This window comes from Trichosurus vulpecula, chromosome 1, assembly GCF_011100635.1.
Source record: "Trichosurus vulpecula isolate mTriVul1 chromosome 1, mTriVul1.pri, whole genome shotgun sequence".
In the NCBI taxonomy this organism is placed as follows: Eukaryota; Metazoa; Chordata; class Mammalia; order Diprotodontia; family Phalangeridae; genus Trichosurus; species Trichosurus vulpecula.
The window spans coordinates 83,934,596-83,995,543 of record NC_050573.1 but is presented as its reverse complement, the minus strand read 5'-3'; the positions used below and the strand labels follow the sequence as shown (position 1 = coordinate 83,995,543).

At 42.2% G+C, this 60,948-nt stretch overlaps 2 protein-coding genes across 2 annotated transcripts; one reads left to right on the top strand and one right to left on the bottom strand.

Annotated features, from left to right (window-relative positions):
* The first annotated feature begins 11,099 nt into the window (after window positions 1–11,099).
* Window positions 11,100–33,203, top strand: LOC118833948 (tRNA (uracil(54)-C(5))-methyltransferase homolog). Its single transcript, XM_036741385.1, has 13 exons — window positions 11,100–11,189; window positions 14,808–15,077; window positions 16,486–16,540; window positions 21,430–21,564; window positions 21,819–21,915; window positions 23,960–24,030; window positions 26,398–26,544; window positions 28,072–28,166; window positions 28,484–28,692; window positions 28,847–28,948; window positions 30,396–30,515; window positions 31,156–31,255; window positions 32,772–33,203. Exons 2-13 carry the CDS (start codon window positions 14,863–14,865, stop codon window positions 32,896–32,898), a joined length of 1,473 nt encoding a protein of 490 aa, XP_036597280.1. The 5' UTR covers window positions 11,100–11,189; window positions 14,808–14,862; the 3' UTR covers window positions 32,899–33,203.
* Window positions 33,204–45,578: 12,375 nt separating this feature from the next.
* LOC118833766 (zinc finger protein 883-like) lies at window positions 45,579–46,571 on the bottom strand. The gene has a single exon (XM_036741167.1). The coding sequence runs from the start codon at window positions 46,239–46,241 to the stop codon at window positions 45,579–45,581; it is 663 nt and encodes a 220-aa protein (XP_036597062.1). The 5' UTR covers window positions 46,242–46,571.
* Between the last annotated feature and the right edge of the window lie 14,377 nt (window positions 46,572–60,948).

Here is a 60,948-nt window from a genome sequence, read left to right as displayed (position 1 = left end):
GCCCCATTCCCCAGTCAGCCCTCCCTTCTGTCACCCCACTCCCCCCCATTCCCTTTTTCCTTACTTTCTTGTAGGGCAGGATAGATTTCTATGCCCCATTCCCTATATATCTTATTTCTCAGTTGCATGCAAAATCAACTTTTTCTTTTGAGCATCTGATTTTAAAACTTTGAGTTCCAAATTCTCTCCCCTCTTCTCTCCCCACCCACCCTCCCTAAGAAGGCAAGCAATTCAACATAGGCCACACATGTATCACTATGTAAAACACTTCCACAGTACTCATGTTGTGAAAGACTAACTATATTTCCCTCCATCCTGTCCTATCCCCCTTTATTCAATTTTCTCCCTTGACCCAGTCCCTTTTCAAAAGTGTTTGCTTTTGATTACATCCTCCCCCTGTCCTCCCTCCTTTCTATCATCCCCCCTTTTTATTCTCTTGTCCTTACTTTCCTGTGGGGTAAGATACCCAACTGAGTGTGTTTGTTATTCCCTCCTCAAGTCAAATCCGATGAGGGCAAGATTCACTCATCCCCCCTCACCTGCTCGCTCCTCCCTTCCAATGAACTGCTTTTTCTTGCCACTTTTATGTGACATAATTTACCCATTCTATCTCTCCCTTTCTCCCTCTCTTAATATATTCCTCTCTCATCCCTTAATTTGATTTTATTTTTTTAGATACCATCCCTTCATATTCAACTCACTCTGTGCCCTCTGTCTATCTATCTATCTATCTATCTATCTATCTATCTATCTATCTATCTATCTATTCCCTTCAAAAACTATCCTAATACTGAGAAAGGTCTCATGAATTACACACATCATATTTCCATGTAGGAATGTAAACAAAACAGTTCAACTTTAGTAAGCCCCTTATGAATTCTCTTTCTTGTTTACCTTTTCATGCTTCTCTTGACTCTTGTGTTTGAAAGTCAAATTTTCTATTCAGCTCTGGTCTTTTCACTGAGAAAGCTTGAAAGTCCTCTATTTTATTGCAAATCCATATTTTGCCTTGGAGAATGATACTCAGTTTTGCTGAGTAGGTGATTCTTGTTTTTAATCCTATCTCCTTTGACCTCTGGAATATCATATTCTAAGCCCTTCAGTCCCTTAATGTAGAAGCTGCTAAATCTTGTGTTATCCTGATTGTGTTTCCACAATAGTAAAATTGTTTCGTTCTGGCTGCTTGCAGTATTTTCTCCTTGACCTGGGAACTCTGGAATTCGGCGACAATATTCCTAGGAGTTTTCTTTTTGAGATCTTTTTCAGGAGGCGATTGGTGGATTCTTTCAATTTCTATTTTACCCTCTGGCTCTAGAATATCAGGGAAATTTTCCTTGATAATTTCTTAAAGATGATGTCTAGGCTCTTTTTTTCATCATGGCTTTCAGGTAGTCCAATAATTTTTAAATTATCTGTCCTGGATCTATTCTCCGGGTCAGTGTTTTTTCCAGTGAGATATTTCACATTGTCTTCCATTTTTTCATTCCTTTGGTTCTGTTTTATAATATCTTGGTTTCTCATAAAGTCACTAGCTTCCACTTGCTCCAATCTAATTTTTAAGGTGGTATTTTCTTCAGTGGTCTTTTGGACCTTCTTTTCCATTTGGCTAATTCTGCATTTCAAGGCATTCTTCTCCTCATTGGCTTTTTGGAGCTCTTTTGCCTTTTAGGTTAGTCTATTTTTTAAGGTGTTATTTTCTCTAATATTTTTTTGGGTCTCCTTTAGCAAGTTGTTGACTTGTTTTTCATGGTTTTCTCACATCACTCTCATTTCTCTTCCCAATTTTCCCTTTACTTTTCTTACTTGCTTTTCCAAATACTTTTTGAGATCTTCCATGGCCTGAGCCCAATTCATGTCTTTCTTGGAGGCTTTTGATATAGGCTCTTTGACTTTGTTGACTTCTTCTGGCTGTATGTTTTGGTCTTTTTTTTTTCACCAAAAAAGGAATCTAGAGTTTGAGTTTGAGTCTGAGTTCGTTTTCGCTGCCTGTTCATGTTCCCAGCCAACTACTTGACCCTTGAGCTTTTTGTCAGGATGCGACTGCTTGTAGAGTAGAGAGTACTTTATCCCAAGCTTTAGGGTCCAAGCATTGCTGTTTTCAGAGCTACTTCTTCTCCACTGTCACCGCAAGCTCTGCCACAACAGCACTCCTCCAACCCCAAGAACCGCCAACCAGGATTGCGACCCAGATCTAAGCAGGGCGAAGCAAGTCCTACACTCCTGCTCTGGTCTGCTGCTTAATTCCTCCCACCGTGTGAGCCAGGGACTCTGGAAGCAGCCACAGGATCTTCCTGCTGCTGCTGTCACCACTGCACACCACCTCCACCACCTCCAGGGCTGGGGCCAGACTGCTTTCTAATCCCATCTAGCAGTTTTCCCACTAACCATGCTACGTGGTCTTTGGCGTTTGTGGGTTGAGAAGTGTGGTAACTGCCACAGTTCAATGATTCATGGCCCTAAGGCCTGCTCCGGGCCAGACTCCCAGTCTGGTCTGTCCTGGCATGGCCCATGCTGGGCTACGCTCCACTCCCAACACTGTGCAATAGACCCTTCCCAGCAACCATCCGGGCTGTCCTGGGCTAGAGACCTGCTTCCCTTTACTATTTCATGGGTTCCGCAGCTCTAGAATTTGTTCAGAATTATTTTTTACAGGTGTTTGGAGAGATTTGGGGGAGAGCAAGTCCATGCTTAAGCCACCATCTTGGCTCTGCTGACCCATCTTTTTAATACCAAGATTCTTTTATTTTTATATGTAATTGGGAAATATTTAGCTAAATAAATAAGACATATATTTTTAAAAATACCAACATTCTGCTGATGTTGCAATGTTGCACTGTAGCAGAATAGTGTGGAATGGAATAACCTCTGAGGAATTAAGAAGGATTATCACAAAGAGAACAATGTTGAAGCAAGAGCAAGGTGTGAATAGACTGCAACATATAAGCAATGAGGGAGCCCAAAGAAAAACAGCAGGAATGGATGTCACCAAGTAATGAGGTGAGGATAAGCTCTGCTGGTACCACTTTTCCCTGGCTGTCAGGAGAAATCGAGAGAGGCCTCCATCTGGTTGGATGGACCCCCTGTGATAATTTACGAATAGTTAGACTTGCACTTTGGTAGCTTTGTGGAAGATACATTGAAGCAGGGAGAACAATTAGGAGGCTATTGTGATAGTCCAGGCAAGAGGTGATGAAGGCATGGACTAGGGTCGTGGACTTGTGAGCAGGGAGAAACAGAGACAGATGTGAGAGACTGTAGAGGTAGAATCAACAAAACTGGAAATTGGATATGTAGCATAAAGGAGAGCAAAGGTGCCTCCAAGATTGTGAATGAGGAGGAACCAAGTACTACTTAGGTTGAATGACTGCCCAAAGTCACAAAGTCCTAGGCTATTCAGTCACATTTCACACTTGTGTAGTGGAGTTTGCATCTATGTGGGACTGTTTCTACCTTTCTTTATATTCACAGTGTTTAGCAGGATACCTGGCACAGAGTGAGCATTTAATTAACATTCAACTGCCTGACTGAGAGTTTAAGGGGTGAGTCAAGTGAGGAGCAGAGGCAGATTTGGAGGCAACTCCAAATTAGCAGCAGTTAGGACAGCTAGGTGCCTTAGTGGATAGAGTGACAAAGTTGGAACAGGAAGACCTGAGCTTGATTCCTAACTCAGACACTTACTAGTTGTGTGACCCTGAGCAAATCACTTAACCTCTCTCAGCCTCAGTTTTGTCATCTGTGAAATGGGAGCACCTAGCTCTCACAAGGTTGTTGTGAGGATCAAGTGAGATGATATACTTTGTAAATCTTCAAATGCTACAAAAATGTTAGCTGTTATTAAGTAGCCTTTGAGAGTTCGGACAATTGGTGAGATGAGGGAGGAAAACCTCTCCTGCTCTATTGCTTTCCTCCTAGTTGGTAAAGGCTTCTAACCTTCAAAATGAGGTCATATTTAGCCATTCTCAACTATGAAAAGATTCAAGACAGTTCAGTGCTGAAGGACTTAATGCTGAAAAATGTTATCTACCTCTAGAGAAAGAACTGATGGAGTCTGAATGCAGATCAAGGGATACTATTTTTCACTTTATTTTTTAAAATTTTCTTTTTGGTCTGTATTTTCTTTCGTAGCAGGACTAATATTGAAATATATTTTGCATAACTGTACATGTATAACCTATATGAAATTTCTTGCCATCTTAGGGAGGGAGTGGGTGAGAGAGAGAAAATCTGGAACTCAAAATAAAAAAAAAAGAATGTTAAATATTTTTACATATAATTGGAGAAAAATAAAATTAAAATAAAATGAAATTTAAATATTTTTACACATAATTGGAGAAAAAATAAAATGAAATTTTAAAAGATGAGGTTCCAGACACACCAATTCTTCCTCAGTCCTTCCTTCCCTCAATTCCCTGGTGGTCCTGAGGAGCTGCAGGAAAAAGCTTCTTCAAAGTCTTATTATGGACTACAATAATAATATATAAAAGTGATAGTTTATAAAAACACTCCAGCCCACTTTAAAGAATTGGAGTAGACTACTCCTTGATACCTTTGTTAGGAGACATTACCTCCCTTGAGTGATCAGAGGCGTGAACAAGGTCTGAAGAAAGTTTAGAAGTCTCTATTTTTTAAAATTTTTTTTTTGTTTAATGTATTTAGTTTTCAGCATTGATTTTCACAAGAGTTTGAATTACAAATTTTCTCCCCTTTTCTACCCTCCCCCCCATTCCAAGATGGCATATATTCTGGTTGCCCTGTTCCCCAGTCAGCCCTCCCTTCTGTCACCCCACTCCCCTCCAATCCCCTTTTCCCTTCTTGTAGGGCAAGATAAATTTCTATGCCCCATTGCCTGTGTATCTCACTTTCTAGTTGCATGTAAAAACTTTATTTATGTTTTTGAACATCTGTTTTTAAAACTTTGAGCTCCAAATTCTCTCCCCTCTTCCCTTCCCACCCACCCTCCCTAAGAAGTCAAGCAATTCAACATGGGCCACATGTGTATCATTATGTATAACCCTTCCACAATACTCATGTTGTGAAAGACTAACTATATTTTGCTTCTTCCTAACCTATTCCTGTTTACTCAGTTTTCTCCCTTGACCCTGTCCCTTTTCGAAAGTGTTTGTTTTTTATTACCTCCACCCCCATCTGCCCTCCCTTCTATCAGCCCCCCTTTTTTATCTTCTTCCTCCTCCTTTCCTGTGGGATAAGATACCCAATTGAGTATGTATAGTATTCCCTCCTCAGGTCAAATCTGATGAGAGCAAGATTCACTCATTCCTCTTCTCCTGCCTTCTCTTCTCTTCCTACAGAACTGCTTTTTCTTGCCGCTTTTATGCGAGATAATTTACCCCATTCTATCTCTCCCTATCTCCCTCTCTCAATATATTCGTCTCTCATCCCTTAATTTGATTTTATTTCTTTTAGATATCTTTCCTTTGTCTTTAACTCACCCTGTGCCCTCTCTCTCTCTCTCTCTCTCTCTCTCTCTCTCTCTCTCTCTCTCTCTCTCTTCCTCTATATATATATATATATATATATATATATATATATGCTCATACATATATACATACACCCTCACATATACATATATATACATAAACATATATACACACATATATATGCATATTCCCTTCAGCTACCCTAATACTGAGGTCTCATGAATCATACATATCATCTTTCCATGTAGGAATGTAAACAGTTCAGCTTTAGTAAGTCTCTTGCAATTTCTTTTTCTTGTTTTTTTTTCTTGATTAGCTTTTCATGCTTCTCTTGATTCTTGTGTTTGAAAGTCAAATTTTCTATTCAGCTCTGGTCTTTTCACTGAGAAAGCTTGAAAGTCCTCTATTTTATTGCAAATCCACATTTTGCCTTGGAGCATGATACTCAGTTTTGCTGGGTAGGTGATTCTTGGTTTTAATCCTAGCTCCATTGACCTCCTGAATATCGTATTCCAAGCCCTTCAATCTCTTAATGTAGAAGCTGCTAGATCTTTGGTTATTCTGATTGTGTTTCCACAATGCTCAAATTGTTTCTTTCTGGCTGCTTGCAGTATTTTCTCCTTGACCTGGGAGCTCTGGAATTTGGCAACAATATTCCTAGGAGATTTCTTTTTGGGATCTATTTGAGGAGGCGATCTGTGGATTCTTTCAATTTCTATTTTGCCCGTGGCTCTAGAATATCAGGGCAGTTCTCCTTGATAATTTCTTGAAAGATGATATCTAGGCTCTTTTTTTGATCATGGCTTTCAGGTAGTCCAATAATTTTTAAATTATCTCTCCTGGATCTATTTTCCAGGTCAGTGGTTTTTCCAATGAGATATTTCACATTGTCTTCCATTTTTTCATTCCTTTGGTTCTGTTTTATAATATCTTGATTTCTCATCAAGTCACTAGCTTCCACTTGCTCCAATCTAATTTTTAAGGTAGTATTTTCTTCAGTGGTCTTTTGGACCTCCTTTTCCATTTGGCTAATTCTGCCTTTCAAGGCATTCTTCTCCTCATTGGCTTTTTGGAGCTCTGTTGCCATTTGAGTTAGTCTACTTTTTAAGATGTTGATTTCTTCAGTATATTTTTTAGTATTTTTTTGGGTCTCCTTTAGCAAGTTGTTGACTTGTTTTTCATGGTTTTCTCACATCACTCTCATTTCTCTTCCCAATTTTTCCTCTACTTCTCTAACTTGCTTTTCCAAATCCTTTTTAAACTCTACCATGGCCTGAGACCAGTTCATGTTTTTCTTGGAGGCTTTTGGTGTAGGCTCTTTGACTTTGTTGATTTCTTCTGGCTGTATGTTTTGGTCTTCTTTGTCACCAAAGAAAGATTCCAAAGTCTGAGACTGAATCTGGGTGCATTTTTGCTGCCTGGCCATGTTCCCAGCCAACTTACTTGACCCTTGAGTTTTTCAGCGGGGTATGACTTCTTGTAGACTATAGAGTTCTATGTTCCAAGCCTGGGGGGATGCGCCAGCTCTGCCACACCAGCACTCCTCCTTCCCCAAGAACCCCCAACCCAGACTGGACTTAGATCTTCAGCAGGCTCCTCACCCCTGCTCTGATCAGCCACTTAATTCCTCCCACCATGTGGGCCTGGGGCGGGAAGCAACTGCAGCTGTAGTTCTGTAGCTGCCCCACCTCTGCTGCCCCCAGGGCAGTGGCCAAACAGCAAACTCCCTGTCCCCAGCAGCTTTTACCACTAACCTTCTCTGTTGTCTTTGGTGTTTGTGGGTTGAGAAGTCTGGTAACTGCCACAGCTCACTGAATCAGGGTGCTAGGGCACACTCTGCGGTTGGTCCGCGCCGCCCACGTTGGGCTCTGCTCCACTCCCAACTCTGTGTGGGATAGACCTTACCCAGAGACCATCTAGGCTGTCCTGGGCTAGTGTCCTGTTTTTCGCTCTGCTATTTTGTGGGTTCTGCAGTTCTAGAATTGGTTCAGAGCCATTTTTTATAGGTTTTTGGAGGGACTTGGTGGGGAGCTCACGCTAGTCCCTGCTTTCCAGCTGCCATCTAGGCTCTGCCCCCCCAGAAGTCTCTATTGAATCAATCAAAGGCTTGGGCCTGTGAAAAGTCCTTGATGAATTTAGAAGGCCTGGAAAACGATTGGATGAAATTTGCCCTGAGAAGGTATAGCTTGGTGGAGTGGAGGGAGGGAAATGAGAATCTGTCTTGAGGGATTGGAGGGGGGATAGTCTTGGGAGAGTGGAGGGAGGATAAACCACAGTCTTGGTCTCTTTACTCTCTTCCCCTCTTGATTAGAGGAGCATCTTGTGAACTTTGGTGTTCTAGAAGCAGGCAGCCGTGTCTGCCCTGGGAGCCTAGGACAAACTAGACACACTGAAGAAAGGAAGCTTCAAGGACTCTACAAAGAACTCAGCAGAAAAGCTAGACCCTATCTGAGGCGAATACCTTGAGGACTGCAGCAAAAGGACTTCCAAAAGCTTTGAGTTACCTGTTTTGCCACACATGCTCTAAGCTTGACTCACTTTCCCATGGACTTTGTGTGTACTGGTGGAAGGATGTGTCACAGACTTTGGGGGAAGTTTTGTGCCTCTGGAATCCTGAGGGAACCTGGGGACTAGAGCTGACAGCTGAGAGTAGGGGGTTGTGAGAGTGAGTCCAGAGCCTATTTGTACTACATATATTTACTGAGTTTTAATAAATTATGTCCCTAACGAGTCTTCTGAATAAAGTTGGTCCATCAAGAGCAGCATGTTTCCCCAATGACAGTAGGGGCAGAGGTGCTGAGAGAACCATACACAGAGAGATTGCCAACATTTTACTGTTTCAGAGCGATTTCCCATTTTCTTCACTATTCCTAGATCAGTACTGAATTGCAGTTAGTACACCTGCATCAAGGCCTGGGGGCCAGCTCTAAAGGCTGTAGGTGAGTGCCTTCTTGTGTTGGTTGTGTTCATCCTTTGTTCTCGAAGAGAAACGTGACATCAGGGAAATGATGACATGACTTGCAGTTGACTTTGATTTGAGTGAGGGAGGGCTGTGCAAGGTCGCCAGCTTCACTTTCTCCTCCAGAGCCATCTGGGTCTGTTGAGGTTGAGATGAAGTCCAGGAGCCCCAAGACTAGAGTTTCCAGACAGGGTTGTTGGTGGGGGGGCTGGGCGGTACTCTTCAAGGACCGGAGTACTAGAGAGGGTCAAGGCCATCTGGAATGAATTCATGGACTCAAGCATTCTTTAAGTCAAGGTGGCAAAGATTTATTACGCTTTTCAGTGGCGAGGGTTCTTAGGGAACCTGCAACCTTAGAGGGCTACAGGTAAAGTTTATATAGATTATTCTATAGTAAAACATGTGTCAAATATGCTAGTTAGGTGATTCAGGGCAGGATTAAGGAGTGGTTAAGGAGTGGTCAGTTCTTAAAAGAACATGCACTTTTGTATCTACTGTGCAGGTATGTTATCCAGAGTTCACTGGGAAATAGCCCAAGGAGGGGCTACATGGAGGTGTGGTTTTAGGCCTGAAACATCACTAAGTCAACTAACTGTCAGGGCTGACTGGGAAATACCCAGGCTGCTCCCATCAATGTCTCGTTAGACAAGATAAATGTAAGGGAGTATACATATGTCTAGGTCTAGCATGCATATGATAGGTCAGTGAGTAGTAAATATCTCTATGACCCAGTACACAGCCAGTTCAGCCAGTACACAGCTGGTTTAAACTAATAAATTCTATAGGTACAGGAAGAGAGATGAACGTTTTGCTAGGGCATGCTGTCCTGTTTTGCTAGAGAGAAACTGCTAGGGACAGTGTTTTGAGGCTAGGGAGAGATGTGATTTTGGAACTGGGTGTGATTTTGGAACTGGGGTCCCAGCCCAGGCACTAAAGCAAAGGCTAGGGAGAAATGTGATGTTAGGATTAGGGTCCAAGCACAGGCATTCAAGCATCCCATCAGGTCCAGTGGCCCGATATTCACCAGGACGACTGGAGATGGCCCAGGATGCATTAGGAGACTGTGCCCCTTTCAGGCTAAGGTTTTTTCAGGTTCTCCCTCTCCCTCTTTCTTCCTCTCTCTCTCCCTCTACATTTCCCTGCTCTGCCCAAAGGAAGGTACATTTCGATGGCTGAAGGCTGCCTCCTTAACTTCGGGTTTACTGGCTAGATTTCTTTCTCAAAAACCAAGTCTTAAACCCAATTCATAGGTTGGACAATAGGTCTCTGCCTTCCTAGCACAGAATGAATGTAAATACTAAATACTAACTGTTTCTCTTTTGGGCAAGAACTCTGTGGATCTTCCCCTCCCAGTTTGATTTTTTTTTTGAGTTTTTGATTAAAGGGGCCATCCCTTGATTAACTTCTCAAAGAGGTCTATTCACAGAATGGGAGTTACCTCCCTCAAAGTGAGAACCTGAAAAGGCCTTAGCCTGAAATGGCCATGGCTCCCCATTGCATCCTGGGCCATCTGCAGTCATCCAGATGAATATCAGGCCACTGGACCTAGATGGGTCTGGAGGAGGAAGTGAGGCTGGTGACCTTGCACAGCCCTCCCTCACTCAAATCCAAGTCAACTGCAAGTCACATCATTTTCCTGATGTCATGGTCCTCTTCTAGAACGAAGGACAAACACAACCCATGAGTGCCCTCTAGCAAATAGTGGGATAGAAACAGTGGCCTTGTGTAGCAGCGCCCCTTGGTGGTGGAAATGTGTATTACATGCTCTTTGCTAGTGATGGAAAGCAGAAATAACCTGCTTTTCTGGAGGTTGTAGGGAGCAGCAGCACCAGCCGTGTATACACTTAGATTACACCAATTGCGCCATGTAGCCTCTCTCTTCCGAGGCAGCTAGGTAGCACACTGGATAGAGGTCTGGGTCTGGAGTCAGGAAGGGCTGAGTTCAAATCTAGCTTCAGATGCTTACTAACTATGGGATCCCGGGCAAGTCACTTAGCCTCAGTCAGCTTCAATTTCCTCACCTGTAGAATGGGGAGAGTAACAGCCCAAATCACAGATTGTGGTGAGGATCAGACAAGGACGTATTTGTAACATGCCTGGCACACAGTAGGTATTTGTCTAAAGTAGCAAGCCAATTCAGAACCCAGGGCTTAAAATACCTAGAAGTGGAGAGGAAAGGGAGGGGCAGCCACGCCCCTGAGAAGGTCTAGTTGGGGGGAGTGGAGGGAGTTGGGTGGGCTGAGCATCAGTCTTGAGGAAATGGGCTCGGGATGAACCTCAGTCTTGTGGAGGAAGGCTATTCCTTCCCTGCTGATGTGTTTAAGATTTTTTTTCCCCTTTCTTTTCTTGTACAGCATTAGCAACAATAATAGGAACAGTATTTCCCATTCCGGTCAGTTTCCACCTCTTTGGACTCCACCAAGGTTCTTTCCATCCCCAAATCCCTGGACGCCAAAGGGTGCCCTGGACAACCCAGGGAGAGCCTGGGCGCCCGGGGGAAGGATGCTCTCAGCCTGGGAAGGGATGCAGAAAGCACGGGGGTGATGCGCCGCGCTCTGGCGGACCCGGGCTAGGGCGCGTGCTGCCGCTGGGAGCGCTCGGGCTCCGGCGGGCCCAGGTGGATGGCTGCCGGGCTGCGGGTGTCCCCGCCCCGCCCGGTCCCGCCCCATCCCGCCCCGTCCGCTCCTGCAGCCGCCGGAAGTGACTCTTTCCCCGGCGATTCTGAGCCTGCGGCGCTGCGAAGGGAAGGAGAGCTAAGCCCGCGGAGGGAGGTGCCGCGGAGCCGGCCCAGGGTACGGGGACGGGAGGGAAGCGGCCGTAGGACGTGGTCCCTGCGCGGGTAGGAGCCCCTTAAAGGGCACCCTACGTGCGGGGCACGCACGGGGTGCTGCGTCAGCCTCCAGCTCTCCACTGCCTTGGCTCCCAGTTTTCCCGGGACCGCAGCCGTCACTGCCTCCTAGTGGACTTTTCAGCCCCCTCCGCGCACCTCCCCCTCAAGGCGTGGGGGCGGGGGGGGGGGGCGTTCGAGTCCAATGAGCCACGTGGGGAGGGAGGGAGGGACTGACTGCTTGGCTGCTGGCCTCTGGGTGCTGTGGGTGGCACACCCGCTCATCAGGACGTCCACGTTTTGTGGCTGCTCACCATGTTGCGTTGTTCAGTGGTTTCTCGGTAATGCCCAACTCTTCTGGACCCCATGTGGGATTTTCCTTGGCAAAGATTCTGAAATGGCTTGTCATTTCCCTCTCCGGCTCATTTTACAGATGAGGAAACTGAGGCAAATGGCCTTATCCAGGGTCACACAGCTAGTAAGTGTCTGAAGCTGGATTTGAACTCATGAAGATGAGTCTTTGATTCCAAGCCCAGTCCGTCTATTGAGCTATCCACTGCTCCACCCAGCGGGCCACTGGGTGGTAGGTGCTATTTTTAACCCCATTTTACTGGTGGGGAACCAGTAAGAGAGGTTAAGCAACGATCCCAGGGTCACACAACTAGGTAGGGTTCGAATCCAGATGATCCTGTTGGGATGGTAAAGGAATGATTGAAAAAAACATTTATTAAGTACTTGCAGTGTGCCCAGCATTGTGTTAAATGCTACACAAATTGAACTAAACACAAGGCCCTGACCTCAAGGAGTTCTAATTCTAAAGTAGGGGTTGAAGAGAGACCACATCTATGGAAACTTTCTGCCACCAGTCATGGTCACTCATTCTGTCATTCAGTCTCAGGGCTAGGGGAACATGCTAGGGTGGGGGTTACCTTTTCACTGGCACACTGAGACAGAGGCAGGTCCAGGAGGGAGCCCCTGCTGGGTTACCTCTTACCTCTGTCCTGGCTGCCCTTCCAGGCTCCCCCATTTGGTCCATGCCTTTATCCTCTCTCCCTGGTGCTTTAACAAAATGCTTTTTATTGATGTTTTTGTTCTTTACAAAACGGAGAAAAAAGATTCCTCAAACTGTTTGAGCAAAAGAATTCAAAAGAGTCATTGCACCGTCACACATTTGTAATTGAACCTCTTGTCCAAAAAAAGGGAATAGTGGACATAAACCTTTCAAGCAGTGGTATCAAACCCAAATAGAAATGGATCTCTGCAGTCCATTTTGTGACTTAGCCACAGATTAACATTATTTATGTTTTATTGTGTTTAAAATTTATTTTGTTAAACATTTCCCAATTACATTTTAATCTGGTCTTGGTGGCACTCAGGAGGGGCTGCATTGAGTTTGACCACTTTGCTTTAAAGTGTGCAGATCACTTTGTATACATCCTTTACCTTAGCTCTCTGACGTAGGGACCATAGGTGGTACTCTTATCCCCACTATACAGAAGAGGAAACTGAGGCTCAGAGAGGGAAAGTGATTTACCCAGGATGGCACAGCTGGATTGGAACCCAAGTCCGGTATTCTTTCCTGTATAACCTCCCCTACTTGATCTTCTTGTACCCTCTAATCACCATCCAAACTTTCTCCTTCATTTCACTTTGAAACTTAATTCAACAGCGGAGCCTGCCTAATACCCTCTTACCTTATAGTCTACTTCCTTAACACCTTGACTTCCTAACACCTAGTCACTGGAGTCTCATACCTACCTTGTGAGGTTGGTGGGGTACTAAAGCTCAGAGAGGTTACGGTGCTTAGCCCAGATCGCACAGCTAGTCATTGGTAGAGGTTGGATTGGAATCCACATCTTTTGATCCCAAGTTCTAGTTCTCTTTTTTTGCACCTCATGTCCCCTCCTTACAATCCTTAGTGACTCCTCTTTGCTTGCTGACTGGCGTTGAGAATCCCTCCCTTGGCATCCAAGGTGCTTTGTGATCTGGCTCCAACTTAATGTTTCTGGGCATCTTATGCTCTTCCCTAATAAAACCCTGTATTCCATCTAGACAATTCAATTTAATATCTCCAGAATACCTCATTCATGTTCTTACCTCTTGGTCTTTGCTTATGACAGTTCTTACTCCCGAAATACCCTCCGTCCTCTCCACCTAATGTCTGCTCATCCATCACCCCCTCTGGGAAACGACTGTCATCGTCCCAACCTTCCCTAGCCCCTCTGTTGGACTTCTAATTGAAAATGACCCGGCAGTGTGGCAGTAGATAAGAGTCCCTTAGAATAAGCGAGCCCAGCTTAAATCCTGCTTACTGTGTGACCCTGGAAAACTCACTGCACTTTTTTTGTGTCTCAGATAATAATTCTTTAGGATTTCTCTAGTAAGTGACTCAGAGATTATTTGTGACCTATGTTGGAAGAGGGAGTTCTCACAGTATGGGGACCAGGAGTTCCCCATATTGAGGAAATCACACATCCCTCACATGTAATGTTTTCACGTCTTGCCTTCCTAAGTAGGTTATAACCTCCTTGAAGGCAATAACCTTATTTTCTGTCTCTTAGTGTCTCTTATGTCATGTGGCCCAGTGGTTTGGACTTTGTAAATATTTAGTAATAATAACTCACATTTACATCATGCTTTATAAAACACTTTTCCTCCTAACAATGCTGTGAGGCAGATGGTGTAAGGATTATTATGCCCATTTTATAGAAAAGGAAGCTGAGACTCTGAAAGGTTACTATCAAAGGAGTATAGTATAGTGGGGAGGGAGACAGGATGGTATAGTGGATGGTGCACTGGACCTAGAATCACAGAGCTCTGGATTTGAATCCTGCCTCAGACACTAGCTGTGTGACCCTGGACAAGTTGCTTAACTTAGCCTCAGTTTTCTCACCTGAAAATGGGGTTAAAAATAGCACCTACCCCACAGGGTTATCGTGAGGCTCAAATAAGACATAAAAGGCACTTGGTAGACCTTAAAGCACTACGTAAATGTTAGCTATTATCATTAAAATTGTTGTTGCTGTTACCTGAGTTGCCAGTAGGCACACAATTAGTACAAGTGGCCAAGGTGGCATTCCAACCTGGGTCCACTGACTATGCCATGCTATCTCTCATAGAGGGGCCGAAATAAATTTTCGCTTGTGGACCATCGTGAGGATTTGGGGTGGGTCTGCCTATGCAAATATGTCCAGAGAGAGCCACTTTGAACTGGATTTGAGGTCTAGTAATTTCTTCTAATTTTCTTATAGTATAATATTGAATCAAGTCTTATATCCATTTTGAATTTATTGTGGTATGTGGTGTAAGTTGTTGGTCTAAGCCTAATTTCTGCCAGACTGCTTTCTAGTTTTCTCAGCAGTTCTTATCAGCTGGAGAGACCTTTCCAAAGTAATTGACATCTTTGTGTTTATTGAATATCAGATGATTGAGTTCCATCAGTTCTGATTCTCCCTTGTCTAATTGATCTACGTTTGGGGGGCCTAGTAATTTAATTTCACCACTTTTGTTTTCATACAAGTGAAGTCTTTTGTGCTTCTTTCATTGGAAGTATTAAGAGAGAAATTGTTTGTTTCTGCCTCAGAGCTCCATTGGATAGATGTGCTCCTGACCAGCCAGAGGCCCGTGGAGGAAACACCATGGCCAACCACAGACCCTTTCTTTTCAGAATGGCTCTCTTTTCCAAAGTGAGACCACTTCCTTGGGGTGCCAGCCAGCCAAAAGGTTGGCCTTGGGCATTTCTGGGCACAGCATGTGAGGGAAACGTCGCAGATGTGGTGACTGAGGGGAGGCAAAGAGAGACAGCAAACCAGAAGGAGGAATCAAGCCAAAATCTTGGTTTTTGGCGGAAAAGGTAAGGCTGTGGCAGTCTTCATCCTTTCTTCCCTTTAAAGGGGCCTGAATCTGTACAGTACCCTGCTATGTTTCTGTATCCCTGAAAAGGAATGGGGCATTACATGGGTTTGTGGAGACATATGAAGCAAGCATCCTCAGACTGCTTACTTAAGCAAGTCAGAAGAATCCTTACCGGAGTTCTTTGGGACTGTGGAATACCTTCTTGGGTATAAGGAGGCTTTTGGCAAGGTGTAGATATTGAATCGAGGGATCTGTCTGCTGGAGGGGGCCAAGACAAACATATTGAAATCCAGAGAGATACTAGATAGGTTAGAAGTGAATAGTGTGCTCTGGGCCCCATGGTAGTCATGGTATTCCTCACTTAAAGTAGTTATGTGTTGGTGAAAATTTACATGTGAATCAAGTTATGTTTTCAGTGTATGAGATGGTTCACTTTTTTCTCTGGTGTTGTGGGCAGGGTGCTGGCCTTGAACTTGGGTTCCAGTCTTGCCACTGCCACTTATTGTCTGTGCGACTATAGGCAAGGCACTTAACCTCAATGCACCTTGATTTCCTTGTCTGTAAAACAGGAGTAGTAACTGTAATACCTTCCCACATTCGGTTGTTGTGAGGCTTAAATGAGATTTTGTAACTAAAGCGCTTTGCAAACTTCTAAGTCCTTTGTAAATGTCAGTTATTAAGAAAACATTTATTATGAAGACACGTTCTGTCTTTTTCCTCATTTCCTATCTTTTTGCATCAAGGGGTTTATTCTTATAATTATTTGTGTGTAGGTAATATGTATGTATATGTAACACACATATGCTATATATATACACACGTACATATTGTATATACATATAAGATAATATTGCACATATATGTTACAGTATTATATATAATAATATATCATAGTCTGTGTAGTATAGCACAATATTACGTATTATAGTACATATTATATTCTGATGTGCATATGAGTATATAATTCTAAAGAATAAACATACATATACACACATATATACGCACATATACACTATGCAGTGGATATATGTATCCGTTAATACGTGTGTGTATGTGGTCCGTTGCTGTCACTTCCCATTTGGGGTTTATTCTTTAAGGGAACTCTACAGTAAATCCTTTTGGAATGTGACTTGTCACCTCCACATTTATGCGTGTGCTGAGTCTTTTTTCCCTCCTGACGTGTTTATCCAGCTGTTCTGCTGTGCTTAAGTCTGCGGTTTGAGAAGGGTCTCCTCCCCCAGTCAGGACTCCACAGCCCCCATCTTCTTGGGAGCATGAGACAAGTCAGCCGTAGAGGACCCGTTAGTGGGAACTTCAGTTCAGAGCCTGAAGACTATCTTGCGTTTGAGAAACCTTCGTCGAATGATTGGATGAATGAAGCTCAAGCCTAGATTTTTTTCTTTCAGGTTAGCAGACCAGATGTTACCCTTGTGGAGGCTGAACTATGAGGAACAACTGAAGGTAGGAGCCTTGTTGCAGCCTTGAGAGGAAATGTGCTAGAATATTCTGGGTGGTAGGGAAGCAGCCCAAGAGGCTTTAAAAAGGAGAGCTCAGAGAAGGCTAAAGGAGACCCTTAACTGTGGGTTATGTACTTGCTGGCTGTCAAGAGCAACCTTTGGTCTCCAGGGCTATTGTACTTGGCTCCTTCCAATCTTTTCCTTTCTCTTTGATTATATTCAGTTACCCACATGTCAGGTCAAGTCAACAAACACTTATTAAGCACTTACTATGTGCTAGGCACTATTCTAAGTGCTGGGATTACAAGTACAAGCAGAAAGAAAGACAGGCCTGCCCTCAAGGAGCTTATGTTCTAGTGAAGGAAGAAAACATATAACAGGAAGCTAAGGAGGTGAGGGGAGAGAAGATAAGCTGGAGCTGCACCAGAGTGAGGAGAGGAACAGCGACATGACAGGCCTGTGTATTTTCCTTAAAGTGGAGGTTCTCGGAGGAACCAGCCAATTAGAAGAAATTTCCCTGTGACTAGAACCTACCTACTAGGTCCCGTTGCCTTAGAAATCTGCTGATTTACATGACTTCTCCATAGAGTTTGTCTGCCTCCTCATCCTCTCCAACAGATGTGGGCATCTAAGTTACAGTTACTTCCATTAGGGGAGGTGGGGAAGGCAGGCTTGTGATTTAGGGAACTCTCAGAGTCCAAAATTAAGATTGACAGCTCATGTCTTACTTAGTGCCTCAGAGGAAGGACTTGAACCCAGGGCTCCCTGACTCCAAGGCTGGCATTCTATCTCCTATGCCCAGCTGCCTCCTGTGATTTCTCTTCATGATCATCTTTTAAAATACTTCCATTCCTCATGATCAGATGAGATCTTTATAGCTCACTTAGCACAGTGACTGGCACAAAGTAGGTGCTTAATAAATGGTAATTCCCTTCCAATCCCTTCCCACTCATGAGCATGGCAAAGTAATTTGACCAAGGGTGCCATGAAATTTTTTTGGTGATCATGAAGAACACGTGAGCTAACTTTTTCCATTTAACTGAAACTTCTTCTGTCATTTATAGTGGATATGTAAGTATTTTTTTCCCATATTTTAAATTAATTTTTAACATTCATTCTAAAAAAATTTTGAGTTCTAAAGTCTCTCCCTCCTTCCTGCCCCTCCCTCACCCATTGAGAAGGCAAGCAGTGCTATCAGTTATACATATGAAGCCATATGTCAACTTAAAAAAAAAAAGAATGCCTTTTATTGGTACCTGTTGTATTTACCTGATGGTGATCCCCCTAGAGGCAGCTCAGGAGTGCCGTAGTGCCTAGAGCACTGGTCTTGGACTCAGAAAAGTCCTGAGCTCAAATGAGGCCTCAGACACATATTAGATGTGTGACCCTGGGCAAGTCATTTAACCTACACTTGCTCCAGTTTCCTTCCTTCCCAATTGAAACTTCTCATGAAAAAGAAGAATAAGCAGAAACATCCAGTATCATATATAGTAGCTAGGTCCTAATTAGTGCAGATAATGAATTTTCTTCCCTTTTATTCTCCCCTCCAAAAGTCATGTATTTAAATTTTGTATTACAGCTAGGTTGTGCAGTGGATAGAGCATCAGGCCTGGAGTCAGGAAGACTCATCTTCCTGAGTTCAAATATGACCTCAGATACATACTAGCTGTGTGACCCTGAGCAAGTCACTTAACCCTGTTTGTCTTACTTCCTTATCTAAAATGATCTGGAGAAGGAAACAGCAAACCACTCCAGTATCTTTGCCATAAAAGCCCCAAAATGGGATCACAAAGAATTGGACAGAAACAACAACAACAAAAAATTTCCATTGGGCTGGGACCAATTACTATATTTTACACCAGAGGTGTTAAGCCCCATTGCAACCAGATTAAGATGTAATTGGGAAATATTTAACAGAATAAATAAAACTATAATACAACATAGATAATGTTAATAATGTAGTTTTCTAAGTCAGTATGTAGCCCTGGTTTTTGTGGCTCCCTATCTCTTTGAATTTAATGCTCTTTTCATAATTTTAAACATGGTATTCTCTCCTAGTAAGCCCTTGCCACTCTGTCCTGAGGGTAGAAGTCTATTTCATAGTTTGTTCTCCAGAGTTTTTTGGTTTTTCAGTTATTCAGAGTTTGCCTTCCTTCCTTTTTAGTGAATTTTTTCCCTTTGCAGTTTTCTAGTCATTGTGTATATTCTCACGGCTTTGCTTTTTTGGCACGTCAGTGTCAGTCAGCAAGCATCTGCTACTATGTGCCAGGTACTCTGCTAAGCCCTGTGGATACAGTGAAAGGCAAAAAATAGTCCCTGTTTTCAAGGAGATCACAATGTAATGGTTGGTATGATTCAGTTCCTCTGGTAGTATATCGATTTGTTGGGCCCTAGACCAGAAAATGCACTTGTAGAGTACCAACTACACTCATGCTGATAGGTGCCTAAAGACTGTGTAATTCTTAGTCGTCTTTGCCCCCTTTGATGCCACTTTGCCACCATCACTGCAGAAGGTGAAGGGGGCTTCAGAGGAGACAGCATGTATTTCTTTGTTGTCTTGAATTCATCACCGGGTGACCAGCCTACTGGTGATGATGGCCTTTCTACACTTGGCAAGGCTGGGGATTGGAAAAAGGATAAAAATTGTTGCCAGAACCATACTCGAAGCCTCTTAAGCATGGTAGAACCTACCTGAGCGTACACTTTACTGGCATCAAAGTAGATGGTGTATATACATGTCATTGTCATCATTATTACCTGTTGCTTTGGAAAACCTTAGGTCACCTCTATGCCATAATGAGGCATCAGAGTAACACTTTATATATTTGAATGTATTTATTTCTTCTCCATTTGTTGGACATAGAAGTCGCTTTGTGTTTTTTTTTTAACATAAATTAAGAAGAAGTGAGTATTTTTTGTATAGATAGGGTTTTTTCTTTTTTTAATTTAATATTTCTCTGTTGTATATTGCCAGATTACACTCCACAATGTTCATATTTGTAATGTACCTGTTTTTTCCATAGCCCCACCAATGAATTTTCTTTAATTTTTTTTTTTTTATGATTTGGCTCTTTCTAAAGTAGTACCATAGTTTCAAAAGTAGAAGAGAACTAAATAGGATTGAGGGCATTTTGTATTTTGTTTTTTTTTTGTTGTTGAATGTCATAGCCAAAGAATTCATCACTAAGTGGTCAAACTACTGATGATGAGTTTCTGTGTACTAAGCTGGGCTGGTCCTTGGGAAACTTGACTTGGTCTATTGCTAGGTCTATACTCAAAGCTTATGGTCCAGTGACATAGACTTCAAGAATCTAGGGTTACTACCATCCCATGATGAGGTATCAGGGCCATACAAAGCTGCAAAAAAGAATAAACATGAGAAAAAGACATGATATGCAGCAGAAGCAACTCAACTTTGACCTATTCAAACAAGTTATTAATGATAAAAAACGGATAGTACATGAAAGAAAGGACAGTGACCCTTATTATAATAATTTCATACAAGTGTTTTGCCAGTGTAAATCAATTGCCATGACAAGAAGACCATAAAAGTCTAACAAGCACCTTAGTCAGCAAGCACTTGACTTATTTGCCAAGTGGAGAGACAGGGCAACTGAGAGTAACACTGGTTTAGAATATAAACTTTTTTGTAAACTCTTACAGAGACGATCTGGAAAATGATGGAAAATGATGAGCAGTACTGCCTCAAAGCAAGGAGAAGCAATGGAGTGTAAACTCAGTTTAAAAAAAAAACTTGGCAAGAGACTGACTTAAAGCAAAGTCTGATGACATTTAAGATGAAATGGGAAGGAGGGCAACAAATAGAAGAATGGAAAAGATTTGAAAATATTTTATATAAGCAATGAAGCAATGTTTATTAAGCACCTACTATGTGCCAGGTAGTTTTTTTTTTTTTTAGGACAGACCCTCTATACTTAGACTTTAAACAACATAGTCCCAGATGTGCTTATAGAGGAAGTAAAAATGACACTGAAGAATACAAAAATGAGAAAGACCGTCAAATTAGACCAAGAGTACAGAGAAAAAAATCAGTGCTAGAGGTGGTATAATTGAGAGGTCTTTGAAGAATTGATGCATAAAGTGTCCTAAGGAGGGAAAGATATACAAAGTCATAGAAAAACAAAACTTCAGGTCTTATTAGTATAAAAAAAAATAACTGAAGGAATATCCACAGAAATTGACCTGCGTCTTTCTTTTCTTTTTTTTTTCACATCTCTCTTTTCTTGCCTGTATATAATTATTTTGACGATCATCTAAAAACACATCAAGGGCCGTCTTTGACAAGGGTGTTAGCAGGGAACAAGTGATTTTCCACAGTAGACTGCGTCTTGACACATTGTATTGAAAGATGTAAGAAGATCCCGCTGAATTTTTTGTTACATGTTATTTCATTTGATTCTTGCAGCAAGCCTGTGACCCTGGGATAGTCACTTAACCTCTGTTTGCCTCAGTTTTCTTCTCTGTAAAAATGAAGACGGTAACAGCACCTGCCTCCTAGGGTTGCTGTGAGGCTCAAATGAGATAATATTTCTGAAAGTGCCGGACACATCCTAAGTGCTATACAAATGTTAGCTATTATTTGGTGCTTTAATTTTACCCATTTTTGCCCAGGATCACACAGCTAGTAAGTGTCTACAGCTGGATTTGAACTCAGGGCTGCCAGGCTCCTGGTCCAGTGTTCTATCCACTGTACCACCTAGCTGCCTAAAAGTGGAGGGGAAGAATATGACAGAAACAGAGTTAGGATATTGGAAGGCCTTGAATTTGAATTTTAACTTTATTTGGTAGGCAGTAGGATCCATCGAAAGCATTTTTAGCCGAGGAGTAAGTAGCATGACCAGGTAAACCCTTGTTTATTTTTCCCCACCACAGGTGAAATTTGAAAGTCTGAAGAAAAATCTGGAGACTCTAGAAACTCGCCTGCGCAAGATTGGTGCTGGTGACCCAGAGCCCACGGCAGCAAGGTCTGAGAGGCTGTGTTCTCTTCTCCATCCTTTTAGGCCTTCTGTAAGTTCCTGCCTCCCTGTTCTGTATTTAATGGAGACTGCCTCCCCCGAGGCCCAATGAAGCCTCACTGCGTGGCTGGAGTCAGAGGTTTTCTGTTATGTTTGGGACCTCTCCACCTTTCTGACATTGTGCCTTCCTGAGCTGCTGTGCACATCATCATTTGGCTACATCTGAAGGAAGACTGATCCTTTAATACCTTTCAACCTTGGCTTTTTTTGACCTGTTTTTCCCTCTCTCCTTTCTACTCCTGACAGCCTGTCATTGATAGTTACAGAAATAAATCTTCCTTCTCTATAAACCAAAGCCCAGATGGCAACTCGACCGTGGGGTACTACCTGAAGTCTTGGGGAGGTGAGTCTAAACCTGTGACAGGAAGAAATAATGAGCCAAGGACCCTGGGGTAAGGGGAGGGCCCCAAGAGGATAGAGCATGCTCTATAACAGTGCTAGGCCTTTGGGGAGTGACCAGGAGAGAACAGAGATGGAGGCAGGAGGTTTCTTGGCTCTGCTCCATCCTTACCATAATTGAATTTGCCTTTTCCATTCTCTCTTCCGTCCCTGGAACAGCCTTCTCATTCCAAAGGCAATGACCCTTCTCATTTTGGAACCCTCTTAGAAACCACTGCCATCCCCATTGTCTTTTTTTAATGGTGTACTAAAGTGTTCCAGCCCAATGCAACTGAACCCAACCAGCATTTATTAAGTATCACATGGTATGTGCAGGGCCCTGTGCTGGGGATACAGGGACCTATGGAAATAGAGTTCCTGCTTTCAAGGAGCTTACATTTCACTGGAGGAATACAACATGTACACAGATACATGTGTGTATGTATGCAGCATGTGTGTATATATACATGTATGTATATGTAACATTATATATCGTATTTTATACACACACACATACATACATGTATGTGTATAAAATATGACAGTTTGAGAAAGGAGTGAGCATTAATTGCCAAAAGGAACAGGAAAGACTTTCCATAGGAGTTGGTATGTGAGCTGAGCCTTGAAGGAAGTTAAGGATTCTAAGATATCACAGTGAAGAGGGAGTGCATCCCAGGCATGGAGGACAACCTATACAAAAACACAGAGGTGGGAGACAGAGTGCTGAGTTCAGGGAAGAGCAGGTAAATAGTGGAGGGATGAGTGAAGGCAAGAGAAGTCGTCCTGTTTCTCTGAGGTGCTGTCCCATCATGCTTAGGCTGTTTCCATTCCCAAACTAATGGGATTTCCCATTGAACCAAATGCTGTCATTTAAAATGAGCTGAACTGTATAGTATCTGTGGCCCTTACATTAGAAGTCATCAGGTCAGGGGTTGTGGTGCTTTTGTCTCACCTTTGTCAAAAGTAATAATTGAGCAGTAGAACAAAGTCTATAAAGTCTGGGGGGGAAAGTGTATACTGTGCTTTTTTGGCAAGTCTAAGACAGGTTGAGCAAGTACCAGGGAAAATAGCTTTGAAGGACTCTAGAAAGCTAGGTGGCTTGGTGGATAGAGCACTGGACCTGAAGTCAGGAGGACCTGAGTTCAAATCCATCCTCAGACACTTACTGGTTGTGTGACCTTAGGCAAGTCACTTAACCCCTTTTACCTCTGTTTCTTCATCTCTAAAGTGGGGATAATTATAGTATCTGTCTCTCAAGGCTGTTGTGTGGCTCAGATGAGGTAATATTTGCAAACTTGAAACCACCGAATCTCAGAGCTGGAGGGGCCCTTGGGGGCCATCCAGGGCAGCCCCTATGTAAACAAGAGTCCCTTGTACCATGGGCACCTCTCAGTCCTCATCTAACTTTGGTTTGAAGACCTGCAGGGAGGGGTATCTGCTACTACCTGAGGTAGCCTGTTCCACTTTGAGACAGCTTTAACTACTAGGAAGTTTTTCCTTAAATGAAGCCAAAATGTGCTTCTTTGAAACTTCCACGCACCGCCCCTAGTTCTGCCGCACTCTGGGGCCCAGAAGAACAAGTTTACCTTCTTCCCTTTGACTGCTTGAAAGCATCTGTCACATCTAACGCTGAGCCTTCTCTTCTCTGTGCTGTACAGCCTCATTGCCTCTAACTGACCTTCCCGTGGTACCAACTCTTAGCACTTCATTTTCCTGGTTACCCTCCTGGATGCACTCCAGCTTATCATCTTAAAATCTGGCCCCTGTAACTGAACACAGTTATACAGACGTGGCCTGACTAGGGCAGAGGGCAGCATTAGTAGATGATCTTTTTAAGAAAAGCCGAGTTAATGGCTCGGGATTCAGTGCAATGGGGTTTCCTCCTTAGGTAGGGCTTCCCTGGGTTATGCATTTCTGTGCCTGTTGAAAGAGGGAATTGGGGTTGTGGGGTGTTGTTTCCAGAAAACCTTGAAAGAAAATGGTAGAACTAAATCCTTGTCTTACCTTAGGGTCGAATATTTTCTGCGTACAACCTAGCCATCTGAAAGATATCCCTGAAAAGCACAACCAGGTAGCGCAGGTAAGAAGGGGCAGGGACTCCCTGGGGATGACACCAAGCATGGCTGTGTGTAGCAGCTAGATGGTGGCCAAGAAGATGAGAGCATTAGCCTCCAGTGATCCCCAGGGGTCAGGGCTTGTTCTATTGGTGCACCATTCAGCTCACCAGCCCTGAGCTAGAAGGGGTGGCCCAATAGGAATGAGGCTCCATTTGTATCTGTATCAGGGCATTCGGAACGGACTGAGAATAGAATAGAGAGATAACTCCAGGGGAGAGATGTATTTGTTTCCTATCTCTTGTCAGAGGCATTTGGAGGGCAGAATTCAGAGGAGTCCTAAAGAGGTGTTGGGGTGGGGAGCTAATAGAAGATATGTCCATATTTAGTCCATCTTGTATGTCTTTTCAGCATAGCTCTCCTTATCACCTCATGGGGGCTTCAGCCCATTTCCCATCTCTCTCCTACCTTTCTTAAGTGCCTCAGATACCTGAGAAGTAAATTAATAACTCTCATTTATATACCATGTTAAGGTTTGCAAAGCACTTTACTCAAAGTAATCCTGTGAAGTAGATGATACAAATATTTTTTGCCCCATTTGTCGGTGGGGAAACTGAGGTTAAATGATTTCTCTATGTTACTCAGCTAGCAGAAGGGAGAGCTGGGATTCTAACCCCGGACTTCTGACTTCAAGGTCAGTGTCCTTTCTACCATAGCATGTGGGTGGTCTACATGGATTTGATCCATTTATTTACCAATATTTTTTGATAGCCTTTTTTTTTGCATTGTTGTTGCTTTCTCTAACTTCTCCCTTTTCCTCATGTGTCCTTCCCCCTGCCCCTCATCTCCTATGTCCCATGAATGCTCCCTTGTACCAAATTGTAAACAAAATAAATCAAGACCTTGGCCATGTTTGATAATGTACTTTTCACTTCTCACTGTGGTCCATCACCCCCCTCTCTTAAGAGATGGGACACGGAGTGTAGAGTTTAGAAAAGAAAAAGAGGTAAAGGCAAAGAATGTGTCTCCAGTCCTGTAATTCTAGTCACCACTGCTGGTTTTCTATGTAAGTTAGAATTTTGGATGTCAAGTTTGTAAAGCCTTATGGAGATCCTTGAAGTGGGATCCTGTTTGTATGTGCCATAAGGAAGGAAAGAATTAGATTATCTATTAGTTTAGCAGATCCAGCTAGGTGGATCCTTGAATAGAGTACTAGGCCTGGAGTCAAGAAGACTTATCTTCATGAACTGGCCTCAGACACAGTAGTTGTGTGACCTTGGCTTCAGACACTTCCTGGCTGTGTGACCCTGACCCTGGGCAGGCAGTCTACCCTCTGTTTCTCATCTGTAAAATGAGCTAGAGAAGGAAATGGCAAACCGCTCCAGCATCCTTGCCAAGAAAACCTAAAATAGCGTCATGAAGAGTTGGACACAACTGAAAAACAACTGTGCAGCAGCAGATATCTGGTTATAGGAGTTAATAGGGAAAAGGTGGGATCACATCTATTGGCTGTAAATAATATAATAGAAATACAGTCTTGGGGTGTCTTATCAGGAATGATTGCCTGAAGAAGATGAATGGGCCAAGATGAAAGGTTCTTTGTTTCTTATAGGGGAGGGGTTGTAGGGGTTAGAAATTCGTCCATACAAGGAACTCCTAGGACGGAAACTCCTTCCACCAATGTAGATAAGTGACTTATCCCAGAGTCTCTAAGAACTGTCTGGGGGCACTAAGGTGAAGTGTCTTGCTTATGGTCACACAACCAGTATCTGTCAGAAGTCTGCCTTAAACCCTGGCGTTCCTGACTCCAAGGCCAGCCTTCTATCCACTATTCCACCTTGCCTTGTGACATTAAATGTTATTACAGCTGGGTCTTGATTAGTGAGAATATTGAGTCCCCTGAAGTGGTTGCATGTTTTCAGATTTGCACCATTTGTAGTTATATCATCATGAAATTATTTAGAATATGGTTATTGGTTCCAGCCCAATGAAAATATGCAGAGGGGATTCATTATTGGCATCGCTACTTCTGCTAAAGGAAAAACTTTGGGGTATGTTTGAAAAGCAAGAGCGTTGAGGTCCTCTTATAAAAGTCCTGAAGGGTAGGTATCATATGCTTTGTGTGTTTTCTACAAAGCCCAGCTTTGTATGTGCGCAACAATCAGAGGTGAAAATGACAGGTAGGAAAGAGCAGTGGGTTTACCGTTGTGGGGTGGGACAGGCTGGCTTCTAGTTCCAACTCTGTTTTCTACTGCCTGTATGACTTTAGGTAAATCTTATCCCCTCTCTAGTACTCAGTTTCTCTATTTGTTAAAAAAGGGTGTTGGACTAGATGCCCTCTGAGGTTCCAGTTCTACATCCTGTCAACCCTCCGTATTTTCTTTTATCCTCAGTGCTTTGAGGCATTTCTGCGGCAGTCCACGCTGGGTCCCTACATTGATTCTCGCAAAGGGGGACCCTGGCATGAGCTCTTAGTGCGCACCACCTCCCTTGGGCACACGATGGCCATTATCATCTTCAATCCCCAGGAATTAAGGCAGGTGAGACTCTTGGTGCTTGGCCTTGGGTAGCATGGGACAGCTCCTGTGGGAACAGAAGGGCCGACATTGGCTGGTGACAGTGGCAGAAACCTGATCCTGGGGTAGAGTGTGAGAGGAGCCTTACAGCATGCCTAAGAAGGCCATTTGGCTACGCGGGTGTTTTTAAACTGAGTTATTGGACCATCTCCCCATAACCCTCTTGGTGGTGTTCATGAGAACCATTGCCATGTGTGTCAAAGGCATACTGGAGTCCAAATGCAGTCCCAGGGGATGCTCTCAGCTTATTGGGGGGACTGAGAGGTAGAAAGTATGGAATCAGGATCCCAAGCCTTTCTTATTTTGCTGTGCTTCTAGAGAGTTTGACATTACTGCCAAAGCAGTAGAGCAGGTCTTGGTAACTCGAAGACATTATCAGGGAAATATATGGGAGAATATGCTGTCTCTTGGCAAAACTACAGAAATCTCAACTTACCGTATTCATTCCTAGAATATTCCGGTTACAACCTAATTGATGTGGCTTGCTACCTATACCTTCATTAGTGTCCTGACTTTGTACCTCTTTTTAGGACCTAGCTGTCCTAATCTCTGTTTGTTTTTCAATTCTAAGGCAGACAGAGGTTAAGGGACTTGCCCAAGGTCACACAGCTAGTAAGTGTCTGAAACTGGATTTGAACTTAGGTCTTCCTAATTCCAGGTCTGGTGTTCTAATCCTCCTAACCACCTAGCATACCTGGGCAAGTCCCATAACCTCTGTCTTCCTCAGTTTCCTCAGCTGTAACATTGGGATAATGATAGCACCTATCTCACAGGTGAGATAATATTTATTTGTAAAGCGCTTAACACAGTCCCTTTCACAAAACAGGCTCCACAGAAGTGCTGGCTATAATTATCGTCATGATTACTGTTTGTTATTATCATTATTATAATTACCTAGCTGCGTTCAAGTAGGTTTTTAGCGGAAGAATGAACTCCTGAGCTGGAAACCCCATTACATTCTCTTATAACAGAATCTCATTAAAATGATCTTGTGGCTGGTAAGCATAATTTCAGCCTTCAGGGGATGGAGGTGAAATGGAACTCATGTGGACAGATGAATTACGGAACAAAGAATACGCTGGCCTCAGGAGGGAAAGGAGGGAGTCTGGTGTGGGGTCTCTTGGCAGGTTTTGCTTTGTTTGCTGGTGTTGGAAATGGAGCAGAATAAAGGATGTCGATGGGTAATTTCTACTTCATGATGGGATAGGAGCCACCAGCCTTCCCTAGAACACTTGCATTTTTAAGTTCTCTAAGGGAATGTGGGCAGACACTTGCTTTTAGGTTTATTACAACCAGCTTGGCCAAGCATTACTCCAGCTTCCATCCTTGAGGGCACAGCAATGACTTCCTTCTACAGAAGTAATTTTGGGAAGGGCCTTTAGCTCTGCAGAGAAGTGTTCTGTTGTGCAGGGCTGCCTGTGGTTGATATCCTGAGACAGGATGTCTCTGTGATCAGTCTTTACTTAGCTCCTTGTTTTGTGTTCTGGGCAGGAGGAGCTCTATGTTCAGAAGGAAGAAATAAAGGAATTTTTCTCCACTGGGCCTGGAGCTGTGTGTGACTTGACCTCACTTTATGTGAAAGAAAGGTAAACATAGGGGATGGCAAATGGCAACCCAAAGAGCCTCTGGGAAGCTGATGGCCTGAGGCTGGCTGGATTTCTGGCTCCTCAAAGTGAGGCTGTCAGGAGCTGAGGGCCAGGGGCAAGTGGAACTCCCTCTCTTTGAACGGAAGCATAGTTGGAGAGGAACTCCTGGGAGCCTCTGGAGGGTCCTCCTATAGAGCTCATGTGGCTGTGAGAAGGCTCCATTTCCCCGTGGAGCTTCTGCAAAGCCCACATGGAAGTGATTGTCAGTGAGTACTACTGTCTCCATGGTGCTCTTTTTTCTTGTCTTTGGTTAACAGGACCCCTCGCCACCAACAGCTAACCCCCTTCCAGCTCCTTTCTGGAGAGCCTTACCTCTTTGAAGAAATCCTGGGCTTGAAGGTTCGAATCTCTCCAGGAGCCTTTTTTCAGCTTAATACGTTTGCTGCAGAAGTTCTCTACCAGACAGTGGGAGAGCTGGGAGGAGTGGACCCCAACACTGTCATCTTCGATTTTAGCCATGGAACTGGTAAGTGGCACTCGTTGGGAATCCACATCCTGGCCGATGCCCAGGTACCACTCACCTCCCATGAAAGTCCTTTCCTCATTATTGAAGGATATTGGATTGAGTCTCACTGGACTAGGACATTGAAACCCCTGCTTGGTTTCTCTCATTTCTGCAGGTGCCACTGGCCTCTCCCTGGCTCGGCAGACATCCCAGGTCTTCAGTATGGGCCTGGTAGGGCAGGCGCTGGAGGACGCTAAATGGACTGCAGCCTTCAATGGTTTGATTCTTACCCTTTGGGTAGAGATTATTGGGAGGTGGGGGTACTTCCTTGGCTGTGGAGGGGAGAGGGGTAAAGTAGAATGTGTAGCAGTCTGATAGGGAGAGGATTTTGGAGAAATCAAGGTTGTCCCTGGTGGGATTGTGAAAGGGACCAGCATTTACTTTCTCCAGCTTAATTCTTCCTACCTACCAAGGGGGAAAACTAGTGAAATATTCAGCAACATAGGTCTGTACTTCCCCTGGAGAATGCCCTGTTGACATTAGAGTCTTAGTCAAAAGTGTTTTGTTATGATGGAAAATGTACAGGATTAAGAGGTGTCATAACCAGTATCACAGAATCTTTGAATTGGAGGGACCATTGGAGGTCATCTAGTCTAGCTTGTACCTGACGAGAAATTCCCCATTACATCCTTGAGAAGTACTTGCTCTGCCTCCACTGGAATTCTCCCATGATGGAAACCCATTGCTTTCCAGAGCAGATCAGGCCCCTTTGGGACACTTGTAATTATTAGGAAATGTTTCCTTATGTTGTGCCACAATATGCCTCTCTGCAGATTTTACTCATGTTGCTTTTTCTTCTGTTTTCTGGGACTAAACAGAATAAGCCTAATCTCATTTCCACATAATAAATATTACCTTTCAACCTTGGTCTGTTTTCTCATATAAAAGATGGCAACAGCAGGATCCATCCTGCTACCCCGTAGGGGCTCTTGGATGGATCAAATGAGATGATATACATGAAAGTGCTTTGAAATATACAAAGCTCTGTGATCAATTTAGTGATCAGCCATGATTCTAAAGGACCAATGATGAAACATGCTGCTCATCTTCTGACAAGGAGGTGATGGGCTCAGGGTGCAGAATGAGACTTCCATTTTTGGACATGGCTAATGTGGGAATTTTGTTTTGCTTGACTATGCATATGTGTTAAAAGGGTTTTGATTTTATTTTTCAGTGGCAGTCAGGGGGAGATGTTGGAGGGAGAAGGAGGCTAGGGATACATCCCTCCTTCCCCCCAAAAAAGAGTACACAGAAGGAAGGCAAGGAATCATAGCCAAGCAGGATAGCTTTGAAAGCTACATACTGAATTTATTTAAAAATGAAAAGCAAGTTCCACATGAAAGAGATTAAATTCACAGTTTTGTGTGTATAATCCTCTCCTGTCCTACAGTATAATGGAAATGCTCATTTTAGTTGGTGTTTGTCAAGCTCAGAATAAAAAAAAGATAAAAACGTTTTTTAAAAGTATAAAGCAAGCACCCTGTAAATGCAGGGAATTACTATCCTAGCTATATTCAGAGGTATGCTGGGTCTTGGGGGACAAATGGGGAAAGCCTTGGCTTCTGCACATGCTCAGGAAAGATGAAAATCCTCCTTCCCTCTGGTGGCCTCTGGACACCACTGCCTAGCACGAGGGGCATTCTGAAGGCTTCTTTTTTCTGCAGGCATCACCAACTGGGAATCTCACCATAGCAACATGAAGGAGATTATGCCGCAGCTATTAGAGTACCAGGAGGATGGCCGGTCACTCATGGCTTTGGTGGACCCATCCCAGTGTGGGCTGAGTAAGGGCAGATTGAGTCTCTGCTGAAGAGTATTTTCCCCTTCCCCTATTTCTACTTACTTTATTTAAAAAGAAACAACTTTTTATTGGTGCCTTTTGCTTTGATACGATACTCATTCCTTCCCCCACCTATGATTGAACCCTCAAATGTGGCAAAGGAAAAAAATTAAGCCAAAACATCCCATGCAGAAACTATGTCTGACAATACAGTTATTCTAGTCCACTAGCCTCCCACTCTCTAACACTAGGGAGGAGGTCCATTTTGATACCTCTTTTTTGGAACCTTCGTGCTTCTTTTATCATTGTTCAGGATTTAGCTTTCTTTTAAAATCTTTGCCTTTGTAGTCATTGTGTATGTTCACTTGGTGCTCCTATTTCACCCTGCTTCTTGACCTGCTTTGTATTTTTCTGTCCTCCCTCCATGGAAACACTGAGTGTTTCCGCTGGCTGTCCCTATAGGCAGGCTGGACTTCAACATTCTCTCTATCCCAGAAGTAATTTCCTCTGACCCAATGTAGTGTGGAGTACAGTTCTGCTGGGGCCTTTCAGTGACTGTCTCCCACAAAGAAACAAGGGTCTGTCTGTAAGGACCCTTCAGTTTCCATTTCATCCTACTGATTTCAAACTATTTCTGCCTTCAGGTAGCAGAGTGGTTCAGGACATCCGAAACTGCAAAGCCATCCAGACGCTGGTTTTTGTCTCCTGTAGGCCCTATGGTAAATCCATCGAGAATATCATTGAGTAAGTAAGAGATGAGCTTTCAGTATTGTTTGTGTCTTATAACCTCTTGCAGAAATAATAGGAAGCGACAAGGCAAAGGGTAGAAAGAAAGTGGTTGGGGAGCACTTTATGTGATTGTATCCCCCACAGCCTTTTGACTTTACTGAGGCAAAGGATTATAAGAACTGGGTGCTTCTCAAGAAGTTTATGATCTAGCTGTGTGGAAAAACTGTTTTGGAACTGTAAGAGAGAGGCCTTCACATATGTCACTGGACTTGGAGTCAGGAAGACCTGCGTTCAAATTCTGACTCAAATCTTGAATCATTCATAGTGACTCTAAAGTCAGTTCACTTCTCTATACCCTAGCTTCCTCATCTGTAAAATGAGGGAGTTGACTTCATGGGCCTCAATAGTCTCTTTCTACTCTAAAATCCATGATCCCATGATTCTGTGGACTCATCTGATATGATAGGATGTCTAAGTGATCCTGGGGTCCCCCAGGCTAAGCAAGCAGAGCAAAAATGCTGTCAGGTTTGTTCCAAGCTGGAAGACTTCTAAGGCTTTTTCTAGGGATACACTATGTCTTCTGTCTGAGGACCAGCCTCGCTAAGTACAGAGACACTCATCAGCAGCATGTTGACCACTAGGTGATGAATTCTTTGGCCACAGCAACCTGTGTTAACAAAAAAAAAAATCTAAAATAAAATGAGACCCCCTTCTATTTCTACAACAAAAGTGGCCCCAAAGGCTAGGAATCATACTTTTTAGGCTATCTGTAAACTTGGTACTCTAAATGTGGTAGTCTTATCCAACAACTGACATACTACTAGAAGAACTGATGTTCTTATTGTAAACGAAAACCAAAAACATAAGGAATTGGAAGGTAAATAGAAAGATGGTGTCCAGGACCTCCTTAGAGGGGCAACAAAAGCAGCTGATAGAGATGGTTTCATCACTTTATGGAATACTTGTTTATCTTATCTTGTGGTACCCTTGGTGAGCATACAGGAAAAAAAAAAAAACTACCAGCAAGAGAATTTCAGTTTATATCCTGACATCTGTTCCCATGGATAAAATAGTAGAGAAATTCTGTGAAGAACTTGATGACATGTTCCACTGAGACAACATATACATTGATATATTCATTGCAAAAGTGGGAAATGGAGGACGGTGGAAAATATGTTGGAAAAATCGACTACAGGATTAAAGAACAAAAATGGCCCGAAGCTTTTAAGGTACTCAGAAGCTTCAGTCCTATGTTTTGTAATCACTTTTCTTGAGGAAAAAAATTGTAAGGCATGTATTGAACATCACAATGAATGAAATTGATTCTATCCTCGTAGAACAACTAATGACCGACAAGGGAGTCGTTTCTGAATCAGCTGTCTTTGGGTTGGCCCTAGCAGACATCCCAGAGAGTCAGCTGAAGAGCCCCTGCTTTTCCCCTGGAGTACTGAAGCATGCTAGCACAAGTAAATACCTCGTGCTTTTCTCATGTATTTGTTAGGTGATGCTTCCAACTCTTCTGTGTCTGTAGGTTGTGCCGGCCCCCAGACCCTGATGGGAGCCTCCTCGGTGAGCCTTTTGTTCTGAGACGAGCTGTGCCGGTGGACATGTTCCCCCACTCCCTCCAGTGTGAGCTGGTGATGCTCTTTACCCGGTGATGAGCTCTCCTAGAAGAACACAGGCTGCCCATTAAGGACTGAATGTCACATCAGGATAGCTTCTTTGCTTGCCTTGAGCTTGGCTGTACCTTGAGAAGACAGTTGTTGGTTCCTCCTCTAAGAAGAAAGGATATAAAAAGGCTTCCTGACTGAGGCAGGCGTTTGCTTTATCTTGCCTCTGGTGCATCGATGGTGGCCTAGTTATTTTTGTATCTCTCCCCTACCCTCACCCTGTGCCTAGCACAGTGCTTTGTACATAGTAGGCCCTTAATAAATGGTCATCAATAAATTGTGTCTTAACTGCTTGTCTGCATTTAACTAGTGATATGTTATGAAATGTTTTGAATGGAATAATATCTGTGACCAATCTTATTTGATCCTTACAACAATCCCGTGAGATGGGTCCCCTCTCTTAGAGAGGTAAAATGACTTGCCCATGATCACACCGTTAATAATTGTCAGAGGGGAGATTTGAACCCAGGTTTTTTTTAACTCCAAGTCCAGACTTTAATGTCTATGCCGTTCTTTTGCTCAAGGGGAACCATTGCGTCAGATTTTAAAGGGCTTGGGACTTAAAGTGCCCCTGTTAAAATGGAAATCTCCCTAGGTCAAGGGAGAGCTTTTATTAGAGATGTTAGGAAAAGGATCGAGATTTACTCGCTTTGGGGGGCAAGGAGAAAGGGAAGGACATGTGGAGAGAAGATATTTAAAAGAAAGTGGCAGGACTGGTTTATGGGAAAAACAGATCTTCAGACTAGGCTAATGTCACTTTCTACTTTGGACCCTGGGCAGATCACTTCTCAATCTCAGTTTCTTCATCTGCAAAATGATTGGCGCAGTGAGAGAGAAACACTTCTTGATTGATTATAACTGGACATTGGCAAGGTTGCTTTGACAGTATCTGTTTGCAGGAAAGAATTGGAAAGGGGAGAGACTGGAAGCAGGGAGGTGGGTTAAGAAACTAGTTTATAGCCCTGATAAGGTGATGAGGGTCAGAACTCAAAATGTGCAAACCTGGGGAAAGAACCAATGAGAAGATTACTGAAGTAGAATTAATAGGTTTTGGAAACAGGAGTGAGAAAGGAGAATCAAAATGAAGATACCAAGATGAAGGCTCTAAGACGGAATATCAGGTCCAGTCCCTGGCCCCTCCAGGTTTGGGAGACAGGATAAATTTAGTTTTGGACATGCAGGATTTGGGGTGCTAATGGGTGGAGGAGCTCCAATAGATAAATTGAAAATAGGGGATTGGAAATTGGGGTGGAGAACTTAGAGGTTTGGGGGTTGTCTGGATAGACATGGTCATCAAAGCCACGGGAGTGGATCACATTGCCAAATGAGCAAGTGTGGACAAGAAGGCTTTGCCTGGGGGTATTCCCCCAGTGCAGCTGGGTGGCAACATTCATAGAGCACCAGGTTTGAGGTCAGGAAGACTAAATCCGACCTTAGACACTAGCCGTGTAACCCTGGGCAAATCACTTGACCTTGTTTGCCTCAGTTTCCTCATCTGTAAAATGACCTGGAGAAGGAAATGGCAAAGCACTCCAGTATCTTTGCCAAGAAAACCCCAAATGGGGTCACGAAGATTTGGACACGACTGAATAACAAAATGCCTACTATGTGCAAAGTACTGTGGATACAAAGAAAGGCAAAAGTGCCCCTGTCAGGAAGGAACTTAGTCTAGTGGAACTGAGGTACTTACAGGCTGTACTAACATAGTAAGCACAATGATCTGTATACAGTAGGCGCTTAAAAGTTGGTGGAAGTGAGCTGTGTCCAATACCCATGAAACTACGCAAACTCTGATTCATTCATCTGCTCACTGAGCAAAGATTTGGTAAAGGCCTGTCACACTCTCAGGAAAAGTCCTGCACTTGGTCCAGCACTCCCAGGGCCTAAACTCCTTCCTCCCGCCTCCCACATCTGGAAGGCGAGCTCCTTCCTGTTCCCCTCCCCTTTGCTCTCATTGGCTGCATCATCAAGAGGAGCGTCTGTCCCTAAGCCTAGATCGGCACCGGAAGTGCCCTCGAAGAGTGTGCTCTGGGCATGACAACGGCCTCTGTTTGGAGGATTGAGCAAAAAACTCCCAGAGCTTCCATAATAAAGAAGGCTCAGAAGCCCAATGATCACTTCGTTTCTCATCAGTTGCGCCCTTTGAATTTCATTCTGCCATAATCATACCCCTTCCTCCCCAAAATTGTGTACCTTCTCTCTCTTCCCCCCCCCTTGCTTTTTACCTCCTTTTGGGTTTTATCTTCCCCCATTAGACTGTAAGCTCCTTGAGGACAGTCTTTCATTTTTTTTTAGCTCTTATTCCCAGCACTTAGTCTGGCACATAGTAAATACTTAATAAATGTTTATTGTATTGTACTATAACCTCTCATTGTCACAGGCAACTCCTTGTGAGCTACACCAATGAAATCATAGGTCTGACTTTTAAAAATGGTACGTAAAAAGTGATTTGGATGTCGGCGGGCTTTCATGCTGCCGGGAGCCTCATATGTGTATCCGTATAGCCTTACACCTAGACCCTGGCATCCAGGGTTTTAAAAGGAATACTTGATGCCTCTACAGCCAACCTTCACCTCTCACCTGGGCTGTTGCATCAGCCTCCTCTTTGGTTTTCTAATTCTCAAAACCATCCTCTGAACACCTTTTCTTTAAGCACAGGTCTGATCATGTCACTGCTTAAAAATCTTCAGTGCTGTGTGGGACAAAAGACCACTGGCTCAAGCAAAAAAAAAAAAAAAACAGAGATGTCTCGGTTTCTCAAGGCAGAAAAAAAAAAACCAGAAGGTTTATTTGATCAAGTCTCAAGAATTGGGTATCTCTCACTACCAGGGCAGAGATAGCAGTGAAGAGAGGTGGGGGGGGGGGGAAGGCAAGCAGGGAGATGTATACCCTTGTAAAACAATTCTAAGAAATCTCACCCCAGAGGCTGGACCCCGTCCCCATTCGTGGAGACGAGTGGCCTCACAATCTAACCAGGAATAAGTTTTTACCCAATACAAGCACAGAAACTACAGAATTACCTTATAGGGAAACTTTAATGCTAAGATGGCCATTTGTAAGTAGGCTAGGGGAGGGGGAGAGGGGAATATCATCTGGTTTCCCCGAAATCATATGATTTACAGGAAAACGAAACTTAGGCCTGGTGAGGTTCACATCCTAACTAAATTTGTACTATCTCTATTTGAATATTGTCTTGCATGAGTTATTCATAGGGAAGCTTTCACAATCTTGTATTCCATTCACAGCTGAGATGACATCTACAAATCTAAAGAAGAAGGGGTAGAAAGACATTCCTAAAGGCTAAATAATCAGGCTCCTACACACATATACCCTGTGAAGTCTCCACACTTTATTCTCTCACTACCTCACACAGTGCTAACTCCAGCTTGGCATTTAAAGCACTTGAAGCTCTCACAGTCTGGCTCTAGCTAATAGTTCCAGCCAATTTCTGTTATTCCCCTTGACATATTCCATGTTCTAGCCAAACTGGAATACTTGGCTGTTTCTTGAACTTACACTAATTAATTCCCAATTCTGTATGTTTGTACAGACTGTCCCTAGTATCTGGAATTCACTTTCATTTCTGTCTCCCAGAAGCCATTCTTCTTCAAGGAGAAACTCAGTTGACACTCAATCAATCAACAACTTCTTGATTGCCAGTACTTCCCCATCCCCTCAGTGTCCTCTCTCCTCAAATTATGTTGTACTTATCTGAGTAAATATCCTGTATCTCTGATAGAAGGTAAGCTTCTTGAGGGAAGGGACTGTTTCATCTTTCTTTTTACTACCATTGGTGGCCTTAATGTTAAGAAAGGCACCGACTGCCACAGTTGTGTTCAGAAGATGTGCCTCTAGGGAAATCAAGACTAAATTGGGTCACAAGAGTGTCTGGAAAAAGTTTCTACATGAGTGACGAGTGATGTTGGGGAAGATTCTTATTTACTCTTTCTGATGGGTCTGTTCTCTGAGTAGATCAACTGCAGAAATAAATCACTGAATTCACTAAAACATAAGGACCCCAAAGGGTAAGTAATCAATTTAACAGACATTTATTAATTACCTTCTGTATTAGATAAGATCTAGTCTGAAAACCCTTGGAACTTAGAGTCTAATAACATAAGATACACAGATAATTTAATACACAATATGTGGTGTTCTAAATCTAATTAACAATTAGTGATGGAAAGTAAATGCTCATCAAAAGCAACTTTAATAGATCTTTACAGTACTTGGAGTTTAAACAATAAGATGTAGTAGTACATATTTAAGTATACAGAGCCATGTTCTGACCTATATTGTTTAATATTTATCAAAGTCAACTCCATAATATCCACTATATCTAGTGATAAATGTACTACAGGACAAAATGCTAGAGGTCCCAGGGTATAAGGTCATTTACTAATGGAGGTGAGGAGAAAAGGCTTCCTGGAGGAAGTGGCATTTGAGTTAACCTTTAATTCAACAACAAGCATTATCTGTCATGTATTCTATTAGATACTGGTGATACAAGGTCAAAGGGGGGAAAACATGTACATAAAAAGTCCTAAATATATGCAAAGTAATTTCCCTGAACAAGAGCATTAGCAACTGTGGAATATCAGGACAGACTTATATTGTAAGAGGTGGCATTGAGCTGGGCTTAGAAGGAAACTAGGGATCCTACAAGGCTGACAGGAAGAGTGAGTGCATTCCAGGCATGGGGGACTGCTATCCAAAGGCACAAATGGAAAATAGAAAGACATGTAGATGGAGCAGCAAGCAAGCCATTTGGCTGGAATGCAGAATGGATGAAGGAAAGCAACGTGCAATAAGCCTTGAAAAATAGACTTGAGTCAGACTATGAAGGGCTTCAAAAGCCAAACAAAGGTGTTTGAATTTTATCTTAAAGACAAGAGAGAATGGCAGGGGATCTTCTTGAATGAGTTAGTGATATGGTAAGACCTGTGCTTATCAATATTGCAGCTGATTGGCAGATGGATTGCAGAGGGAAAAGATTAGAAGCTGGGATACCAATTTGGTAGATATTGCAAAGGGACAGGTGAGACGTAATGAGGGCCTAAACAGGGTTGTTGTGTGTGAGTGGAGAGAGAAAGGATCGTGGAGAGGATGGATAGAAATTCAACAGGTAAGGAAAGGGAAGGAGAACATTCCAGGCTTAACGAATTGTGTGGGCAAAAGTACAGAACTGGAAAAACGGTATATTTGAGGGAAGAAGACTAGTCCAGTTTGACTCTAATATAGTGGGGTATAGAGGGGAGAGGAGGCTGGAAAGGCAGGATGGTGTCAGAGTGTGGAAGACCTTGAGTCAGGCAGAGAAGTTTGAATTTTTCTGGTGTGGTAGGAAGAATGTACATTTGGTGGATTCTACCAATTCATCTGTGATACTGTAGGCTCAACAGAGCTCCTCATGAGGCTTGCTGCCCTGCTTTCTACAAGTCTACAGAAAATCAGCCTGTCACTTTAGAAATTAACCAGGGAGAGCGACCAATGCTGATGTCACTGAGAGGCAGTTAGTTGGCAAGATGGATAGTGCTGGGACTAGAGTTAGGAAGACCTGAGTTCAAATCTCAGAAGTTAGCTGTGTGACTCTGGGTAAAGTGCTTAGCACTGTGCCTGGAACATAATATGCACTATATTAATATTAGCTATTATCTAGGTTTGCCGTAGTTCTGACCAATGTGATATGATTATGAAAATGGAAAGATCTCTTATCTCTGCTCTTGAGCCCCCATTCACACTTTTGGTGCCTTTTAAAGACTACCCTTTTCACTTAGGACCTGTTATATTTCTAATACACAGGCCATCCACACTGTTGCCACATACTTTTTTGCCGTACAAAGAAAATGATTAAGGCATGTCCCCTGCACAGTGGAGTGCTAGGGTCAACTGCTTCCTGCTGTGCTTCCTTCATTTCTCACGTAATGAAAGGATTAAGACAGTTGCCTGCTCAGGACCCTTTCTAGGTGTCAAGACCTCATGTCAATTGGGAGCAAAGGAATATTAGGAAGCTTGGCCTCCCCCATCTCACCAGGTGATAGTAGACTCAAAAGCTGATAGTTCAGGCATTTTGGAATCTCTCTTGCTCTGGAGATAGTACCATGGATAGAGTGCTGGATCTGGAGTCAGGAAAATGAGTTCATCATCCTCCCTCAATACTTACCAGTTTTATGACCCTGGGAAAGTTGTCTGACCTCTCTAAGCCTCAGTGTCCTCCTCTGCAAAATGAGGATCATAATAGCACCTGCCGCACAAGGTTGTTGGGAGGATAAAGCAAGATAGTATATATACGTGTATGGACACTTTGCAAACTTTAAAGACATATAAATGTTAGCTATTTAGACCCAGCAGCATTGCCTCCCACCATCCCAGCAGGCAGCTTACATCTCTGTCACAGCTCTGGATTATTAACTCTGGTTGGTCTTGATAACAGCAGACATCAGACAGAGGCTTTGGCAACTGCTGCTAAAACAGCTATGCTCAAAGTGTCAGTCTGGGTGTTGCTATGTGGCTGATCTGGCCAACATGCAGCTCAGCATCTCTCTCTTTTCTACTTTCTCCTATATCCCAATCTCTTCAAGGGAAAAGGAAGAAGAAAAGAAAGTATGTAGAGGGGTATATATTCAAAAACATTTTCCTATCTTGCCTGTTGTTCTACTGATCTATTTCCTTCAATCAAGACTCCTGAGTACACGTGGAGCTATTAGGAACATGGCATATTGGGTAGGCAAGAGGAAGTCGCCAAATATAGACAAGGAAAAAGACTGAATTAAGAAAAGAGTGGAGGTGGGAAGACCTATTAGCATTCATTTGGTCAATCTGGTTCTCATTTTGTAAATACAGCCAAACACCACATGACTCAGTTTCTGAGCCCAAAAGAGAAGTTTCATTTCTTAGCCCTCATCCTCAAATCAAGCTGCATGGACAAATGGTCCCAGAAATAACGTCTAGAAAGTATATCCACAAAAGTGAAAAGATTGGAATGCCAGATTTACTGTGTTCCAGTTCAATTCAACAAATAGCCCCTATTAAGTGCTATGTGGAAAGTTTATCTTGGGAGAGCTACAAAGGTAAGAAAGTCTTTTCCTGATGGAGCACATAGTCTGGTATTAGTAATGCATATGGTCCTGAAGGGAACCCATGGATTTGGAATCAGAGGACCTGGGTTCAAATCCCAGCTCTGCCACTTATTAGCTGTGTCTTTAGGCAAGTCACATAACCTCTCTGGGCCAAACTTGGTCAAGGAAAGTTAACAATAGCTTAAGTTTCTCCCAGTGAGTTCAAAGTCTTTTTCTCCAGTGTGTTATACCCTGTCAAGTACGAGTGTCTGCATAATGACTTTCAGTTTTTCAGTTGGTTGGTTAGATGATAATTAAGACTTTCCTAGGGACTGAGCTATTTGACTTTTCTGAAGTGACACCATCACAATCTTACATGGAACCAGGATGGGATGAATGTGGCCACAGAATCATAATTTTCAGAACTAAAGGAGCCATAGAGATCTTTGAATCCAAACAACTAATTTTACAGAATAGGAAAAAGAGGCTCATGGAGGGTTGGGGACTTGCTAAAGGTCAGACTAGTACCTGCCAGAGCCAGGAATAGTACATAGATCTCTTTAATTCCCCAAACTACATATATCTCTAAACAAACAGGCACTCTTCCAGATGTCCCTTAAAAGAGGTGACTTTTTTCTTTCTGCAAATGACAGGCATTCCCTCTGTCCCCCTCCCTCAGTCATTTCATCTATTATGGCATTTATCCAAGCACGTTGTGCCCTAATGACCTGGCATTAAATACCAATTGGAGGTGCCCTTCTCAATAAGAGGCAAACTTTTGTGACTATACAAGCTGCTTCCCTGCTTGTGATAAGCGTTTTGAAATTTGCTGGGGATGAGTGAGATGGGCATTCTATCTATATTAAGTGACATATAAATATTTTAGACCATCACCTTGGTTCCAGGTTGACCCCAGCCCTTGTGAAGAGGTCCATCCTTGCCTCCATCCATATCCACTGTCTCTGTAAGGATAGACAAACCTGAGAATCCCAGGATTAGCAGTGTTCTCTGCCCCTACCCTTGACTATAGGTCCAGCTTTCAGCTTAACCCTTGCATCAGGTGAACAGCCTCTGAGACCCAGCAGCTGCCTCTACATGTACTGCAGCCCCCAACTCTTCAGCAGTTTTGACTCCTGAAGACCCAGAAAATAAAGTTCTCATAGTCCTTGGAAATGTCAAATAGCTCAATATTGTACATGGGTATTGTTTTATCAATGGAAATGACACTAAAAAGGATGTATTATTACCATGTGCTTTGCTGCTGCTAAGAACCATGTCTTTCCGTCAGCCTTGAAGTTGAAACCTTCAAGTGTTGTCTTCACCTATTAGAAGCACCTGCACCTTGAGAGCAGGGACTGCCTTGCTTTTTCTATCTGCATCCCCAGCACCTAGCACAATGCTTTGCATATTTTAAGTCATCACTGGATTGGCAAAGTGAGATCGTAAGATCTTAGAATTCACCTAGTCCAATCCCTTCTATCTCTATTTCCAAGGTGTTTGGCCTTGGGCAAGTCAACTTCTGTGGGTCTGTTTCCTCTCCTATAAAATGACAGGATCAGACTAGAAAATCTCAAAAGTTCCTTTCAGATCTAACCTTGTGATCTATGAGCTTCTGAAACTAAAGAAGGGGACATAATTCACAGAACCACAGTTGCTATAAATCACAAATGTGTGGGCCTTCTCAGGTGACTGCCAGGAAAAGGAGGGTTGTTAGACTGCTAAGTAACTTCTGATCATCCCTAGAGAATAGAAATCATCTTGGAGAAAGGAGGTAGGGAAGGGAGTTAGTCGTTTACCAGAGAGTCACTCTCATTGGACCAATAAAGAAGTATGGTGTAGAGCATTGGTCTTGGAGCCAGAAGATCTGAGTTTGAGTTCTGGCTCTGCAACTTAGCTAGCTGCAACTAGCTGTGGGACTTAGGGGCTTCTTTACTTCTCTCCTTATTTATAAAAGTAAGGTGATGATATCTGTATTTACCTCATGAGATTGTTGTGAGCTACTGTTCTCTGTTCCTAACAAGTGAAGTGAGCCTCCTAAGAACCCCAGTCAGGGCTTGGATGTGTTGGAAGTAGGTGGGATTAGGTTTTAGATACAAAGTGCAGAACAAATAGATGAGGGGCTCAAAATCTCTGTCCTGATGCAATGTTATTTTTCATTTATATCTGTGACAGAGCATATTATTAGTAAATCCATTAAATTCAGAAATAGCACTTTAGAATATCAGTTCTTACCTAGTCCAATCTTTCCCTAAACAAGAATCCTCTGCACAATATTCTTAACATGGTCATCCATCTTTTGCTTGATGAGTTTCAGTCACAAGGTCCTGATTTCTTCCCAAGGTGGCTCACTTCATTTTTGAACAGTTTAGGTACAGTAAGCTGAAAACCGTGTCTCTGTAATTTCCACCCACTGGTCTTAGTTCTGCTCTTTAGAGTCAAGGAGAACAAGTCTAAGCTCTATCAAGAAACTATGCCCAAGGGGCTATAAAAAAGTGACCCAGCAATACAACTTCTAGGGCTGTATCCCAAAAAGATCACAGAAATGGGAGAGAGACCCTTATGTACAAAAATATTTATAGCAGCTCTTTTTGTGGTGGCAAAGAATTGGAAATCCAGGAGATGCCCATCTATTGGGGAATGGCTAAACAAGTTGTGATATATGAATGTAATGGAATACTATTGTGCTATAAGAAATGAGGAGCAGAAGGACTTCATTATAACCTGGAAGGCCTTACATGATCTGATGCTGAGTGAGGGGAGCAGAACCAAGAGAACATTGTACATGATTACAGACACATATCTGACAGACTTGGCTCTTCTCAGCAATACGAAGTTCAAAGACAGCTCCAAAAGACTCATGATGGAAAAAGCTATCCATATCCAGAGAAAGAATTACTGAGTCTGAATGCAGAGTGAGGCAAACTATTTGCTCTCTTTTTTATCCTTCTTTTTTGGTTTTGTTCTTCTTTCTCATGATTCATTCCATTGGTTATAATTCTTCTTTACAACTTGACTATTGTGTAAATAAGTTTAATGCAAAGGTATGTGCAGAACCTATATTGGATCACATGCTGTCTTGGGGGGTATGGGGGAGGAGAGGGAGAAAATTTGGAACTCAAAAACTTGTGGAACTGAGTGTTGTAAACTAAAAATAAAAAATAAATTAAAAAAAGAATGTTTCTTTACACACACCTCCCCTATCTATTAGTATTCTGCTTTCTCCCCTAGTCTATGCTCCTCAGTGTGACACCTGCCTCCCCTTCCCCCCCAATCCAGAATTTCCTTTACTCAGTAAAGTAGTCTGCACCCCTCGAGTTACTTATATCCCATCTCCTAATCAAAAATTCAAATTTCCTTAAACTTTATTTGGCACCATAATTTAGAGCTGTAAAGTACATCAGAAACCAACCAATCTCTTCATTTTAGAGATGAGAAAACTGAGGCTGAGAAAGAAATCACTTGTCCAAGGTCACACAGGTAACCAATGGCAAATTTGTACTTTAAGTTCAGGTCCTCTGACTCCAAACCCAGTGCTGTTTCCATTAAATTATTCATGACTTCTGTCCAGTATTATTATTTAAAAGAATGAATTCTCTGGTGTCAAATAAGATTTAATGAATGAGAATTTTTGGTTGGGGAAGGGGAGGTAGGTAATTTAGGGACACTGAACACTATGTAGGGAAAACCTAGATAAGGAGCATACGGAGAAACTTAAGGAAGTGTAGGGAGAGACACTAGGAAATGAACAAGACACAGATGAAGAAATATTGAGGCAGTGAAAAACTTCCACCATTGTACCTCAGTGCTCCAGTTTCAGTCTAACCCTTGACCTGTCTGTACTCTTCTCCCCCCCACCCCCAGCAACTGATATTTATTCTTAATGATAATTAGAACAAGCTCTTATAGCACATAACTTAAGAAAGCAATTGTTCTATAAATGCATCATCTGCTTCAATGCACTTCTGAGAAAGATGCACAAAGAACACATGCATGCAGATGTTTTTATGATCTCTTTCCCACTGGTCTTTCAGGCAAATAAATTTCTGCATCATTTCCACTTCAATCTTACCATGTCATCTCAAAAAAAAAGCTATGGTTCAGTTTAAAATTCATGTTTTGAATAATACTTTTAAAACCCACTTACTTTGTTCTAAACATTAGACATAATTCCCTATCTTGCATTTTAAAAAAACCCATATTGCAATTAGTATGATCATATGACACATCACAAATGCCAACTAACGTATTCTTCTCTTTTTGGCCAGGATATTCTTTAACCTTTCTTCCCTTAATTCATTTAGTTCAGTGTTATGTAAGTTTTACTGTGTAATTAAAGCAAAGACCAAAATAAAACCAAAACCAGATATTTTGCATTAGAAAAGTGCAGTAATGTTTTCCCACTAAGCCCTCTTGACCCTTTCTGAGGGGCTTGATGAAGGAAGTTCTCCTACTTCTTTAGCTTTCCTTGTGGTTGCTAGTCTTAGACCTATGGGAGATAGGAGGTAGTAGGGCAAGAGTACATTTATCTACTCTTCAAGATGGTTGACTGTTTAGAGACCACTATCCATTTCAGGAAATTTTTCTACCTCTGAAGGTGTCCACTGGCAACTTAATTATTCCTTTTGGGAATGAACAGATAAGAAAAGAACAAAGAAAAGAGAAGGAAAAGAGGAAAAACTGGGAAGAAGTCATGCTTTTACAGGGCACAGTAAGAGAAGTGGGAAGTGGTCAAAGGTAGATTACTTGTTGCCAAACTTTGCTAAGGCCTGTCCTTGTACTTTCGTAAAAGGGAAGGACAGTCTTTTTTCTTTCTCTTCTAATACACAGCCCCTGCTCCAGGACTCAGAACACAGGCTACTAGTAGAAGAACTATAGTTCAGCTATGCTGTAAGTTAAAAGAAGACTTTCAAAGAACGGCCTGGGAAACAAATAATTTTAACACTGTTTCTTTGAGAAAATGCATTCTAAATAATAGATGTACAAATGGACTTTTGTAACACAACCCATCCATAAGTTGATCATTCTATGCTTAGACGCCCAAATGATCAAAGCAGACAATATTAACTACGTAAGTTCTGAGAAAGAAGAGCAAACAGTGAAGGCTGGAATAAAAAGGGAAAACTTCCAGGAGGAGTTGGGACCTGAGCTTGTTTTAGTAAAGCTACTTGTTTGGCTGAAGCTTTCTACACAATCATTACATGCCCAAGATCCATTATAAACTCTCTAATGCTACTTGAACTCTAAAGGAACTTGGTCTAGTGTGAATTCTGTGGTGCTGGCTGATTAAAATCTAAGTTCTATTTGAAACTTTGTCACTTTTTATTACATTATATGTTTTATTCTAGTGTGAATTCTCTGATGTTCTTAAACCTGTGACCTATAACTAAAGGTTTTCCAAGATCTTTTATATTTATAAGAATCCTCTATGGAATGAATGCTCCTATGTTTAGTAATGGTTGCAATCCAAAGAAAAGTTTTCCCACATTTATTACATACATATGGTCTTTCTCCAGTATGAGTTCTCTGATGCTGAATAAGGTCAGAGCTCTGGCTAGAGGCTTTCCCACATTCATTACATCCATATGGTTTCTGTCCAGTATGAACTCTCTCATGTCAAATAAGGTTTGAGCTATGGCTAAAGGCTTTCCCACATCCATTATCTTCATAAAGTTTCTCTCTGGTATGAATCATCTGGTGCTCAATAATGAATGATTTATGATTAAAAGACTTCCCACACGCTTTACATTCATAGGGTTTCTCTTCAATATGAATTCTTTGATGTTCATCGAAGTGTGATTTGTGGTTGAAGGCTTTCCCACATTCATCACATTCACAGGGACCCTCTCCAGTATGAACTCTCCTATGCTGGGAAAGCTGTGAGCTCTGACTGAAAGCTTTTCCACATTCATTGCATTGATAAGATTTTTCTCCTGTGTGAATTCTCATGTGCTTAGTAATGGTTGAAATTGAACTAAAGGCTTTCCCACATTCATTACATGCATATGGTCTTTCTCCAGTGTGAATTTTCTGTTGCTGAATAAGGTCTGAACTCTGGCTAAGGGCTTTCCCACATTCATTACACGCTAATGGCTTTTGTCCAGTATAGCTTCTTTGATGTCGAATAAGATTTGAATTTTGGCTGAAGGATTTCCCACATTTGTTACATTCGTAAGGTTTCTCTCCAGTATGAATTCTGTGATGCTGAATTAAGTTTGAACTCTGGCTGAAGGCTCTTCCACATTCATTACATTCATACAGGTCTTCTCGAATATGCATTTTTAGGTGCTGATTAAGTTGTGAAGTCTGACCAATGCTTTTCCCACATTGATCACGACCATAATGTTTTCTTCCATCATGAATTATGTGGTGTCTAACTAGGAATGAATTATATTTTCAGCTCTTGCCACATATGTCACATTTGTGGAGTTTCCTTCCTATGAGATCTTTCTGACATATAACAAGATCTGAGATCAGAATGAATTTCTTTCCCATTTATTACACTTCTGGGCTTGTTCTCCAGTTTGGATTTTGTGAGTGAGAATCACCTGCCCAAAACATCTCTCCTGGGGATGAGACTTCCTCAGAGTTTGTTTCTCAAAGTTTTCTTTCTGCATTCCTAATTTCTGCTTATGTTTACAGATTCCTCCAAACTTAAGTATTTGGGGACCATCCTTCGGTGGTCTAAATATTGCCCACACTGATCCTTCAGAAACTTTCTGCTTTGCTGTCACCTGTCTATTATTAGGCCCTTCCTTGGAACCTGAAACACACAAAATATAGATAACAAGTCTTTCTTGTGATAAAAGAAAGGAAATAGCTAGAACAGAATTTAATTTATCCAGACAAAATAAGGGCTCTCCCATGACTGGATCCGAGTATTCATTGTTTCACAAGTCCATTGCAACTACCCTACTGAACAAAAGGGCAGTTGGTCCTTCCCTCAGTCCCCTAAACTTTAAATACCTAGTGTCATCCTGCAGGATATGCTCTCAGTCACTGACACTGACTACAATTAATTCAGTGTCAAAATTTAACACTCCCAGGATATCTGCATGCTCATACGTTCATTCAACAATCACTTAAGTGCTTACTGTACATAGAGTATTGTTCTAGGAGCTAGGGAGATGCAATATTTATGCCAGTTGGGAGATAAAGACAAATGCATATAACTATAATACATAACATTACATAATAAGTATATGATAAGATGAAAAATGTTCTTTGAGGTGTGAGGCAAAAGATCATTACTGGGAGGTACTAATGAAGGAGATAGGATTTTAATTGTGCTTTTTAAAAGAATGGGCAGAAATTCAACAAGCAAAAAAGAAGAGGGAGAACATGTCAAGCAAAGAGAGCGATATGAACAAAGGCACTGAGGGAGGAGAACACAGTGCATGTATCAATATTCAGTTTGGCTCCTGCAAAGTGCATGGAGGGTGGTAATATGAGCTATGGCCAAAAAAGGGATGGTGTCAGAATTGTTGGGGGCCTTGAATGCCAGGAAGAGGATTTTGAAATGTACTTTGTCGGTGACAGGGACTCAATGGAGGTTTCTGAGAAAAGAAGTGGTATAAACAGATCAATACATGAGATTATTCAAGCAGGACAGGTTGCTAGAATAGTTTGGAAGAGGGATAGAGTGTTAATAGGAACTACTATCAGTAGGCTAATACAATAGATCAGGCATACAGTAAAGTGGATCTATATTAGGATGATAACAGCGGGAGAAAAAAGGGATAAGATTAAGGAGATTTTGTAGAAATGTAATTGACAGGATCTGGTAACTGGGTAAGATGGAAGAATCAAAGATAATGTTGCAAACATGATCACAATAGGGTAAATGGTGGAACCATAGGCAGAAACAGTTGGGGGGAAAATCAGGAAGTTTAGGGGGAAAGAGAAACTTAGTTTTGGAAATGTTGAGTTTCAGGTATCAGTGGGAAATCCAGAAAGAGATGTCCTTATGTCAACTGGAGATGTTAATTTGAAGTTGGGAAGGAATGTTGGGGCTGGAGACACACATTTGTTAAGCCTCTTATCTCTATTTGTGAAATGAAAGACTTTGTTAAAGGAATTATCTCAGGCAGAAAAAAAGAAACTGGAGGTTTGGGGGTGGGAGAGAAAGGAAGTGGGTATTTTCCATTGCCTCTGAACCTATGTGTCAAAATCTGCACTCATTTTAAGGTAGCTAGAGAACAGAGTCAGAAGACAGGAAAAATGGTCTGTTCTCTAATCTCTGACCAACTGAAAGATTACCCTGTTCACCTGAGGTACCTCTTCCACTTCCCTAGTCACTCTCTTCATTGTACCCTTAATTACCTCACTCTAAGTGAGTGCATGAAAAGGCCTTAGCCTAAAAGGGCCAGGGTCTCCCATTGCATCCTAGGTCATCTCCAGTCATTCTCAAGAATATCTGGTCACTGAATCCAGATGGCTCTGGAGGAGAAAGTGAGGCTAGTGATCTTGCATAGCCCTCCCCCACTCAAATCAAAGTCAACTGCAAGTCATACCATCATTTCTCTGATGTCATGGTCCTCTTCAAAAACGATGGACAAACACAACACGAACTCCCAGATATCTGGGACAAAAACCCCTACCCAGTCTTCTAATAACACAACAATCATTCTTTTATTTTCCAAGGTAGGCCATTCACAGTCTTAGGGTCTCAGTTTCTGTACTCAAGGCCATGTGGAACTTAAGGAACAGAAAGGAGCTAGAAGCACTGCTCAAGAATTTCTCATTTCTGTGATTGTGGGGTTAAGGACTCAGAATGGGAGGGCATGAAAAGAACCTATGGATGTAAGCCATGGTAGGGACTCAGGGAATGTCAGTCGCTGGGAAGTCAAATACCTTATAACGTGTCTGTGCATGTTCATGAATAAAAACAAGATGAACTCTTAAATGGTAACATAAAAAACTCTCCTATCTTTAAACGCTTTCCAAAGTTCAGACGTGCAAAAAAAGATACTCTGTATCTATCTAGCTCTTAGGAAGATCTTCTATGGCTAGACTTTTAGAGTTGTCCTCTAATCACAGAGTTCCACTGTGTACCATACTTACCCTTGTCTTGTACATTCACTCTTAAGATCCCAGAGCTCCCAACCTCTAACTCAGCACAGGAATTTTCTCTTTGGTCTCATTAACTAGTAAAGCCTCACTCTGAATACCTCCAGCTATAATGAGCTCAAGGAAAAGTTGGGTATAAACTGAAACTCAGAATAGGAGGGAACCTCAGAGGCCATGTAGTCTAAACCATGGCTGAATAAGAAGCCCTGTAAAACAATCCCAATTCATCTGAGGATCAGACTATGCATATGGCGTAATCCTGCAGCCTTTTACCATTCTGGGCATTATTTTCTGGGCAGATTCCAGCTTATCAGTGTTTTTCCTAAAATGTGGCAACAAGCTTTTTTCTGTTTTTTGTGTCTAGTTCTATAGCATTGTCTCCTCATAGTTTGAGATAGTACTAAGCCTATAGATATTTGTAGCTGTCACTATTTTTATTATATTGGTGCTGCCCAGCCACAGACACTGAACAGTTCTCCAACTATTTAGGTTTTCAATTATTTCTTCAAAGACTAATTTGTCATTGTGCCTATCATTAAGCACTGAACAAACTGTGATGTGTAAGTGTAATGGGATATCATTGTGTCATGAGGAATGTCAAATATGATGGATTTGGAGAAGAGTAGAAAGACTTACATGAATTGATGAAAAGTGAAAAAACAACCAAGAGACCAACACTGTATGTACAACGATAAAAAATAATGGAAACAAAGACAAAAAAGACAAGAGAATTCAGGTTAGACATAACGACCAGTGGTGGTTCCAGGTGCATACTGAAGTACACTTTCTTCTTCTCTATTAATAAATAGCAAACTGTAAATACAAAATGTTTTATGTTCAGTAAGGCACAGTTGCTATAACAGAGGGGCTTTTTTTAAAAGGACAGTACTAAGGGGAGGATTCCTTGGGAAATCATTGTTAAGTTAAAAGAAAAAGCATCATAAAGTATTTTAAAAACCCACATAACCTTGATGAACTGAGGTAGTGTGGCTAGAGATGGTCTTGAAATTTCAGGAAGACCTAGGTTCAAGTGTGACTCATATTGACTGAATGACTCTGAGGAAGTCACTTAATCCCACTTAATCCCGCATACCAGGCATCTTTTTAATTCTATAATGCTCCAATCCACAGAGTTAGAGAAGTTCCTCAAGAGGAACTTCATGGATAAAATCATAAGTCCAAAAAAAAAAAAGACCAGGAATTAAAATAAAATGCTAGGTATTTAGAACTGAACACAAGACTTCAAATGTAGTCTGATCAGGTAAATGGCCTGTCACTGCCTTCCTTTTGGATATTAAGCCTCTCACTGCAGCCTGTGCCGTATCAAACCATTGACTCACACTGAGTTTGCAGAATATTAAAACATACAGATCATTTTCAAAATTGCTACCTGTCCATGCCTTTCCTATCATTTACTTGTGAAGTTGATTTTTTTTTTGGAAACCCAACATAAAGCTTCCCATTATCTCTATTAAATTTCACCTCTTTAGATTTGGCCAAATGTTTTCACCTGTTGAGATCTTTTTGGATCCTGTCTTTATGTCATCTTCAAATTTGATAAACATTCTAGTTATATCTCTATTCAAGTTACTAATAAACAACACAGACTCAAGGACAGATAGATCCCTGAAGAATTTCACTTAAAATTTCTGTTCAAGTTGACACCAATCAATGACTATACCTTGGGGTCACTCATTCAATCAATTTCAAATCTACCTAACTGTATTACTGTGAGCTATAATTATCATTACATATAACAACATACAATATTAAATGTAATATATTATATGGAATAACAATAATAATGCAAATGTATAATAACATAATTTTATACAGTAATAATTACGATAATGGGAGTGTGTCTGAATCTGTGAGTTCACTGGTAGATCTCAGTGAAGAAACTCCCTCTACTTCCAGCTCACAGCTGCCAGCAAACTGTGTGTCTATTGTCAGAAGAGAGGCTACCAATAGATTGGTCACAGAGTGATGAATTTTGGGGTCATAGTAATTTTCAAAGTCCATTTACTAAATTACATAAGTGTTATGGTATGCATTGATAGATGGAGTATAGACATAATCTTCCTATAGCACAGGTCTGCCTGCATTAGTCTTCTATGACTTCTTATTGCCTATTGGTTAAAATAAAAATTCCTCAGCCTGATATTCAAAGTCTTTCACAATCTGGCTTCAGTATATCTCTTCTGCTTGATTTCATGCTAGTATACTCTGTATATACTATGTTCTATTAAATAATTATTATTTAATTAATTATTTAGTATTAACTGTGTTGTATTATTAAATAAGGTAATCATTATAGCTCATAGTATTATCACACTGAGAAAATTATAGATCTTTCCTTAAATTATTGAAGATACCTCAATTATTAAATACTCGGGAATAAAGCTCCTTTATATGAAAATTGGCTAAGTTAAAAAGAGTAATTTATAACCCGTGAAAGCTGAATGTCCTGGGAATTAGAGGATTATGGAAGATGGGGAAAGAAAACTGAGCTCCAGGGCCAGTGGCTGAGGCATTGTCCATCATAAATCCCTCCTGAAACCCCCTCCCCCCATAATTGCTTTATTTGCAGTCTCACTCACATTCAATCCTTCCTCTCCACTCCTATGGCCACCACTCTACTTCAAGGCCCTTAATACCTCTTACATGGATTATTGTAATAGGTTCCTAAAAGGCCTCCTTGATTCTGTTACCTTTCCTTGAAAACCCATCCTGCATAAAGCTGGTGAAATGTCTTCCAACTATACAATTTACATTATATTTATTTGTAAATTTCTCCTATCCCCTGAATTAGATGGCAAGCTTCTTGGATGGTGTTTTATCTTTGAATCTCCAGTGCCAAGCCCAGTACATAGAAGGCATTTAATAAATGTCTAATTAAACTGGGGCACACTGGAGACACCCTTCATGCCATTTCCTGGCTGATTCACATTAGGGATCACAGTCTACTTCACCTAGAGGAAAAAGCAGGGGAGAGGTGAGGCCCATTCAGAAGAGGGAAGTGGGAGAGAGATGAGGGGTAGGTGATCACATCAGCACTGCCTTCCTTTATCATTTGCTTTCTCCCTTAGGTTATCTATAGGGTATTAAAAGCAAAGCCCTATGTGAAAAAACAAACACTAGAGTTGAATAATCGGTCATTAATGAATTCCTTGGAATTCTACCCTATTCCAAAGGCTAGGGTAGGGAAGGAAGAGAAACTATGACTAGTCTAGAGGATTCATGGTGTGATCTATAATTGATCCCTGAGCTACATATAAAAGGGAAGGGAAGCTGTTGGTCTTTGTATCAGTCTCATCTATATTTTAGTTGGTATATAATGATGCTTTCCTATTATAATCCTCCTTTTCTAATGCCATAGAATTCATTCCTTGGCCTCTTACATTATTTCTGCCTCTGACAGAATGTGCATCTTCTTTTTTTTTGATAACAGAGGCATAATTAGCAGATGGTCACACAACAAACCCAAGGTAAATGTTTCTCATCCTCTTCCCCCTCTCTCACCAGAATCTCAGATTCTCTTCCTAGAACCAGCCGGGGCTCTGGTAGGTAAGCTTTTGCTTTAGCTTTCTTGTAATCACATCTCCATGTTACTTCCTGGCTGTCATTTCCAAACCATGTCTCCAGGTTCTATCTCTGACTCTCTTCTGGCCCTTTTATATGCTGTCTTCCCCCTCTGAATGTAAGCTCTTTGAATGCAAAAACTATCTTGCTTTTTTACACAGCACTTAATAAAAGCATTATCATTCATCACTCATTCATTCAACTGGAAACTTCTCACTCACTTGTGTGAGAGCCTTCTGACGTCCCTCTTCTCTCAATTCTCTGTAGATCCAGGCCCCAGGGCTCCTCCCCTTGTTCCAGCTGATGGATCACATCAGGTTTGGCTAATGGAAGTCCTGTAACAGAGAAGTAACTTGTGACTGAAATGTGAGGATGGCTGGTCAGTGCAATATTGTGATAAGTGGACAGAACTTGGTGTCATGAAACCTGGGTTTGAATACCGGCATTGATATTCACTACTTCTGTTAACCTTAATTACATTGTCATCGGTCTGGGTTACAGTTTCCTCATCTATAAGGTGAAAAGGCTGGATGATATCTGGGGTTGTCAATCTTTTCTGTGTCATGGACTCCTTTGTTCCTCTGGGGAAGCCCATGGATGTCTTCTCAAGAGTAAGGCTTGAAAGGCATAAAATAATATACTAAAGAAACCAATTATATTCAAACATAATCACCAAAAATATTTAAAAAAAAACAAGTTCATGAACCTCAGGCTAAGAATGTCTGGAATCTCTAAGGTTCCTTCCAGGTCTATTAATTTATAAGGGAAAATAAAGAATTATTATAAGTTGATAACTTCATTGTCTGAATGTTATTGCTGAGATATCTGAATTTTTTGGTAAAATTCCAGGAAGCCTACATGCCTCTGGGTAACACATGAAACAGGGAAAGAAACTCCCACTTTTGCAGACTTCTTCAAAACATATTAAGGAGGCAAGTCAGATAGAAAGGTCCCACAGTCCTAAGGGTGAAATGGCAAAGCAATATTAATGCCTCTTCGTTAATGTCATTTGGACTGAAACAATCACATCTGTTTCTATTGTTGAACCATTTGAGAGAACCAAAGGTTTTAGGGATAAATATCACCACGGGGATTACTTCTCAGAATGATGGCTGTGGACACTGGGCTGGAAGCAACTGCTATTTCAAAGGCTCTTGAGTTCAGAGTCCTGGGCTGGCTCTGTCAGAGTCTGAGGGAAGATGATGGTCAAGGCGGCGGCGGTGGCGGTGGCCTGACCTGCTTGGCACACATTGCTACTTGTCTCTCTTGGGGCACTTTGCTGCTTCAGTTGGGCTGGCTTTCCTGCCCTGGGAGTGGCAGTTGGTCAGGATGATTGGGCCCTTTTCCATAGGAGCTGCCTCCCCAGATGATAGCTGTGAGGGTGGGGCTGGAAGTAGGACTAGCAGTTGGAGGGGGGTGAGGATGGGGTGCTGCCCTCCCAGGGCTTTTGTGCCTATTTGCCTATTGGTGGCAGTTAGTCAGAAATTATTGGTGATGGTGATGAGCCCCTTCTCCACAATGATAATTGTGAGGATTGGGCTGGAAACAGGTCTGGTGGTTTGGGGGACACTGCTATTCCCTTGGTTTTTGGGTTCTGTGCACCAGGGTCTGAGGGGAGATGGAGGTCAGGGCGGGAGTAGTGGTTTGACTTACCTATCACACACCTCTCTGTTCCCCATGGTGCCCAGCAGTTTCCCTTGGAAGGCACTTAGATCACCTTATCATCTGGAGCAAACTTCCCTCTAGAGCAGGCCTGCACAACCTTCAGCCCTCAGGCCACTTGAGGGATGCCGAAGGCTTTCCAGCAGCCCACACAAACTGTAGAGGAATATATTTGTATGTAGAGGAAATCCTTTGGCTTGAGGGAAGCGGCTGGTGGGCTGTAAGTGGCAGTATACTCTAGAGTATCATCTCTGACAATAAAGACTTCTCAAACACTTCCAGTCATAGGGAACTCACAACACTAGGCAGGTTCTTTCATTCACATAGTTCTTCCTTCTAATGAGTTAAACCCTTGCTTCCTTATTAACTTTTCCTATCTGGAACTAGTTCTGCTCTTTGAAGGGTACTTCTTCCCTCTATAGTTCTCACTGATTTCATTCAGAATTTGGAAAGCTGAATCTCCTTTTTCCAAGAAAGAACAAACTGCCTAGTTTGAGTAATCCTAGTCTGGGTATATCCTACAGAAAGCTGGGTTAAGGGACTCTCCAGATCTCAAATCTCTGATCCTAGACCCAAAGCTAACTTTTTAATGGAGAGAAAGGAACTAGAACAGTCTAGTTAAAAGGCCTAGGGTGTGTGGCACAGATTTACGAATTAAAGAATTAAAGCAGAGGCATCTCAAGGTGAAAGTAGAAAGGAAATTTTATTACGATCCCATGGGAAAGGGCAACTCAGGCACCAAGAGCACCCCAAGGGTCCTCTCAGTGTCAGAGCACACTGGACATAGAAAATTTGGATGTTTATATAGGTACCTAACTGCAATTCCCCTTCCCAACCTCCTTCCTCTCCGCTTGAAGACACAAGCTTTGAGGGTATGTTCTGGACATGATAAATCTACCTGGTGACAATGGCAAAGAACAAATGGTATGGTTATTTTTGACAAGCAGGTGACACACCATTCTTACATCTTAAGTGATAAATCTACCTCAGTGACAATGACAATGAACAAATGGTTTATCTGTGACAAGCAGAAGCCAGTTGTTGGTTACCTCATCTTCACATCTGTGGCAAACTAGCCTTTCCCACCATTCTTGCCTCTGCAATGGATGCCGTCCATCACCCTTACATCTGTGACGGATATCCCCCAGCACACTTACATTTGTCTCTCATCATTCTTACACCTAACTGGTCTTTCCGACCAGGTCTTACATGGCTACATTGCTTTCCAGCTTTTCATCCATTCTTCTGAGCCGAGGGTCCCTTATCCTGGGGTCAATACACAGGATGTGAGCATCCTGTGTCCTATCCTTATTCTCAGAGGATTTTATGGTTGCTGACTTATTCACCTCTACCCTTCTTTCTTAAATACACAGGATGTGAGCATCCTGTGTCCTATTTTTATTCTCGGGGGATCCCATGGTTACTAACTTGTCTTACAGAAAAACTTAAGTAGAAAGCTGAAGTTTAGATTTCATGAGAGGCCTTACTATCTTACTTATTCCTACTTATTCAGTTTGTCCTTTTTATGAGAGGTCTTCACTCGTTCCACTCAAGGGGAAGTTGGGGCTCAGAAAAGTGTTCTCTAAAAAGGAAGGCAGAGAGAAGAAAGTAGAGAACAGAGGCACAGGTGAGAGAAGGGAGAATCTTGCCACAGAGGATATAAGGTATTGTAACTCCAGTCATTGTCCTGAGTCTCAGTTCCATATATCCAGATTCCCAATGGACATTTCCAATTCGACGTCTTACTTATTTCAAACTCAGCATGCATAGAAATACACTTATTATTCTTTTCCCAAACTTGTCCCCTTCCTCCTGCATTGTTTTAAGTAAAGCCATCGCACTCCTCGCAGACTCAAAACCTCGAAGTCCTCTTTGACTCTTCCCTCTCCTCTGCCCCTCACGGTCAGTCTGGATCAAGTTCTAGAATAGTACTACTGGACTTGGAAACAGAAGAGCAGGGTTCAAACACCAGTTCTGCTGTTACTAGACAAATAATGTTGGCCAAGACAATTTACTTCTCTGAGTGTCGGTTTCTTCATCTGTAAATTGGAGATAATGTCACTTGCATTGTTTTTTTTTTTTTTGGTCAAGAAAGCATTTTGTAAACTATAAAGTAATCAATGTGACAATATTAATATATGACTTACTATTATTGTTATCATTAAATCGCTAACAATTAATAATAGTAAAATGTTTCTTGAATCAGTTTCTTCCTCTCCCACTTCTTCCTCCTATCATCACCCAAGTGCTGACCCTTAATACCTCATACCTGTGGATTACTATAACATCAATCAATCGACAAGCATTTATTAAGAGACTAGTAAGTCCCAGTTCTATGCCAAGTGCTGGGGATATAAAGACAAAAACAAAAGACTTCTTGCTTTCAATACATTCTACTGGGGAGACATGTACGGATATAAGTACATACATAATAAATACAAGGTAATTTTGTAAAAGGAAGGTACTAGCAGCTGGGGAGGAGATCAAAAAAGCTTCATTTAGAAGGCTATACTTGATCTTAGTTTTGAAGGAAATGAGAAATTTTCAGAGGCACAGGTGAGGAAGAGATATACATATATATCTCAGGCAAAGTGAACATCCAGGACAAGTGCACAGAGATGGGAGGTGGAGGAGTGTGTGTGGAATAGCAAGAATGCTGGTTTTGGCTGGATCACTGAATGCGTGAAGAGAAGTAATATATAATAAAACTCAAAAGGTAAACGGGGGCCAGGTTGTGGAAGTTTTAAATGACAAAGCAAGGTGTCTGCATTTAATCTTAGAGGTAACATGGAGCTACTAGTCTTCATGAAGTAGGGGAGTGACCTAGTCATACTTCTGCTTTAGGAAAACCACTTTGGCTGTGTGGAATACCTAACTAACGCTAAGAAGAGATTTGGGTTGAGAGATCAATCAGAAGTTCTACTGCAATAATTTAGGATCTGAACAAAGGTGATGGCCGTGTAATTGAAGAGAAGAAGGAATATCCAAGAGTCATTACAGAGGAAGAAGTGACAAGACTCGGCAAATGACTTGATACATGAGGTGAGGGAGAATGAGGTGAGCATGACTCAGGGGTTATTAACCTGTGTAACTAGAATAGAGAAGTTAGGAAGGGGGTGAGTTTTGGGGGAGAAAATTAGTTCTACTTTGGACATGTTGAGTATGAGATGGCTACTGTATATTCAGTTGGAAATGTCTAACAAGCCTGGTGTCTCTTGATTCCTGGCTCTCTTTTTCCAAGCAACATGCTGCTAGATTAATCTTCCATAAGCATCACTTTTCACTATGTTATTTTCCTACTCAAAACCAATGGATCCCTATTTATATAAAATTGCCAACATGTACCTTTGCTTCCAGCCAAGGTTAATTTCTTCTATGTCTCACTAATATAGACGCTCATTTCATTTTCTTGTTGAAACCTTCCTTGACTATTCAGCCCTCGCTAATGTCCCTCTATTTGGAACTCTCACAACACTTTCAAGACACTTCTTAGCACATAATTACAATGTCTTCTGCTGTTCAGTATTGTTTGGTGTATATTAGTTTTGTCTCTCCAACTAGAGGGCAAGAACAGTATCTTATTCCTACTGTACACCTCCTTGCCCAATTCCACTCAGTGCCCTAGCAAACAGTAAGAGCTCAATCCTTGCTGAATGACTGAACCAAATCTTTGTTTGGCATTCATTTGTTCATCTCTGTGAAGAAATCAATTCTTGAATTTTGCAGTGGAATAGAGAGAGTGGGAAAGTGTATACAGGAAACTTAAAAGCCTAGAATGGGAATGTCTTCACAGAAATATCAAGACAGCTTCCCCCTTTCTCCACCACAGAAACCAGACTTCTCACCTGGAGTGAAGGAACAGGGACCTCCTTCTCTGATCTCAAAAGAAGTATGAGTCAGTTTGGATCTCTAAGTCATAGCTTAGGGGTACACTTTAGAGGCTCCATAGACACTAATTAACTGGAAAGCGGCCAGAAGATCCCAAAGGAAATATTCTGAGTCACAAAGAAGGAGAAGGACAGAAAGTTCTTACCAAGGGGGACCATGTTCCCATAATTCTACAACATCACATCCTTGTAAAGGGCTCTCTGAATGGGGTTCAACTTCTTTACTTCCTCCCTGGTGAAGTATATGGCCACATCCTCAAATGTCACCAATGCCTAAAATTCCAAAGGAATTTATTAGCACCAACAGTATGCCTTATAGATAACTCACCTGCTTGTCTCTCAGGGACAAACTCACATAAATAAAGCAATGTGAAGATGTATGTATGTATGTGTGTGTCTGTTTGCGTGTATATGCACACAAGGATGCTTGAGCATGTGAGACAGCCTGGCGGGGGAGGTCCCTAATCCCAGCTAATTTGCTGGACAATGGGTCTCTCATCTAGCTGTCCCAACTCTTCTTTTGTACAAGGTAAGTTTCTTGGAGCAGTTTGGTGGCACAGTGGATACAGCACTGAGCTTGGAATCAGGAAGACTCATCTTCATGGGTTCAAATCAGGCTTCAGCTATTTGCTAGCTGTGTGACCCTGGGCAAGTCACTTAACCCTGTTTGCCTTAGTTTCCTCATCTGTAAAATGAGCTGAAGAAGGAAATGGCAAAGCAGTCCAATATCTCTCCCAAGAAAACTCCAAATAGAGTCATGGAGAATGGATACGACTGAACAACAACCAGTTTCTGGGAAGAAAATAATTCAGGTCACTATCTTCACCCGTTTCTGCATATGGAATTTCACGTTGAGAGGAAGAAATCAGCCATAGATTTCCTTACATTTCCCATCCCCTTCAAATGGTACTCTTTCCTCACTCCTCATCCTTCCCCAAAATGAGCACAGAATTTAGAAAAGTCAGGAGATAGCACTTTGGCCAAAGGTGGAAAGATATCACTCATTTCTAGATATAAATTTCAATAAAGAGAAAGCTATTTCACAAAAAGAAATTTACAATTACAAACTTAGAACAGGTTGTGGTTTGTTATGGGCTGAGTTAGAGCCAAGCCCCGCCCTCCTTGGACCTCCACACCCAGGGGCCTGCTGAGATAAAGTCAGGCCTCTGAGATATGGGTGGAGCCAGGAGGAGGGGCCTCGCCTTTGCTGCCTCCCTAGCAATTCCAGGTCTTTGCCAGGACCTGCTTGAGCACATGGAACTTCCGGCTCTCTGTCTGGGCTTGCCAGAACACATGGAACTTCCGGTTTTTTGCCTGGACTGCCTGCCCGAAGGGAGCTTCGGGTTAGCTCGGGAAGAGAAGGGGAGGAGAGTAGGCAGAGTCGGGGTGGTTCTAGTACCCAGGTGTCTTGATTTTTACCTGTCCTTCAACCCACGTAACCAAAGAATGTACCTACGTCACTAAAGATATAAAAATGCTGCTTGCTGAAATAAAATTCGGAGTCATTCACCATCTTTCGGCTCCCACCCCATACATTGTCCGCCATTGCTAGGCAAAGGCCTGGGGCTTGGGGGGAATCCCGAGATAGTTGCGAGGCTGGGGGCCCGCAACAGTGGTTGAGTAAAAAGAGCAATGAACTTGGGGGTCAGAAGATTTGGTTTTGAGTTCTAATTCTGCCACTTAACTTGTCATAGGTTAATATAGAACTTAAAATTGAAAGAGATCTGAGATAATTTGCCCAACCCTCTCGTTTTGCAAATTAGTGAGCCTCTGAGGATCAGAGAAACAGTAACTTGCTGGAAGTCTCAGAAGATGTAAGCAGAGGAAACAGGGTTCAAACTCAGATCTTCTACAGCACATCTAAGTACCTAAATACATAAATAAATCACTTGTTTCCCCAAGCCTCACTTTCCTAATCTGTGTAATGGAGTTAATGCTTGCATAGCTGTTGTGAAGAACCAATGATATCATATATAAGGCACTTTACAAAGCACTGTGTAAATGTCAGCTGTCGTATACTTCTCACATAAGCTCCTAACTGCTTTGTGGCAACTAATATAGAATGGAGAGCCCTGAAGCTATTTTTGTCTCAGTAGCACCACAGCTGGTGAGTGGAATGGATGAAAGTCTCTCATTTAAGAAAAAGGATACTTAGTATTTTAGCTTCCGTAACGCCTGAACTATATCTTTGAGTTTAAAAATTAATGCCCCCCCCCCCTTAAACTTGCATATACACCACATATATCCACATCCTGCATACACATAGGGTGAGCATGCCTGTAATGGCTGTCTGTTAGTTTGAGGTTAAGGTGTTAGATTAAGAATCTTTCCTTGTTTCAAGAATGTGAGGCCAACTATCCCCACGGATGGGGATAGAGGTCCAGGGGGTTTTGGGGGCCTCTTAGAATTATTTTGTAAGGGGGTTTTGGGGGGGCCCTTTAAGGGGTATATAGACTGCACGTCTGCCCTGTGTAACCAGAATTGTCTTTGTTTTCTTTGAGTGACTCAATTTATCTCAGTGAACTTTATACTAGGTGCTAAGCCCCAGGCCCAAACCCCATTAGGTGATAATGTAATCCATGTGGATGTGAACATCCCAGGGTCCTGAGGGGAGGGGCCAACTCAAGAACCAATCACCAGAGCCTGAGCTCTGGTGATTCAGATGATGTTTGATGTCTGAAGCCCTATAAGAAGGGAGGAGAGAGCCATTGCTTCGGGGCTCTGGAGATGGTGTTGATGAGCAGACTCTGGGCAGCTGTAGTTAAGGAGCCCTCCAGCTTGTAAAC

What these genes read in the sequence shown, in the direction of transcription:
- LOC118833766 (XM_036741167.1), bottom strand. Translation starts at nt 46,241, where the DNA reads ATGCATATTCGAGAAGACCTGTATGAATGTAATGAATGTGGAAGAGCC.
- LOC118833948 (XM_036741385.1), top strand. Translation starts at nt 14,863, where the DNA reads ATGGCCAACCACAGACCCTTTCTTTTCAGAATGGCTCTCTTTTCCAAA. An exon ending in CTTGGTTTTTGGCGGAAAAG is followed by an intron (nt 15,078 to 16,485) that starts GTAAGGCTGTGG and finishes TTTTTCTTTCAG; the next exon opens with GTTAGCAGACCAGATGTTAC. An exon ending in CCCATCCCAGTGTGGGCTGA is followed by an intron (nt 30,516 to 31,155) that starts GTAAGGGCAGAT and finishes TTCTGCCTTCAG; the next exon opens with GTAGCAGAGTGGTTCAGGAC.